We start from the raw sequence: 72,089 nt of genomic DNA on the forward strand, positions 1-72,089 counted from the left end.
CTTGCCACAGTAGTAAGAGCTGCCACAGACAGGTCTGTATTCAGTGGCGTCCTTCTCATCTGCCCTTAGGAGCAAATTCATCTGCCAAGGTGTGATATGTGTGATGGCCCCACTGTTATAACAGTGGTTTCCTGAAGCACAAGTCTCTGCTAAGTCAACTCCCAATTTAAAGTTTTTTCTCTCATGGTAACTAGCAGCAAGAAAGATGCAGTGAAATTCCTGTTTTATTCCTCACATAATACGTCAGTTATATCACTGAGATATGCAATACAAAAGAACTGGCCTACCTGTCCCCCTCTGAAAAAAAAAGAAAGGGGGGCAGAAAAGGATTAGCACAACTCAGTTTGACTCTCCTTGCTGTTTTCAGCTCACCACAACTCATGCATACATACTTGCAAGCAAGAGCACCTCCTATATGAAATAAGCTCATGCATTTCTCTTCCTTTCCAGGTGTCCTCCAAATATCTGACTGCTTGGGGACCCCTTGGCCCTAGAGGAACCTCTTGGTGTTTCGGGGTTGTACAGAGCCTGAAAGCGGCTGCAGGACAGAGTGAGGAGCACAGGGGAGTCCTGACTCATGGCACAGAAATGAGGGCTAGGAACCAGTGCACTGTAAAAGGGAAAAAAATAGGAACTTTTATGTAAGAGAGGAATTATGGAGCAGCCGGCCTTGTCTCAGTACCGTAAAGGTGCTGGATCAAGTGACATTGCACTTGATGAGCTTATGAGCAGAGGCAAGAAAATAAAGAGTTAATACAAATAGCCAGCATAGCACCTGTTCTCTACCAGGGAACTTGTGTAAAGGTAACAGGCCTAATTTCCTTGCTATGACACATAACAGGACTAGTGGATAAGGGAGAAACTGTAGATGAAAAAAGAAATAAAATCAACAGCAATTTTTTTCAGCATTTCACCATTTGACAGTTTCATAAACTAAGAAAAGATGAGCTAGAAAAGAACCACAAAAGGCACCTAATTACTTAAAACTCAGCATTCATGGCTCTCAATCAAGGATAGGAGCCATTTTAAGTGGTAGCTCTCCTGGGCCCTATTGTATGCTGTATGCTCTGAATGTTGGAATAGGAAATCTATTTAAAAGTTTGTGCATACTGCCAAGCTGGGAGGACTAGCAAGAACAAGATTACAAATCCAAATGATTTTAAGAAATTGGAGAAATGGTCTGAAATCAGTGCAATGGACTTCAGCAGTATAGCAAAGCTATAGGTAGCAGTGCTAAAAGAAAGGACCACAGTGGGTCACAACTGGAACATGGGTTCTTGTTATGAGAAAACAGGTGTGTATTGGCAAGATATAGCACCTAAGATACAGATAGTGATTGCTTTACTTATCATTGGTAAGTTCTCAGTTATGTCTCCGTGGCGTGCTCCTCAGGCAAACTGGGGAGCATCTAGATGGCACCAACAAGACTAACATGAGTTTTACAAAATATGTCCTCTGGGAAAGCACTGAATTAGTTTTGTTTGCTTCCCCTTGAATAAAATAAGATTGTTAGAGGATTCTTACAAAGACAACAGTGATTCCTTGTCTCTGCTCCACAAGACAGAGATATCAGAAGATATCAAATCACTTTGAACCAAAGAAAACCAGGAATGAAGTTTAGCTATTAGGAAAAGCGTGGGAATGACCCCAAAAGAGGCTGTGAATTCCCCTTTACCTTAGAGAGCAGTTTAAACTAATAACCTGGAAGGAGAAACCAGGACTTATCCAAGTCGCTTCACAGCAGGTGCCTGGGCAAGATGCTTTCTCGAGGTGCCTGGTCAGCCCTTTGCCCTCAGCAAGGGCTGCAGCTCCTTTCTCAGTGTTTGGAAACCATGGGCTGATCTTGCAGCTGCCTCCGTGTAGAGTCTCAGGGTGGTTTCAGGGAAGCTGTGCTGGGAACTGGAAGCCAGTGCCAGGAAGGTGGCTGCAGAATCATATCTCAGAAAAACAATCAAAACTCACAGAGAAGTATCCAAGAGACCCTGAGTAGAAACTGGTTAATTCAAAAAGTATTAAGGTATTGTCTGATCAATAACACTTAGCCTAAAGCGAGGGAGGGACCCAGGCTGTACTTCCAGAACTTATTCATGCATTGATTTTCCCATTGATTTACAATATGTACCAGGCTCCTTGCTAGGTTAGCAGAGGTATTTGGATATTAAACTGAAGTAGTTTCATCTAAGTAGTTTCAGTGCATAAATCCAATTGATTTATACCTATTTTCCTACACAACATGCTTTCCTACACTACATCCCGGGAAGTCTTGTTCTACTTGTTCCCTGAACGCCTTTAAAAATCTGGTCTTATTGGCCCCAGTCATTTTGAGAATGATGCAGATGATAGATACTTCAGATCGCACAGGCTTTGCAAGGTCTTTTCAAACTTGGGCCTAAGCACCCAGCCAGATACCCTATGTCAGGGCAACATGGAATTTCTTTCTTCCTGGGAGAAAAGGTCATGACTTAGCGTTTCAGTGAAGTTTCTAAATATTTTTGCAGCTTATCATAGCCTGTTAAAGGATTCACAGATTCTGAGCTACCAAAGACACTGGCAGGCTATAGATAAAATGACCAGCTGTATCATTGACAGCACATTTGGGAAACATTAACCAAAAGTAAAAGCCTTTTATAAGAAGGCCATAAAATGGTAGGAGTAATTATGTTTTTCCAAAGTTAATCATTGACTTTTGTTTATTTGACTTTTTATAAAAACTTTTTCCTTTTTCTCCTGCAATGAATAAAATCTATAAAAGGCCTGGCAATTTGGATGCAGCCTCTTTTCTTCGCACAAGACATTCATAAGGGCTGATGAGACAGAACTTGATAAAGAAGCATACCTGAAGAAATCTTCTTTCTTGGGAGGTTCTCAGCCCAGATAAAAATATGTTGGTCCACATCTGGCTTCTCTGTGCTCTGAGTATTGTTGTGACCCCACAGGATGTCACACAAGAAGCCCAGATGTTTCTGGATGAGTTTAATGTTAAAGCAGAAGACATCAGCTATGAAAGCTCCCTTGCTTCATGGAACTACAACACCAACATTACTGAAGAAACATCCATAAAAATGGTAAGTGCTCAGTCCTGTCTGCTTTACTATTACTTAAGGAATTTGGTGGTTATATTGTCATTTATTTTAGTTCCATGAAAGTTGGCTGAAATTTGGCTCCTGCTTCATTAGTAGCAGTGTTTTAGCTTCATAGAGTGGCTTGATTAAGCAAAATGATGTCTAGCTTAAGGTACGTGGGCTTCCTACAGCTCTAAGTCTGGTACCTGTGCTGCCTTCATACTGCATGAGGAGAGTTGGCCATCGATGGACTTATCCCAAAACATCACCCTGAGGCACCTCAGCAAGGGGAAAGAAAGCATGAGAGAGCACTGTGCATTTGGCTTGTTTCTCGGAGGAACCTAAATCTGAGATGGCAAGAAATACGTATGTCCATTGAGGATTTACTCATGAAATCGTCCTGGTACGATGTTTCTAAGCTGGAGACAATGCAGCCTAGAGATGATGGCCTTCTCCCAAAGACTGGGGTTATGTACTTATCTGGGATGTGAGAAAATTGGATTTGAATCTCACTTGAGCACAGACTTGTTACCTCTTGAAAAACTAAACAAGCCACTGGGCATCTTCTTACTGGTTTTAACCACATTTTCTCATGGATAACTTATTCTCTGCTGCTAAAGTTACTTTACTCTTTTACTTCTTGCTGAATATGTAAACATTTTCTGGACAAAGACATTTTTAAAAATATTTTCTGATGGTCTTTAGTGGTATGTATTGTACTGAATTGTGGCTGAAAGCCCTTCCTTCCATTATTTCTGTTGTAATTAATGCTATTAGTGGACTACCTGAAATAATTGTATTGAGAAAGGTGAAGTGAGATCATAGATTTTTAAAAGGCATCAGCATAGTTTGTAGTGCAGTAATCTAGTATACTGGCTTGAAAGTCAATTTATAACTCCAGGAAGGGCCATAGCACTTGTACTTAGATACCCTGCAATACAGTTCAGCCTGCCTTTGACACCAGTTTCTAGCTCTCCCAGTCAAGGTGGTCTCTAGGCAAATATCGTGTTTACCAAGAGCATTCAGCCATGATCTGACTGGTTAGTGATACTGCCCTGCTGCAGCCTAGCATCTCGTAATCTTGGAGCCCTTTACAAATCAACAACAACCACCGTGAATTTTGTAGTTACATGCATTTCAAAGTTAACCGGATTTTTTTTTTTTTAACAATTTAGAGTATAAACATAGAGATTAATATCCTACATCTACTTTTGTATAATGGCATAAGCCACACACTTTGTGGCCTTATAGCATAATTAAAACGTGGTTTAATTATAGTTTTTCTTAATTAAAGCAGGGAGACTGGTTGCTGGAAGACATCCTAATGACTAATCATTGTCAGTCTGGAATGCTTTCTGAGGCACCAGGTACCTACACTGTAACATTTCCAAACACTTAAAATGAAAGCCCCTTATAGCACTTTCAGCATTAATGAGATGATAATAAAGTACATGAGGAGATACTGGCAATAAGAAGCAATTAGTTCAGTGCTCACAGAGGATGTATTCTCTAGCTGGAGCTCTTTAGTAACTCTAGTAATAGAGCTCCATTGCTTCCACTCCTCCCTTTCTGTTGGGGGACGAGAGTTAATGTATAGCGTCCCTCTTGGCCCCTTCTCATCCATATAAATTGGGTCACAAAATCCGTAACTACTTCTACAGCTTCTCAACTAGTTCTTCTAACTGAGAAGAAATCAAACAGCAAGTTAACTCCTTTCCCTTGGCTTTTCTAACCAAAGAGCCCCCTCTTCTGCCCCGTAGCACCTAATGCGTGTCTTCTGCTCTGCGCAGGACGAGTAACGCAAAAAGGTTTGCACTAAGCTCTTGCCTGCTGGCTCCTGCGCAGGGCTGACAAGGGTGGCCCCACTTGCTCCGTCCGCGGGCGCCTGCACAGCAGTGGGGACAGAGTCCACCAAGCTGCTGCAGGGCTGATGCCAGCACTGGTGCCCCCCTGCAGAGGGGTGGCGTGGGCAAAGGGAGGCACAGGAGGTCTCGGGAGCGGTGGGATGGCCAAGGGCTGGTCCCTGCTCCAAAGCCTGCAGCAAAGGGTGGGGGTTTCACCACGCGCCGGGTGGCACTTACAGCTGAAAAGAACAGGTGCCGCTCCACTGAGAGCATTGGGCTTGTGCTGGCGCAAGGGTAACTTGTTCAAAGAGAGGAGTGGTAACTGCATCCATTTCATCCTGAAGGCATCCTGAGGCCTTTCTAAAAGTCTGGTGCTAAGAAATAATGTACCTGTGTGGTGTTTTCCTACAGGCAGGCCCAATGTGGGAATGACTTTTTTGTTTTCCGATGCCTCAGCCAGGAGGGACAAGTATTACAGGTGCTTCCTCCACACCTTGGAAACTCTGGCATGTGAAGAATTAATGAGAATATCTCCATGGTCCAGGCTAAGCAGTACTGTTCTTGTCTCGTGCCAATGTGCTACGCAATGCTCAAACACATAGAGGAATATGGTCTCAAATACTGTTCTTACGGTGCCATTTTGTGCATGTAAATTTGAGTTTCGCTTGTCACATTATGTAATTGCAGCAGTGGCAAAAACAATCTCATGCAGGAAATTCAGGTTTTGCATGCCCAGTTTAAGTACTGATTTAGAGTCTTCCACTCCTCCTCCCCAACTTTTATTTATCAAAACTTATTTTTAGTCATATTTGTGTGATCAAAGAACTCAGTGTCAATATCTTGGGTTTTGGCTGCCTCTGTTGCTGCTGAAGCAGAAATGGGCAACGTGATCTGCACCATAGCCCTGGCTTGTATCCCTATTTCGTTAGGCATAGATGGGACAAGGAAATCATTAAAGGAAGAATACAAGGTGAGCTAGACTGCAGGGAAGACAGGTGATGTTGGATTAATTATAACAAGCCTGTGGTGAGAAGGCAATCCTATTTTCTTGCTATATCTGAAGAAAATTAGTTGTCTGGATGTGTGAATACTCAAGTCAACAGTTTCCCAGGTGTTAAGTTCCACAGTAGAAGTACTGCTAAAACTTGAAACCTATGAGCAGACTCCACAGACAAAATGCTCCTCAGAAAGAGTATTTTGACCCATTGAATACACTAGACTGCTGCAGTCTTTTAGAAGAGTAATTCAGACTTCATGTGAATCCCTTCTAGAGTGAGGCGGATGCCAAGTGGTCTGCATTTTATGATGAAGCCTCGAGGAACGCCAGCAAATTCCCATTAACTGACATTAAGGATGATCTCATCAAACTCCAGATTCAATCTCTCCAGGACAGAGGATCATCTGTGCTATCAGCAGAGAAATATTCCAGAGTAAGTTGCTAAATGTACCCAAGGTTTTGACATGTGAGCTGAGCTACCCTCCAAAATACCTCTGAAAGAGACCACTATTATCATTAATCTTTGTTTTTCTCTGGATAGTACTTTATCTTAAAATCAGTATGGAGAACATAACTTCGCTAGGTGATCTTAGCAATATGGGACTGGAAGTAATGAAGGCAGGTTCCCACGTAGGTAGGCAGCTTGCCACATAATCCGTGCAATGAATTTCAAGTTCATACATGCCTAACAGCTGCCCTTGCACAAATGGCAGGATTAGTCATAAGGGGAAAAGAGCACGCAGGCTTAGCAAAGTCAAGGCCTAGGATAGGGTAATGAACAGAAAGAAAGGGGAGAAAGAACATTCAGTGAGAGTAAAAGGTGAAGATAGAGGAGGTATTTCTTTCTCGGCACATGCCACGTTATCAGACTGAAAATGAAAGTATGTTTCTGAATACCTTTTCCTCACTGGCAATGCCAACACAAGATATCCTTGTGTGCGCTGGTTTGCTCACAGCCCCTCAATCCAGGCTCTCTGTGGGGCATCACAACCAAGGGGAGAATACCAGGGTGCAGCACACACCGGGCGCGCTGGCACTCCTGAGATCAGAGCAGGTTGCCAAACCAGTAGGTGCAGCATTTGGCAAAAAGAGATTTGGCATTGCCATTGACAAATACATGCAAAATGTATGTATATGGACAATAAGAATCTGTAGAACTGGAATGAGCATCTATGCTAATTCAAAAGGCATTTATAACCAAATGCTTGAATTTTTAGATTAGTTTCCTACTATTGGAGATCAAATTGATACCTAGTACTGAGTTAGGGTATCCTATAGTCCTGACTATGGAAGGATCCTTGGATTTTTCTGCTGAAAACAGCAGTGTTAACTACCATGCAGGAAATGTAACAGAGTGGCTGGACCTTCTGTGCTATCCAAACAAGATGTATTTCTGGACGGAGAGATTAACTGTGTGGGAATGCCAAAGGATCATAAAAATATATATGTATTTTAGAGCACAGTGGTGCATTGATGGCTTTGCTGCTTCAGTTGGGGAGCTACTTTCACTGAGTCACAGAGTCACAGAATGGCTGAGGTTGGAAGGGACCTCTAGAGATCATCTAGTCCAACCCCCCTGCTCCAGCAGGGACACCTAGAGCACGTGGCACAGGGTGGCATCCAGGCAGCTTTGGAAGATCTCCAGAGAAGGAGACTACTTTCTTCAATACCATCCACATTTAGGCACTTTTAATTTCCCAGACAAGTGGCCTTTGGGGCTGAAATTTTAGATTCTTACATGAAAAAAATGACTTTGTACAGTTTTACAGAACTCCACAGGAATACTGAAATATTTTTAGTGATATAAAATTTCCCTGTTTGTCCATTCATTTTAATGCTGACAGAAAATGCCATAGCTGGTCGTATGCTTCCTGTTTGACAGCTCTAAATACTTCTGTTTTAAAACTTTAAATGTGGCGCAACATAGTCTTAGAGGAAAAATAGGTACAAAAATTTAAAAACATAAAAGAAAAAATAGAATATAATGCTATGTAGCATAGCTTCTGATATGGATTTCAGATGCATCTGGCCTTCAGCTAATCCAAGACTTGAGACGTCACTTTGCTGTATTAACATAGAAGCAGATCTATACAGTCAGGGTGATGTGATGTTAAAAAACACAAGCAACAGTCTGTCTGGCAGCATCTGCAAAGGGATCTCTCTTTCTTTCATTCAAACCCACAAGCTGCCTGGAATCTCTAGGTGTGTCCAAATTCATTAAAATATATTGCTGAACTTTATTGTTTTACTGCTGCTGTAGAGCTCTCTCGTGACAGTCAGTGTTCATTAAATCCAGATCTCTGCCTGACTGGGTATTAAGGACCTTTAGATTATGTCATGTATCTGAGAGAAATCTCTCTTTTCCAGTTAGGTCCTGATTCAATAATGCATTTAGACAAATTCTTTCGTTAATCTGTACTGAGCTTAAACATATGCTTAATCGTTAAGTCTGCGGATGAATTGAAGTCTTAAGAAATTAGCGTAATAGTCTTCTATTTTGTACAGAACATGTTTCTAATGAGCTATCTTGCATCTGAATTGCAGCTGAGCACTGTATTAAATACAATGAGTACCATCTACAGTACTGGAACAGTCTGTAAACCTAGTGATCCATCTAACTGTTTGGTGCTGGAACCAGGTACAGTACTAACAGTTGTCTATACTATGTCCTTCACACTGCAGGTTGAAAAAGATGAGAGCCCAAGAGTGGTTTCTGATTGTGAGAGAAGAGGCTGTATTTTTAATAAAGACATCCTGCTATCTAAAGCTTAATCTTTATTTAATTGCACTTTGAGTTCAGCGATTTCCATTGGTCCTGTTCCAGATGCAAGGTACCATCATCCTCCTCAGTTGAGGAGATGGTAGGGCTGCTCAGCTTGTGTGACAGCCTATCTGTCTTTTGGGTTTTCTTGCACCATGGAAATCTCATTTTTTTCCCCAGTCATCAAGGTCTTGTTGGACTCAACAATGCATTGAGGCAAATCCCAACACAACAGACAATACTAATGTAAGGAAATTTAATATGGAACAAGGTAATCACCTTTAAGTGCCTCATGATCTTCCCCATCTCCCTTAAAGGGAAAAAAGAGGAACATTTAGAGCAAAAAATGATGTAATGAAAAAAAAACAAGGTTTTTATCATATCAAACAAGATGTTAGCTCCTTAGATCTAGTAACTATTCTTTGTCTCTTTTGCGTACTGTAAAAGAAAAAGGTCTTGTTCTCATGGGCCTGATACTTATCTTTTTGTTCTGGCAGGTCTGGATGCTATTATGGCTGAAAGCACTGATTATCATGAGAGACTGTGGGCTTGGGAAGGCTGGAGGGCTGGTGTTGGCAGGATGATGAGACCATTATATGAAGAGTATGCTGATCTTAAAAATGAGGCTGCAAAGCTTAATGGTAAGTTGCATTTTTTTTTTCCTGACTTCCAGAAATTAAGAAACATACGATGGTCTTGCACATACCAGACAGAAAATTGGAACCTATGGGTTTATATACATTGACGAGCATTTTGAAGATATTTTGCTCTCCGTATGCACAGATGCAAAGTAGCAAGTAGTACAGACAGATGCCAGAGCTCAGATCAGAATTCTCTCTCCAACCTGGAACAAAAGATAGATATGTTTGCTCCACAGTTCTCAAATCCCATAATGTATCAATGCCCTTCATTAGAGGCTGGACTGCTTGTGACTTACGGGCAGGTATGCTCGATTTACAGACTGCTGAGTGGATCTCTGTATTCTTGGCAACACCTCTTCTTTTCCACTTTACCACTCTCCTTTATCTTGCCAGCTACAAGCACTGTCACATTTTTAAGTGTTCTGCTTTGATTGGAATTATATTTTTTATATTTCTTTTTAAGCTCAGGGCAGCAGATGCAGCTGGTTGTTGAAAAAGGATTTTGCATTAAGGGAAATATATTGCGCTACTAATCAGAGGTCTCCTAGCAAATCACAGGGAATAGTTTATTCAAGCAAAATTGCCATACAGCTGCCATTTTTCTTCGGAGGACTTCTACACTACAACATTATCACCTAGCACATATTAGCTGCATCATCTGTCTTTTGGCAAAACAACCTTATCCCCTGGCTTGAAAATTACTAAGCAGAAGCTAGGGACCACGCATGAGAAGTTATAGTCCAAATAATTAAACAGAGGGAAAAATATCTTGGTGGAAAATCTCAGGCAAGTGGAATCTCAGGAAGTCATAATTTCCCCCCACAAAATACCTTAAGAAAGAAGAAAGGAAGAGACCTCACCTATGAGATACTCCTCCTCCAGGCTTAATGGAACTATGCTTGGTGAAACCTGAAGTTGACCTTCAGTCTTTCTTTTTACACTCGCCCTGAAGGTTTTTCCTGAAGGCTAAGGCTTGTATTTAATATCCACCATTTTATACCTTCTGTGAGAATCCCTTATGATCCAGCCTGAACAGAGGCTGCCTGCCTTCACATCTGGAGGAACTCCAGACAGGATTGATGGTCTTCTTGACCTCCCTTTTCAATAAGAATGATCCTAGTTAGCAGATAGCCATGACTGCAGCTTCCACTATTACTGGAAATCTGTATTCACCTGTCAATGGAGCAGAGCCTTCAAGGAGCACTCTTCTCCCCTGTAGACAGTTCAAGGTACTGGATTGTGACATTACATGTAATTGTTTTACAGGTTATTCTGACTATGGAGATTACTGGAGAGCAAATTATGAAGCAGACAATCCAGCTGAGTATGAATACAGTCGTGACCAGCTGATTGAAGATGTGGAGAAGACATTTGATCAGGTAGAGGCTCCTTGCAAGAGCAGGAAATTGCCCTTACCTATGCCACCAGGTTGTATTTTCTGATGTCTTCAGAGATGGCCTCCATGTGTCAGTATTGTGAGGTAACATGAGACCCAATCAGAACTAGATGATCTTAGTCTGTGCAGAGTTTACAGATGGAAGTGGATGTACACAACACTTACTTCAACAGCACTTCTAGGACAACTACCGTCAAAAGATAAAAAAAGCACATGGACCAGTATTCTTTGAGGAAATGTCCTTCTCCCTGAAATACTCTAGATTTGTTGCAAAAATTATCTTTGTAGTCAGCATTCTGGGGGCCAGGCATCCTTATCTACAGTCCCCCAGCAGCAATCTGGTGTATGAACGGTGCAACTTAGCCCTGCACAGGCTGTGTCATGCCAAAGCCAGAAAAGAAGGTGCTTTGCAGAGCCTTGTCCCTGCCATCCAGGTAGTGCTCAAGACGAGATATTTTATTTATAGGATGAATAGCATTTTTGATCCTCCAGGTCTAAAATTAGAAATGCTCCCTCACTTGTACTGAAGCAGCACTTCTGGGACTAGAGTTTGGGCTCAGAGCTTGAGCCCGTGGGAGAGGGGCCAAAGCTCAGTTGTAGATTTGGAGATGCACCTAATTGACTTCAGTCAGAGACCCAGCTTGGGGGCTCTCTGTTCAGCAGACGGGAGTGGGATGGAAGAAAAACAAACTAATCTGTCTCCTTGTCATCTTCTCCCTGCAGATAAAACCATTATATGAGCAGCTGCATGCCTATGTGAGGCACAGGCTGGAGCAGGTCTACGGCCCAGAACTCATCAGCTCAACAGGATGCCTCCCCGCTCACCTGCTTGGTATGAAAACGCAGCCCTATCATGCAAGCCTGACTTGCTACACGAGGCAGGCACTTTTAAGGCACACTGGAACACGGCAATCTGCCTCTTTAATCAGTTATTAGGAAACAGGTTGTAGATAAGGAAATGTGAGAGGGGAAAAAGAGAAGGAAAGCACTTGGCCATGATGACAGGGGCGCTTTGCAGTGAAGGCAGGCAAAGAAGGCAGCTTTATAGACCCTCACTGGAGTCTGGGGCACCCAGCATAAAACTGCAGTTCATCAGCACTCGGATTGGGACATTTACCTCCCTTCTGCAGTGCTTTTATTGCCAGGAAGTGAGAACTTCAGGCAGATTTTGTTTGTTTGTTTGCTTTTTTCTACATTCTGTTCTTAGCTCTGGTATTTCATGACTGCTTTCCAAATATGCAACAGCAAGCTGCCATTACTGTAATATATTCAAGCACACTGGCTCAATGGCACAGAGTAACAGTGTGGATGTCCAGTTTGGAACAGACTTTTAGAAAGCTATTTGGTCCTGAAACTGTGTTATGTGAAAACAGCTTAAGTTGGGGAATAAAATAATCTTTGGCCTTGCTTGGACCCATGGATGACTTCCCAGAGCTGCTTTATGCCACTGTAAAGGAGGATCAGAACCATTTAGACATACAGAAATCAGTGTTTATATTACAGAACTTCCACAATTGTCTAACAACTTTGAATAATATAGAGTCAATTATTTAAAGTATATCCAAAGTTGCTCTCTCTTTTTTTTTTTTTTTTTCCAGGTGACATGTGGGGTAGATTTTGGACAAATCTGTACGCCTTGACCGTTCCTTATCCGGACAAACCAAACATTGATGTAACTTCCGCAATGGTTCAAAATGTAAGACGTGTGACGAAACCATTATCTATATACATTATGCAACAAATTTAGATGATATAGAGCCTGTACAACAAGCAAACCACTCTCTTCAGATGACTGTGTTTTTCTAAGCAATGAAAGAATTGCTTTCTTTATCCATTTTTGCCCTTCTAAATCTTCATTCATTTTCCACTGTACCTTTTCCCTTATTCCCCCATTCTTTTTTTCTCCACTCTCTTTGGCTAATCTCAGCTCCCAGTCTATTTTTCTCAGAAACATCTATCCATTAAGAGATATATTATGGAGATATAAATATTTCAGGATTTATGGAGTTGGCTGGAATCAAATATGACCTTTGTCAGCCATTACCCCAGTCAAATAGTTTGTATATCACAAGGATATTTTTTGCCTGCCTTGTTTATTTGGATACAGCTAGGAAACTGCAAAGCTGTCTGTTATCTTTTGATAACTGTATAGCACCATAAGGTCTGTGTTTGAGATCTACACTGATAACAACCACGACAGAACCTTTATCATGCCTAGAATGTGGGCAAAGACAAGTGTTATCTACATTTGCCTAAACTTTATTCCTTTTACAAAGTAGAATATGATCAAAAGGGTTTCTAAAATGTGACGGAGTACTTACTTAAAACCTACCCACTTCTCCTTTTTGAAAGAAGCCTGGGGAAGGCTTCTTTCAAATGTTATAGTAGCCAGAGGAAGAATGGCTATATTTGGCTGTGTTCACCTACCTCTTTTCTACAGTTTTGATGCCCTTGTAGTCTTCTATTTCTTCTATATTGAAGCACAACAGTGAGGAAAGGAAGCATTACTTGCAGAGTTTCAGGGCAGGCATCTGGATTCATCCTTGTTCATGGATATGCCTAATTTAGGATTCTCATCCAGATTAGCCATAAATTCAGAGCTCCTGCTACTTAGAATGGAAGAAAAAAATACTGGATGACATTTGAAAATGCTTTGAACACTTGTGTGCAATTCCAATCTGATAAACAATTATTACAGATACATTTGGCAGTTTTTATTATTCCAACCCAAATCTCCTCTCACTCATTTGCTAAGCAGTACATCTCTGCTCCCTCAAACATATTGTCCTCAAGGGAACTGGCTGAAGAGAGGATGGGATCCCAGATCTAACATAGTACTGACAGATTTTTTTGGTTTGTTTGTTTTAACCGCATTATCTTTTATTTAGTGCTTCTGTATTCTGGGTCATGTGCTGTCTAATGGCTGAGTGGAGAAACTTAGTTTATTTGTAGGGAAAAACTTAATTCCAGTTCCCAGTAGTATCTCAAAATTGCCCATGACAGATGTTTACTTTCAGTAAGATGTTGATTTTAAGTCTTTGAGGGACAAATATGAAATCAACTGTACTGTTTTAAGCCAGTTGCCAGAATAAATCTGATTTTAGGAACTGTGAGAGCAGGTTACCCACAGAAGAAATGACTAATGGTGGCAATGGCTGTTTTAGAACTGGGATGCCATCAAAATATTTGAAGCTGCTGAGGCCTTCTTCACCTCTGTTGGGCTCTACAATATGACCGAAGGCTTCTGGAAAAACTCCATGCTCACAGAGCCGACTGATAACAGGAAGGTTGTTTGCCATCCTACAGCATGGGATATGGGGAAAAAGGACTACAGGTACTGCAATTACAATAACTTTTTCTCATACCAACTCCCAGAACATTTATATTTTAGTTAAGATGTGCGGTGGCAAATTGTTGTTTTAAGTTAAATTTCCTGCCTCCTCCCCACTCTTTTTTTACTGGTTAATAGGAGAGGAATGGAAGACAAAACAATGGAAGACCTTGTGGGCATGTAAACCCACAACGCCATGTGACTTCTTAAGTGAAGATATAAGGACTACCCCTAAATTTCAGCAGAGAAGTGACTGTTGTTTATATAAATATATAATGACTATACTATAGGGCTTTAAAATAAGCACAAATGCATGTACTTGTTGATACCTGTGAGTTATGTGGCCTCTTACACATTCTGCAACAGATTCCTAGACAGTAAGTGAAAAAAACCCTTGAGAGGACACTTGCTATCTTTAGTAAATATATCAGAAGTAGTATGCAGATTTCCAGAGCTTTATGAAAAAAACATTGACATTTGGGATGAGAGAGGGATCACAATCTCCCACATAATGAGGTGTCTTGGGAAAAGCTCTGTCCCTTCTTGCAAACCCTGCCACTAATCAAGGGAAGAGGCTGATCCCCAGTAAATCCTTGCCTGAGAGCTGGAAGCGGTCAGCCTCATCTGAGCAAACAGGATAAGGTGAAAGGAAACCTTATTCAGACAGTTATTTAGACTCCTCACTTAGAGGGGCTCTAGGTCATGGTAGGAGGCAGATGGTCGGGTTTTCCTTGGATCATGGGGAACTAGCAAGGTCCCAAGTCAGTGATGGTGGGGCCTGGTTTGGGCAGCAACCTGGCTGTCCCAGCCCCTCTCCAGCTGCAAATGTTTTGTCCTGGAGCGCAGGATCAAGATGTGCACCAAGGTGACCATGGATGACTTCCTGACGGCGCATCACGAGATGGGCCACATCGAGTACGACATGGCATACGCGCATCTGCCTTACCTGCTGAGGAGCGGGGCAAACGAGGGCTTCCACGAAGCGGTTGGAGAGATCATGTCACTCTCCGCAGCTACGCCTCAGCATCTGAAGTCTCTTGGCCTCCTAGAGCCAACGTTCCAGGAGGATACAGGTAAATAAACCCATAAAATATATTCAAAGACAAAACCCCACTGTATTTTTATGTCAGACTAAAACTGAATAAGCAACCTAGAGACTTTTGAAAATTCTCTCTCACTGACTTATCAGAAATAATACTTTTTCCCCAAATCACAAAGAGAGGGACATTGTTACTTTGTATGTAATGTCATCTATATGCCCAAACCAGCCCCCACTACCACTTCATAATACATAAATAAATTTCTAGCTCTTCATAACCTTCAGTATGGAACAATTCGTTGCAAAATCTTCATAGCTCACCTAGATGAGCCACAAATAGTCTTCATTTTTTGTTACATAAATCCACATGTACCTCTCTACCAAGGAATATATTTAGTAGCTTAAACGAGAGTGAAGCCTTAAGATTTTCCTCTCTCATTTATGTGGATAACTAGTAGCCAACATTTGTGACACAAGCTCTCATTATAATGCAATTTGTTTGGCTTCTCTGAGTGTGTCCATCATTCTAATGTAATATACTAAAGACTTTACTATTTTCCAGACTCTGGACTGGAGGAAAATGAAGCTTATATGCCAAAGGAATAGATTATTTAACAAGTAGAATTGGATGGGGAAAAAAGATAACAGTATTATATACAATACTTCAGTGATATTTTCTCTCTCTCTTTTTTTTTCTCCCCATCAGTATTCTTCTATTTTTTTTCCTTAATGAAAAGCCATGCATTCAGCTGAATGTAAACATTAGCTGTAAGAAGCTACTTTAGCTCTCTAATCATATAGTAATTGCTACCATAACCATTACCTTAACTGCTTCTGTCTTCAGAAACTGAAATCAACTTTCTGCTCAAGCAAGCACTAACGATTGTTGGAACTATGCCTTTTACCTACATGCTGGAGAAGTGGAGGTGGATGGTGTTTAACGGTGATATCACAAAGCAGGAATGGATGAAGCGGTGGTGGGAGATGAAGTAAGTCTGAGAAACGAGGAGCGTCTTTGCAGATGATCCCGCAAACCCTTCCTTGGCTAGTGAGGTGCCCTCAGTGCAGGGTCTGGTCACAGGGTGTCTCTACAAAGCAGAATAGAGTGCAGGCAGGCAAGGTCTCACGGGCAGTATATCCACATTCTTTTTTTCTCACTATTGTAGAGTATCTTTGAATGTAAATGTCTGACAGAATCCCTTTCCTCCCCTTTACACTGATATTCATGCAGGCCAGACTTTTTTTCGGCTTCCGGTCTTTTCTAGCTACCACCTTTCTCATTCAAGAAAATACAGTTCCCTTGGCAAACACCCAGAGATCCTTTTTGCAGATGATTCCCACCGGTTAACCTATTTTCAGCACCCTGAGCTTCAGAGTTAAAAAACAGTTTGCTTTGGATGGGAGTCTGTCATTCCCTGGTGGCTTAACATGGAAGCAAAAAAACACAAAGAAACCAAGCAAGACCCACATTGAAAATGGAGTCTCCATCAATAAACCAAATCTATAATAAACCCTGGTATAAACAAGAACTGCTGTAAAAATCAGTCAAAAAATCATTTTTTGAAAGTAGCAGAGATGTCAGAAATCAAGAAATACAAGCTTTTCAGAGAAGCTTACCACGTCTGTTATAGCAGCGTTGCAAATCTTCCTAAAATCTTGTACTTAGATGTTGTTGTGTAGGTTTGCGGATAAAGCTTTTTCATGTAAGTTTATAAGTACTCTCAGAAACAGGGGCCTGTGTGTTTGTTTCCTTAGTACTGTACAGGAAACGAGCACCTGGGAGAGGAGAAATAAATGAAACCTCATCCCCAGCCCAATGGCATTGCAAATCACATATCTGGTTCACCTAATCCCCACCTGCAGTCACCTGGCGCACAAGCCCTAATGTTATTTTCTGACCCCCATGTTGGCCCACGGCATGTCTGTGGTGTCTTGTAGAATTTTTGCACCAATTTCTCCCTGAACACCTTGCTGTGGATTTTAACACAGTTTCCTCTCTGTGATCTCCAGCTGGGGATCAGTACACTTTTTTTTTTTTTTTTTTTTTTTGCCAGCAGGTCAAGAGAGGGGATCCTCCCCCTGTACTCAGCTCTGGTGAGGCTGCACCTGGAGTATTGTGTGCAGTTCTGGGGTCCCCAGTACAAGAGGGACATGGAGCTTCTCGAGAGGGTCCAGCGTAGAGCAACAAAGATGATTAAGGGACTGGAGCATCTATCTTATGAGGAAAGACTAAGTGATCTAGGCCTGTTTAGCCTAGAGAAGAGAAGATTGAGAGGAGATATAATCACTATGTATAAGTACCTGAGGGGAGAATGTAGGGAGGATGGGGCGAAACTCTTCTTGGTGGTGGCCAGTGACAGGACAAGGGGTAATAGGTGCAAGTTGAAACACAGGAAGCTCTAGCTCCATGTGAGGAAGAACGTCTTTCCTGTGAGGGTGACAGAGTCCTGGAACAGGCTGCCCAGAGAGGTTGTGGACTCTCCTTCTCTGAAGATCTTCAAGACCTGCCTGGATGCCACCCTGTGCCATGTGCTCTAGGTGTCCCTGCTGGAGCAGGGGGGTTGGACTAGACGACCTCTAGAGGTCCTTTCCAATCTCAACCATTCTGTGACTCATTCTGTATGATTCTGTTTGCTTCTCCAGTCGGAAGTGAAAGAGGTGCCCATACATATCAGTAGAATCAGATGATTTCTCATTAATTAGTAATGAAAATCCTGTGTTTTTTCCCTTTCTCCATCACCAGAAGAGAAATAGTTGGTGTGGTCGAACCTGTACCTCATGATGAAACCTACTGTGACCCTGCAGCACTGTTTCATGTGGCCAACGATTACTCCTTCATAAGGTAGCATCATCCTTGCTCAATCTTTAATCATAACTTACATTTCTAGGTGCAGAAGAAACACTGACTACCTTAAGCACAACTGGAGAGTCTTATTACATAACCTTCTTTTGTTTAAAGTCTTGACTGAAGGGCACAAATTTCAGTGGAAATTTTCCTATGGACATCAGGTGCTCCTCTCTAGCAATCCCTGAGCAGCTGGGAGGCTGCTAAGATTGTTGAGCAATGAAATTTTCTACCATCGTCAAACTGGTGGGAACACTTCTGTTACCTGCATGAGGTTCCTACCTTGGGGGGAGGTGACATGCATACATACCACTGTCATGTGGGTCGCACACATGCAGCCCTTAAGCCACTGACTCTGGAGGTCCCTCTGCATCTCAGCCACTTTGTCCAGCAGCCTCCAGCGGTGTGGAGAGCTGGCCAGGAGCAACCTTATTCACTCCTGATTTACGTGGCAGCAAACAGATTTTGGCTCTTATACTGCATTTGAGCTTGACATTTTGTTAAATCTAAGTTAGTGCAGCCTGTAAATAGCAGCAGGCCTCCCTCCCTGATGTGCAGTTTTCCAAGGAGGAATGGGAACTCACACAGCAAAGCGTTCCAAAGGCCAAGGGCTTGGGGGTTTCCCTGCCAGACAAGTAGCAAATCATGAAATTTTGTTCTCCTTGCCTCTCCTTTAGATATTACACCCGGACCATTTATCAGTTCCAGTTTCAGGAAGCTCTTTGCAAGGCGGCTAACCACACTGGCCCTCTCCATACATGTGACATTACAAATTCTACAGCAGCTGGTGAGAATTTGAGGTAACAAAGCAGATTCCTCGTGCATAATAAATCAGGCTATAACAAAGCCTTAGTTGTCCTTGTAAGCTGCTGCAATCAGTGAGGTTACACCGAAAATGAACTTTTATTGAAATAGTACTTTTTGACTTGAAAGCATGTTTTGTGTCTCTCTTTTTTTTTTTTTTTGGCAAGATAACTTAATCTGTATCATCTGAGGATCTAACCACTAAAGGTTTAATCTCCTGTTAATGAGAAAATAATTCATTTTTTTAATAAAAATGATGAGAGGAAGGAAGGAATTCAGGCACAAACAAAAAAAAAATTTTTTTGATACTGATTACAGATTATTTTGCTATTGTCTACACAGAACATGGTAATTAAAAAAAAAAATGTTTCCTTCCTACACAGACAAATGCTTGAATTAGGCAGATCCAAGCCCTGGACTGAAGCACTAGAAAGCATAACAGGAGAGAAATATATGAACGCGACACCCTTGCTCAACTACTTCGAGCCTTTATTTAACTGGCTGCAAACAAACAATTCCGGCAGATCTGTTGGTTGGAATACAGACTGGACTCCATGTATGTAATTTCTGTAGGTGAATTAAAAATGGATGTTAGTCTTCACTTACATGAGAGGACTAGCAAAGTCCCCTTCTCTGGCAGCTATTAAAGCCTCTTCTCTGTAGGAAAACAAGGGTTAAGGAAATGTACCCTCAGCAGTAAGCTTTGCTCCTAGGAAGGCAAGCTGGTTTCCTCGTGGCCAAAGCAGGAGTTGTCAGCATGTGTGGGATTTGTCACAGCCTCACCCAACTTTCAGAAGTTAAGTTTCCTTTTTTTTTTTATATAGCAGTAGTACTAAAAATGTGGCACAGATATGCAGGAGGAAGAAAGACTGGACAGCTGCACTTGTAAGGTACTAATCACTTCAGCTATGTGAGCATGAGACAAACGTGCCTATTCCGGAGACACCAGCCTCATGTAGGTGACACATGGGCTGCGAGACAGAGGGATTGCCAGAGATGGAGGGAGCAGGAGCAAACCGATAGCAAAAATTATCACTATTCCATTTGTTTTCTTTTGCTATTCAAAGACGGGAGCTCAAGGGGAGGAAAAGGAGGTGGCAGTGGAAAAAAAAATGCATTTTTGAGCTTATTATGATAACAAGGAGTGTTAAACCACAGAAGTTATAAACCCATAGTCAGTGTCAGTACTGGAATGAGCTGTACATCTTATGTTGCTATGGTGGTGAGGCACAAACATCTACGCAACATTTCTTAACAGTGAGGGTGACAGAGCCCTGGAACAGGCTGCCCAGAGAGGTTGTGGAGTCTCCTTCTTTGGAGATCTTCAAAACCCGCTTGGATGCCACCCTGTGCCACGTGCTCTAGGTGTCCCTGCTGGAGCAGAGGGGTTGGACTAGATGGTCTCTAGAGGTCCCTTCCAACCTTAAGCATTCTATGATTCTATGATTCTATGATCTACATTTGAGCTGCTCTTTCACCACAAAGGAAAAGAGGCATTTCCTTTAGGAGGTGTGATCTAGATGTGCTCTTACTTCCTTCCTTCTCTTTAAATTAGACTCTGACAACGCCATCAAAGTGCGCATCAGCCTGAAAGCAGCACTGGGGAGCCAGGCGGTAAGTACCTTTGCACTGTGGCACTTTCTGTATTCCTTAGGCAATAGACACGTTGCATTAATGGCCCCTGAAAAGAAAGACAAGGTATAGCTGAGTTTTGGGTGTGAGGAGTGGCATCAACTAAGATGAAGCATTAACACATAAAACTTGTCTCGATTAAGTTCACGGTCAAGACTCCCTCTACAATTAGTTGGCAGACCTCTCTGGGAGTGATCTGATCCATCTTAAGAAAGACAACTTAAATAGATGAGCTGAATTATTCTATAGAGAATTTTCACTTTTCAACAACTGCTCGACAAGCCTAGAGGTCTGGCTCAGGGGGGTCTGTGTGCCCAAAAGTACTATATTTTGACCATCTATACTGATGTATTTAAAAAAAAAAGAGGAGGATGAAACCTCTACCCACATATTTTTTTCTTTCTTGTTTTCCATTATCATGGCTATGGTGGCTGCCTTCGAAAGTCATTAATAGAATAGATGCTTCACAGTTAAATGTGGAGTTAAAATGGAGGGGTTGAATCCCATGCTGTATTCTCAAATGTTCTTCATTTCACATTGAAACTCTTCTGTCTGCATTCCTCTGTGGATATCTGTTTGCTTATTTGCTATAATCTTTCCCAGTCCTGATAAATTTGTCTCTCTCTCTCCAGTCCAAGCCTTGCACAGAGATATCTTTATTATTCAGATTGTGGGGGGCAGTGCAGTAAATGCCGTGCTGCTTCAACTGCAGATGAGAAGATGGGCTTTTGTTCCCAGCAGCTCATGTACTCCCCCCAGTTATGCCAGCTGGCCTTATAAAATATTTTACAGCTACCCACAAAACTAATCAAGACAAAATATGACTTTTAAGGATTTAAACTGAGCATTGACTTAGCCCATCTGTTTAACACAGACACTTGGTTAAAAATTTGCTCCTTATTCTAGCTGTGTCTCCTTATGCTAATCTTACAGAGGCAGCAAAGAAGGTCTAAGAGCAGACACCTTGTTCCTGTTAATAGTTGTTTTCACCTTGCAGAACGTCAGTAATTTTCCAAGAATGAGTATGTCATCAGGCAGATCTGTGTGTAGAAGCCTATTGGACTAGCAAGGACAAATACTGTGAGCATATTTTTCATATGAATTGATGCTCTCTGTTCTATCACTCCCTCCCATGCAAGTCCCAGTGGCATTTTATTGCTTCTTAGACCGCTGGGTCGAGTTAGATACAATTCAAAACTGATATCAATGGCAGGGAAAGGTTCCATATTACAGCACATTTATTAGTCATTACGGTTAATGTTTAGCTTAATACCATTTTTATGCCTGCCTTTTGCCATCACAGTCTTTTTTTGTGCAATTGAGCAGCTGTAAAACAATCTCATGCAGATTACTTAATTTGAATTATTATATGGGCAATAGGTTCCTAAACTCTGAAGAGGAAGCCATGCGTTTTCCTCTCAAAACTGGCCCACGTCTCCAAACGTGGCACTCTCCCTGCCTATGGGCTTCCCTGAAGCGGAGCTCCCCGGGACATAGTTCTGAGCCGCTGGTATGCCAGCAGCACATACTGGTACATGCATGAATTGGCATGGAGAAAAGGCAGGGAAAACCTCAGGCAGGGCTCTCACCTTGGGAACACAGAGCAATATGTTTTGGCTGCTTTATCTGCTCACAGTGCATGGAAGTCGGGAAGCCAGTGTGCCTGTTTGTTCAAGATGCATTTAGAGCTGTTCTGCATGATTAGAACAGCAGAAAGCGTTTTGAGTACGCCAGCAAATCTTTATATCCTCTCTTCAGTACTGGTTAGAGCAATCACCCCTCTTACTGAGAGAGGGAGCTTGGCTGGCAGGGACAGGCAGGCGGCGGCGAGCGCTCAGCAGCAGCCCTTGGGTATTAGCAGCAGGGCAGGTTCCACAGCACAACGTTCTGCCAAATGAAACACCAGGACTCATGGACGGGCTGGAGCCAGCTGTGCTGGAGCGTGCTCCGCCACAGTTACCCTGCTGGTCCTTCTCAGGCTGCTGAGATTAAAGCCGCAGCCTTATTGCTGGCTGCTGTGAAACGGCTGCTGCTTTGCTCCAGCTGGGTTTTGGTGACAGTGCCCTCCCAAGGGGAGCTCTTAAAAGACCCTCAGCGAATCCCTCATCATCTGCCCTGCTTCAAATAAAGGGCTGCCAGAGGGGAAATCCCTTCAGCACTGTTTGGAACCCTTTGCAAATATTAACTCGCCAAATCCCTGCTGGGTCTATGTGTGATGACACCGCAACAGGCTGGTGGCATTTGGCAAAGGAGTCAGTCAGACATGGGGCATGTGTATGTATTTTAAAATGGAAAATCTTTTTAGAGTTAGAGGCCAGACTTTGTGCTGCCTTTCAAGCTACACATGGGAGCTTGGAGGGAACATGCTGTAACCGAGCACGTCTGCTCAGCGAAGTTCATTTCGGTCGGAAAGCAAAGCAGCCTCTGCGACAGCTACCACCGAGTTAGATTTTGCAGATGCCTAGGGAAATTACTGAAACGCAGATCGGAAGCCAGCCAGGTACTTCCCATCCACACTTCCATTACACCCAGGAATGTTATTTATAAAGGCACTTGAGAGGCACATTGGCAATTAAAATGCATCACACTTAAAAAGACAAAATATATGCCATGCAAACAAATAAATGATTAAAAAGCCAATGGAGCTGCTAAGTACAGAAAACAGCAGTTGAAGAATCAGACTCAATTAGCTGCTTTCTTTCTCTCTTTCTTTTTTTTTTTTTTTTTAAATGTCCTCCAGAGCCTAAATGTATTGGGGATAAATGAAAAATTGGAAAAAGAAACATGATAGCGTAACAGGCTAGGATGGTGAACACTGCCAGCTGCTGGAGAAAATAGGGGTAATGCTCAAGAGAGTTTCAGCACACGGCTTTGCCTGGCATCTGTTAAGCAAAATGAAGCATTTATCAGGGCAAAGCAGAGCTTTAACCTTTGCTAATGGCAATAGCTGGCCACAGCACAGCTCCTGGCCTCTGGGACCAGGGTGAGGGCCTGGGAGAGGCTCTGGGTCATGGCCCTCTCTCCTGGGACCGACCCAACCCAGACTGGCATAAGAAGCTTTGTTTTATTCTTTCCTCCTGTGTACTTCCATGTCTTCATTTTACACTGGTCTCACTAGGAGAAAAGAGATGAAAAAATGTAGCTGGATTTTGCAACGGAGTTGTCTTCTATCACATCTACTGGAATGGTACCTGAGATAATCAGGAACTGTGTAAAATTATTGCCAACACTAGCATTTACAAGCATTCCTGCTAAAGAGCCATAAATGCAATAAAATCTAGACCCTCGAGAGAATAAAAAAACCTACTACAGAGTTCAGAAAGGAATTTTCCCTTTGTGCACTGGGATGTTGCAATAGACTTGGGTGCATTGTCAATTCCTGCGGTGGTTTTTGCTCCCTGTACAGCCTTCCATACCAGCCCCAGAGAAGCTGGTTTTGATTTCTGTGTTCCACTGTCGATAGCTGTGGCCTCATAAGGCAGATTACTATGATTCTACACAGACACACTTCATTTTTTTTATATTGCCTATCCAGGGAAAACAACAAACAAATGCCTTCAGCAGAAATACTCATAAAAGGGGCTCTAATCCCCAACCAAAACAGACAAAGCACAAAACAAAACAACAACAACAAAAATCCAACTCCTTAAGCAAATGAATGAGACATCTTTTTGCACAAAACCAATCTCCCCAAGGAAGTTTCTCCTCCTGTAGAGGACAGGGCTACAAAAAAATATGTAATTTTAAACAACATGTAAATTACAAAATTTTTAGACTTCAAAAAAAGGTGCCATAATTAGTAGGAAAGAATGCCCTAAGTAGAAATCCCATAAAAATGGTGATTTGACCTCAGCATCAGCTGTCCTTTTTTTTGAGCAAAGCAGACATTTCAAACTATATAAGCTCATATTCTGGAGGGGGATAACTACTCCTGGTGCCATTTCTGTGGTTCTCTGCAGCTGCCAGCCAAGCTGACAAAGGAATGAAAGCCCTCTGATGAAAGCCCCAAGAGTCAGACCGTGTCCCGGCTGACGGCCTGAGCTATCAGCTCGCAGTTGCTGCTGAATTTCAAAGTACAGGCAGTGTCATTGTGGTGACCACTTTATTATTCTCTCTTTAAAGCTCAGACCGGGGGTTGCAGCAAATGCAACAGGCAAGTGTTGCTTCTGCTGCATGTCAGGTAAGGAGATGGGACTGAGCATCTTCATCAACCTCAGCCAAAGCCACTAGAGGTTGTGCTGGGACACAAAATGCACTGCCTGGCACTGGGAGCAGCTGCTTGGTTTTCCTCCTGCAGAGCTCCCAGCCTAATGAATCTAAAAGCCTTGAAGAACTTCCTGAAGCACTATTAGACCACAAATAAATAATGCAGAAAGACATGCAAAGCATTGGAATTACTATTTCTTTTAAGAATGATTTCTTAGTGTCAGCTAATTTGCAGTATAATTATTATCTCTGATGGAAATCTCTTGCGCTGTTTTTGCAGTATGAATGGAATACAAGTGAACTCTTCTTGTTCAAGTCAACCATTGCCTACGCTATGAGAATATATTTCTCAAACGTGAAGCATCAAGAAGTTGACTTCCAGTGAGTTGCTTGCTTAACTATTGTTTCTGGTGTAAGATGGTGGAGTTAAGTGCACCTTCAGTTAGATGTAGCAGGGAAGGTGGTAATAAACCATGTTAAACATCGGCTGGTTGCAAAGGGTAAGGCACCAGCTTCATTACATGTTTTCTCTTTGTCAACAAGCCTGAACTTCAGGAATAGCTGTGATAAAGTTAGGAAACTCCAGCACACTCATAAGACTTTCTCTCCTTATCAATGTACATGTACAATTCTGAATACCTAAGGGGTTTTAGGTCCAGGAAAGATGAAATCATTAAACATCACACACTAAAATTCCATGGAGTCAAACTAATCTTATCTAAGTTTACTTCCAAGCATAAAATCTATCGAAAAAAGAAGATTCTGGCATGAAAAAATAAGATTTTTGTTATGTCTCTGATATTTTTCAGAAGCTGTCTTCTTAAACTTTGTGATACTTCTTTATAGAACATCACTAATATAATGTTTAGGATCTATTCCCAACAGAATTTAAGGAAGAAGGATTTTTTCACTAGGTATTTCATACATTATCCGTTACCTGAGTCCTGCTCAAAACACTCAAAAGACAATTCCTCTCTCCTATAGTGCTTTGGAAAGTTTTGTCAAGGATTGTCATAGATATGGGGTAGATGTTCTCCATTTAAAATTATTTATCAGCACATATAAAAAAAGAAAGAAAGAAAAAAGAAAAGAAATGATGACAAGAAAACTGATCTTATTTCCAAGCTGAGTTCACAAAAAACATCTCCCCAGTACAAAGTATCCCCCCAATACCACTGTCAAACAAACTATTCACTTGCCTGATTTAGAGCTAATGGCACTTTGACGATCAAAAAAAAACTTTTCTGTTTCTCACTCAGGGTTGAAGACATCCATGTAGGGCAGGAGACACCAAGGATCTCGTTCTACTTTACGGTCAGCATGCCTAGTGATGTCAGTGACGTCGTTCCCAGAGCGGATGTGGAGAGTGCCATCAGGTGAGATTTGGTTTCTGGGAGAAAAATGCGTAAGGATAGAAGGAAAATCTGTGTTCAAGTTCAAGTGGAGCAGAAGGTAATAAGAAAGTGAGCTCTGCCACTAGCATGGAAATATGAGAGAAACTGTCATGACAGAAAGAAAACAGTCCATCTGTCTGATGGTATCTTGGCTATCCAATGTAAAATGCCAATGTAAAATGCTTCAGAGGGCTTGTAAAACTGTCATAACACATCAGTTGCTTCATACTTTGCCAGGAAATAGTGTTGATCAAACTTAAACAGGAACTATCTTATATTCAGAAATAGAGGGTGCAGTAATTGTGTGTGCATGTGCATGTGTGTGCATGTGTGTCATGCATGTGTGAGCTTTTGTTCATCTCACTAATGAAAATTCAGTGCAAGAAATATGACTAGCAATATGACTATGATGATATACTGGAAAGAAAGCCAGACGTGTTTGATTATACAGAAAGGTCAGAGAATAAGCTAGCTCCCAGTTATGGGTCATTGAAGAGCTGTTTCATAGTACAACATGACATCACTGTAATTTATTACTGTAGAAATGATCGGTAAAGCTGTAAGTCTTCAGATGGTCATGGATAATGTAGACAGGACATGAATCTAAAAGCAGCAGCAACATGAAATGAGGTTGAAAAAGCTTTTGAAGAAATGGGAAAAACAAGACACAGAAAAGACTCGAGAGAAAGGGTGAAGGGAAGGAGACAGGGACGAAGACTGTGGGAGACTGTAGGAGGGAAATAGGTAAGACTTCACAATATGTGCTTTTCCGTCATATAGTCAAGAAACATGAATAAAGAGAATGAGATGCAGACATTGTGATCAGAAGGCTGTTTGCCTCATTTGGATAGCTGTATTGGGTCTAAGAACTTGCACAGTATCTGGATGTGTCACTTCAGCTGCAGGAGAACAAGGGTTTGAATTGAGTTCTTCTGGGACAGGAAGAATGTAGGTTTAGCAGTTTTTGCTGAGCAGCATTTCTAGCTGTGCAGTTCAGTGGTAGTTTGGCATACTGGATAGTTAAAAAACATATGAAAACATTTTATTTCCTTCTTGTAAACATAGGTAATGCTTTGAATTTGCTCTTCATGGCAGGATGTCTCGGGAACGGATCAATGAGGCTTTCAAACTGGATGATAACACACTGGAGTTTGAGGGCATACTTCCAACCCTGGCCACACCTTATAAACCACCAGTCACTATCTGGTTAATTATATTTGGGGTGGTCATGGGCCTGATTGTCATTGGTGTTGTTGTCTTGATCATCACTGGACAGCGAGATCGAAGAAAGTGAGTAGTATCTTTGATACTGTGATAAGACTATGGAAGAAGTTTGGATGATTGAATCATCAGGGAGCTTACAGACAGGCTGCCGAAGCTAGCTGAAGGAAGCTATGGAATTACTGCTTATTATTCCCTGCCCCTCCATCCAGCCCCATTCCCAGTAGTGGCCAAAGGTACAGCTCCCTGCCTTTCAGGTGCTCCAGTGCAATGCACTGCCTGAGCATCTCAGTGCAATCTCCTTTCAACAGCACTTTAAATAAGGCAGAGAGCTGCAGTGTGGGCAGGCTTCTGCTGGCACTGCAGCAAGGCTGATGGAGCAGTGCTCGGAGCAGAGCCCCCTTTCCCACAGCAGAATTTGCCCACATCCATCAGCACCTGCAGTCTTCAATCATCTTGGAAGAGGTTGTCGAGGAATGTCTTTTTCCTTAAATGTTATTGCACTGGAGCCAATATAGTTGGTCTAGTTTTTTATGTCTTGCAGTTAATGAAGTTTCTAAAGAGTAGTGGGTTTGCTGAAGTTTCCATTAAAACATACATAATTCATTTTGGTATAACTATTCTCAGTTAAGAACAATGTTATTTCAATGACTTCATTTTGGGTTGCAGAAGGACTTGAACATAACAGGAGCTTTTAATACCAAAAGAATTTTCATTACAGGAGGAAGAGAGAAAAAGCAAATGAAACAGGATCAAAAGCAGTGAACCCCTACCGTGAAGAGGGAGAAAGCAACTTGGGTTTTGAACTATCGGAACAGACAACATTATAGAAGACATAGGCATGGAGGAAGGATTTCTATTCTTCTATTGTTTTTTAATTTCTTTTTTAATAATGGTGCCTAGCAAGGACCAAAACAGTAATAGATGTCATCAAACACAATAGTTTCTGGTATGCTATGAATCTACTTATTCACAGGCAACAGTAACTCAGTGTCATTTGCTGTTTGTGTGTTAACTAGATCGTGTACAAAAATGAAAGACATACCTGCCCTGTGGCTTTTTTATGAATTATGCATATCATAACACATATTGCTTGTGCTGCTCTTCATAAACCTGCTATATCCAATTTCTCTTTTTTTTTTTTCCATCTGTAATGAGGGACAAAATCTGGAAAGCATGAAGTTGTATTTAGATGAAGAAGATGTAAGAATAACTCGCGTACTATTGATGCTCAGGAGAAATGTCTTGATCTTTCTGGATGGAGAGCTTAAAATTCTAATAGAAGAAAACCAACTGACCACTGGAAGAACCTTCGTGATGAAGAACTCAATTTTGTATGAAGTAACTGCATTTTTTGCACTTTCAGGAATTCTGAATCTATCCACTGAATGAAGACAAACAAGCACTGGAACTTTGTTAGAAATTTGTAATATAAGTTATTTTTTCCAGCTGATTGCTTGTTAAGTTTTGTAAGGACCAAATAGCACAATTCCCTCCAAAAAACAACCAACCAACCAACCAACCAAAAAAAAAAAAAAAAAAGCCCCACCATCACCAAAAAAAAAACCCAAAAACAAACAAGCAAAAAAAAAAACCCACAAAAAATCCCTCTCTGTGTTACATTGTCATCTAAGCATGGAATAAACTTCCCTAATAGTAAATAATCAAAATTGTTTCACTTTCCATATCTCAACTATCGCCCTCACTGATAGTCATCCTACAAATCGGGTGCAAACTCATGAGAAGAATTTATGTTTGGGTCTATCTGTGTAGAGTGGGTCTATAAATTGCTGTCCACTGATTAGTTTTCAACACAGTTTTATTGAACAGTATAGGGGAGTTTTTTTAATATGTGTGTGCCTGTGTGTTTGAACATGTATATAAACAGATAAAAAAAAAGAAAGAAAACACACCAAGACCTGACTAGAAAATGAGAGTTCTGTTTCTGCTACATTTTAGCATTTGGCATTGCAAAGTTCAGAGATCTCAAAAACTCAGAAAAAAAAAGCAAAATAAGGAAGAAGATGCTCTTTTCTCCTTTCTCTCTCTCTCTTTTTTCTTTTTTTGTTTGTTTCTTTTCCCCTTTTTTCTTATTTTGCCTGCTACATTGAGCATCTAGTCTGTATGCTTCTACTTAGGAAAGATGTATCCCCTGCAGTATTTTTTAAAATAGGGTGCCATGTCATTATCATTTGTCCTGGAGCCTCTTTTTGATATCTTTTGCACCCAATACCATTTTCCTGCATCTGTCTCTAGCCTTTGGTTTCATCAGCCAATACATTTTATGCAAACTCTCAGGAATGTAGCATGCACTTCAGGCTGAAAATTCACAAAATAGTGTGGCAATTTACAAGAAAGACTGGTTGAAAATCCGCAATCTCAGCTCCTCTCTGTAATCAGTCATAAAAGGTTCTCAGTGTCAAACTGTAAAAAAGTGTCAAAGCTCCACACTGTGGAAAAACTAAGTATAAAATTTAATGTTGTCACTAAACTGTGAGAATGTGAACTCTTTGTGCCATTCAGTGAGAGCCTGAAAAAAGGTCTAGCCCTCCCTCTGCTATGTGTTGTTAGTGCAGAAGGCATAAAGACATACAAGAGGTCCTTTGACACAACATAAAAGGGGGTTACCACACTATAGTGAAACCAACGATTGCAGTGCAGGTGAAATTACGCCTATCAGGAATAAAACCCTATACACTACAAAAAATAAAATAAAAAAAGTCTACAGAGCATCTCAACAAGCAAAGGTAAGTAGAAAAGATTCACAGCCTGACGTTTGTCAGCTTCTGCACTTAAAAATTCTTATATAAGCATTAGCCAAATGAGTTTTGCTGTGCTTCTCTCCAGTTCATTATGCCAGATTCAAGCAGATGCTGTTGGCTTGGCCTGCTCTGGCTTTTCATTCAAGGTATTTAATTATGGCATTAGACTTTGTCATGTGGAGAAGCCACTGTCACAGCTACTATCAGATATCTTGGGGTGGAATTTAAATATCTAAGCATACACATCTAGTGCCACTTTAGATGCTGTATTGTATCTTGCTCAGCTCCTGCTGCTCTTGGAATGGCAGCAGTGGAAAGTACAGATGTGCTGAGGTGGCAAACAGCAGAGCTGCAGTCTAGAGGGATGTGCATAAACCTCTGACCAATAAAAAAAAACCTCACGAAGCTCAACAAGGAGAAGTGCACAATTCTACTGTTGGAGTGGAACAACCGCATGCACTGGTACAGGCTGGGAACAGAGTGGCTGAGTGACAGCCTTGCTGGAAAGGCCTTGGGAGTTATGAAGGACACTAGGCTGAATACGAGCCAACCACACGTTCTCATAATGAGTGAAGGAAATTGCAAACTGGGATTGATTAGGAAGAGCACAGCCAGCTGATTAAGGGAAGTCGTTAGCTTTCTCTGCTTGGCACTAGTGAGGACAAACATGGATTAATATTTTGGGATCCCAGATGTGGAGAAGCAGGCGAGTTTGCATAGAGGCTTCTCAAAGATGATTATAGGCCTTTAGCACATGGTCTATGAAGAAATGCAGAGGAAGCAGGCCTGCTTGAGGCCTGCTCCTCTTCATTTGAAGAGGAGACTAGGGAGGAATCCAGCAGCTGCCTACAACTACTCGAATTTGGCTCAGTTCTCTGTTGTTGCCCTTCTCTGTAGTGCCAGTCTATACAGGAGGGGCAGTGGATTGTGTCTTGGATGTTCAGGTTAGATCTAAAAAGGTCTAGGTAGTTTCCCTAGGTAATGTTTGCTAGGAACACGTTGCCTGTTACAGGCTGTGAGAGAGGCGGTAAGATTTGCACCCTTGAAGACTTCAGAGCTTGGCCAGGCAAAGGCAGGTCTGATTGAGTGTGGAAATAGTCCCACTCTGAGCAAGAGGTTAGGCTATATGATCTCCAGAGGTCCCTTGCAACCATGTCAGTGCAGATGCTATGTACACCCCAGGGATATTGAAAGCCACGAGGTGCCTACTTAATCCCACTCCTCTCAAAAAAAAGCCAGTAGCAAAGGGCTAAGACTTGCATGAAGGAAGTTCTGCAAAAGCATGATGCATTCTTAAACTTACAGGCCTTCAAAACTGTGGCAGATTTTGTATAAAATAGTCCAATATATGGTAAAAAACATATAACTGGACTCTGGGTTCAAGAAGCATTTCCTAGTGCTTTATGCTCACTGACAATTTAAGAGAAAAGACTCCTAAATGAGACAGTTCAGAATGGTAGGCAGATGGTACTGGTTAGTTTCTTGTCCCTTAGACAAGAATCTAAAAAAATGAAAATAGCTTTTCTTTCAGGACCACATACCTTGATGCCATAACATCCCCCAACCTTAGTGTTTCCAATGAACTTCTAAGACAAATAATTCAGCTACACGTGGTCTTCCCACCTATTGGTCAGTAAGAGAAATGGGGAATAACAAAAGTGGAAGCAACCCAATAAAGTAATTAGACATGCCAGCCATCTTCAGATCTGTTGTTAAGATTAACATTTCCATTAAGACAAAGCTGTCCTTTCAGAGCGCTTAATTCTAAAAAACTGTGCTAAGAATCAAGCAATTCAGGATTGTTAGCATGTAAAGCCACTAAAAAAGGTAAAGTGCTAGAAGAACAGAAGTAAAAATACATTTATGTTTAAAAAATCAGCCCCATGCATTAGCCTCAACAGTACCTCACACCTTCAGCAACCAGGGTCCCACATCCCATTCATTTTCTGCTCTTCATCTAGCTCAGGGCCTCTTTCCCTGCTCATATTATGCCTTGCCTTTCCCTTCATCCTCTCAGGTCCCTCTAATTGTATGTAGACCCCTGGAGTCATTTGCACAGCCTCAAATGCCATTTTCCCTCAAAAACATGCACAGACCCACTTTATATAAATATAGTGTAGATATAACAGGGGCCCCTGCTTAGCAAAGGGGCCCCTACTTGGGTTGGGGCAGCTCCATCAGTTAGGAGTGAAAAGCAATCACTTGAACTCTTAGGAAGGTCACACATTTAATAATTAGCTCAAAAATAAGGAGAGAAAGCAATTTTTTTTTCAGATCGTACTTTATTTAAGAAAAAAAAGCCTATATTAGGACAATATTTTATATATATGGGTATCTAAGTTTACACTCACATTTGCTCTTATATTTTCCAAAACTGAGAGTAGCTATGCAGCTTCAGGTGTATTTGGAATCTATAGATTTATTTAAGTTAGTATTATTTAGGGTAGTTCTATGCATTCATGAAAGTAAAGTGCTTATGTTTAAGAATTGAGTATTAACATCAGGAGCTAAATTTCAGCTCCTCAGTAGTAGGGCATTTAGTTGAACATTATATTAATAATATTTTCAGTTCTCTTCAAGTTTTTGTCTGTCAGATATTACAGAGATGAGCAAAATTTACCATTGATAATTTTAATGACTATGGAATTCTGGTTAGAACTTTTTTTTCATTTTTAAGCCTAGCAGCAAGGTATAGCACACTGTATTAAACACCATCCATGTAATTAAATTGCAAATATTTTAGATACGTAGTTCAGAATAAATTCCAAATCAAAAGGATACCCTAAAGGCCCAAACCAAAGTCAATAGCAATATAATGCAAATGGATACTGGTCATTTACTGATAATAATTTCTAAGTAATTGAAGGCAAGACTATAACTATTAATTGCTGTTACTTGTAGCGGTTCTGATTTTTTTTTTTCAAATCAGCTTCAGGTGATTACAAAGGAAAAACACACTTGGGTGAGTTACAATAATCAGAAAACCTAAAGAGCATATATTTCTCTGTTTACATTTCCAGTTAAGGCCAAATAGTGTCATCTTGGAAGCACTGAAAAAGTTTACGCAGGTACTGTATACCTCGGTATCCTTCAAGACAATGCTAACAAAATGAATTATATTCTTATACAGTATCCCTCCAGATGCTATCTCCTCCAGAATATCCAAAAAGCTTTCTCCCTTCTCTTCTTGGCCAACTCCCTGATTAAATTAGAGGAATGCTAACACAGAATAAGAGAGATGACTAATGTCAGGCAGATTTCAGATATGTCCCGTATAGAAGACAGGTGATATGGAGCCTCTACACGTAGTCATTTGTTTATGAACAGTCTTCTTCAAGCCCTGTCATCTTCTTTCAGAGCCTCGAAAAATGATAGGAGCTGATAAAAGCTGGGGCGCTTTTCTGGTTGCTAAATGAAGCAAAAAACAATGGGCATAGTTATTACTGCAATTGTTCAGGATCTGTAATTTGCATTATTTTTTCTTGGTTTTAGCATGTAGAAATTCAGAGAGTCATTGAAACTTATGGGTAAAGAAAATCAGAGTTACTTTTTGTATCTTCCTTATGTCATGAGAGTTTAATTTCCTTTCTTTGAACAAGCATGTCCTCAAATAGAGGTTAACTTTTTCATTCTTCTGACAACTGTATTAAAAATTCTATCATTATTGTAATTTCATGATATTGTGAAATTAAAAAAATAAGAAAAAAAAAACCCTTCCCACTCTAAGGGTTGGGCTATTTCATGCCTTTTTAGCTGCCTCAAAAAAGATAGCAGTCGTATTTAGTACGTGTTTAAGATCCCCATACAGGAAGAAGAGATTATCTTTTTATTCTGTGGTGGCTAAGAGTAGGCAAATAACCATGGAGAGGTACTGGTTTCTGTCTAACACTGTAGTAGTGTTAGGAATCTAGACAATTAGCGTATCTCAATACCCAAATTTTAAACAGTTAAAAATAGATAAGCAGAATCTCACCTAAATATTATTACTATATTGAGGGGTATTTTAATGTTACTTGTTTAAATATTTGGTTCTGAAGAGGAGAGAGCCAATCTTCCTTCATGCCCTATTTCTTGGGCTTTCTCCTCTTATCACTAATGAGGAACTAGACTGCTATACAGAATGTACTACATATAATAAATGGTATTTATGAGGGGTATTTTCTACTATTATCCAGGTTATAGGTGCAGCTGTACAAACCTCGAGCCAGCAGTTGTACATTATCTGGTAGATGATGTCTGAAACCAGTTGTGGTCTATAAAGCCGGAATCCCTGCGAAACTTTCTCGATCACCTGCATGTTATCATACAGCTCATAGGGTTGTTTTCCCAAAGTGAACACTTCCCACATTAAGACACCTGCAGAAATATTAATGGTAATGGCAGACAAGATACAAAAGTTGAGAGATAGAAGAGAACTTTTATTTTTTTTTCCCAGAACACTCCTGCAGCACATACCTGATCAGACTCTGATTGAGAACATTGTCCTGAGAAGTGTATGGAGATAGCTTGAGTGTGATCCTCTGCTCAAATGTAAAATGACTTTTAATGACTTCCAGTGTAGTAGGAAGTGAAGTTAGATGGTGCTTGTATAGCTGGACTTAATGTGGACAATAATGGACAAAACCTAAGATATGCTTATCCACTGACTGTATTTTTTACCAAATACGTACAAACATCTCTCTATATGTGTATGTGTAGGTGCAAATGCAAAGAAAAAGAAAGAGAGTGTGGGAAGGAAGGAAAAAAGGAAAGGGAAGATGTATATATTTATGTTTTTATAGAATAAATTGTCAGAAAGTTTTCACTGATATTTCAAAGTGAATAAGACATGTACATACAAAACACTTCCAAATGCAATCAGAAAAACTGGATTATATGCAACCAATTGAAACATTGGGTAATATAATCATCATTAATTCATAATGACAGGTTTTCAATAAACAATGTTTTATTCTAAATGAACTTGGGATAATCGTGTCAATTGTAAATATTTAAAAAATGATTATTTTATTATTTCACAATATTTATGTAACCCTAGCTGTAAAAATTGCTCCCAAAAGAAATTTACTGGACCTTTGACTTTCCTCCAGCCTGAAGACTGGAGAGTACTGTAGGATGACAACGAGACCAGAATAAAAATGATACTTGGATCCCAACTTTCCTGACAGAACATTAAAAGTTACAACCATTTGCTCTCAGACATCTGCTTTGGAGATATGACTACAACAGCTCAGCTCTTTAGCCCTCCAAAGACTCATTAGTTAAAAACAGCCGAATGAACGACTGATGGATCCATCTCCCCGCTTCCTTCTACGGTGTCAGTGGATAGCGTAAAAGTAAGAAATCTTTCCAAAATTTGTTTTGGTATTGAAGTCAAGGCCAGTGTTGAAGTTACCAACACCTGGAGTCAGGATTTCATCCATAAAACCAAAAAGAAACATGTTCACCAGAAAAAAAAATCTGGCTTCTGATGTAATTGGTATACATTGTAAACAACTTGTAAAGGGCATAAGTAAGCTGACTTTCTGCCAGACTTCCATTAATGATACTGAGAGACTAACTGAAGTTAAGATAAGAAGCAACAGCATTTGTAAACACTTTCATCTATTTTATTCACCATGGCTCAATGCCAGATTTTGACAAGAACAGTGGACTGTCAAGCTTTCATCAACCTGGTTTCTGCTATAATTTTTCTACTGTAGGAGCAGTCTCATATATATATGAGCACATAATTTAAGCATATTGATAAAATGTTCCTTTTTTCCCTGTTACTTTTTGCAGGCTCGCAAATGCACTAAGTAGACTGCAGAAATTTGTAAACACCGCCTGAAAATCACTGAAGTAAAAGTTCAAATGTTTGAATTTTCTGAGTTGAAAGAGATGCAAATGCTTCTTTTTTATTCTGAGATACACAATCCCAGCTCCTAGATCCTCTCCCGCAGCTTGTTCCTGCACAGAGTTCATTCTAACCTCTGAAACTAAAAGAAAAGCTGTTTTGACTTGGGCAGCACAGATTTATCCTCTACATCCAAAGATCCTGTTTCATCTCCACTTCCAACAGTTTACTCTGTTGCACCATATTAAATGCATACAAAAAACTAGTGAGCAGACCAAGTTTCTATGTACCAGAAAGAAAACCAAGGGAGATATTAAAAAAAAAAAAGAGAGATAGGGTTTGGATGGATAAAAATATTAAACAAGAATATGAACTGCTTTTTATATGTTGCCAGTGTGTGAATTCCTAGCATTTCTGCTTAGTAAGCTAAGGAAATCCAAGCCTGATTGCATAAGCATACATATCTACATGAATATGCATACACATTTTTATGTCAAAATCCATACATACCAAAGGCCCATACATCTGATTTGCTGCTATATTTGGTATAATGAAAAACTTCTGGTGCTGACCACTTCACTGGGAACTTAGTTCCTAGTGAACTTATATACAGGTCATCTAGAACATACCTACAAAGCAAAGAACAGATTATTACTATGAACTTATAAGAGAAAAATTATAGAATCATAAAAATGGGTGTTTTAAGATCATCCAACCCAGCCTCCTGCTCAAAGTGAGATTATTCCTAACACCTTGTCAGGTCAGCCGTGGCTCTGTAATTAAATCTGAAAAGCCTTCAAGGATGGTGATTCCACAATCTCCCTGAGTAACTTGTTTCGGTGCTGCACCACTCTCCCGATGAAACAGGTTTTTTGACTCTCCAGGCCGAACCTCTACAACTATGATACGTGGTCAGTGTCCCCTGTTATACTATTTGGCACCGCTAAGAGTAATTTGACTCTCATCTGGAAGAAGCTGTAGGCAACTTTTAAGTACGCTCTTAGCCTCTCTTTTTGAGACTAAGAAAGCCCTACTTCCTCAGCCTCTTAGAAGACATATGCTCTAGGCTGCTCATCCTCTCAAGCTTCTCCACAATGAGGTTGTTGATGGAGATGTTTGCCCCCGTATTAGGTGAATATCTTCACAGCAGGCATTATATATATAATTTTGTATACAAAACAAATTTTGGAATTTCTTTAACAAACATGAGTAGTGAAATCTCTCAGTGGCTTTCGTGCACTAACTTTTGAGACAGCAGAGTAACTTTATTCCAGTGGGAAGCCAATAATAGGTTATGGATTAATTTTTCTAACAGTGAGTCACCAGATAATCAGTGCCAACAAGCTATATGTATATTGACTGTAGATTCAGAAGGCTGTCAGTTCTTTTACTTACCTAGTCATCCCAAAGTCAGATACTTTCACAGTAAGATTGCTGTCAACCAAGCAGTTCCTAGCAGCCTTTAGTAACAAAATAAGAAAACAGGTCAGTAGAAAAAAATCCAAAGATGAACAAGCAACATTATGGTATGGTCTTGGTCATTTTCTAATAAATATTTCTGTCCGGTAGCATTTGAAGGAATAATGTAATTCTCTGATTGAGGCATTTAAATTTGGAAAAGCAAGGACAACTATCTGTCTTATTTCTTTTTTCTATCATTGATCAAAAAATATTATTTACCAGTATCTCAGCTTCACGAAGGACACTGAGGGGCCAGGAAACACAGATGCACATTGATTTAACTAATGCCTTATACAAAGAGTGGAGTAATGAAAGATGATTTAAATAGTCTGATTTAGGGAAGGTCAGTATGAACCTAGTTCTGTAAATGATCACTTGTGAACATTTATCTAAGGCTGTCCTCTCTGCCAGTATGGTTATTCATCTTTGTGATGTTTGTGTCTATGCTCCTGAAATCGAAGTCAAGTTCAGGTTTGTTTCTGTTTTCCTACAGCCACTTTTCAGAAACTGATTTTATATTTGCAACTTGAATTTTTTTTACCTAAATTGTCTGACACACCTGCTTTCTGAATCTGAGTGGGAAAATGAGTGAGTTATGGATTTAACAATCTACTTACCTAGACAAACAAATGTTTGAAAGTGTCAGCAAGACAACCTGAAGATTTGAAACAATCTAAGTGACAACAAGTTTTAATTTTGCGCCTCTTTGTTTTGGATAGAATATTTTATTTCAGTGAATTAATTTTACAATAGGGTATGCCTGTGCAGTGGCACATAAATCTTTGAGGTTTATGCCTGCCACAAATTGAATGCAGTGGGGCAGCTTACCAAATCCCTGTGTATGAACTGACAGCTCTCCAGGAAGGCCATAGCATCACAAATATCATAACATATTTCCAGAAGCTGAAGAGGTTGCAGTTCCTTCCCATGACTCCTTAAGTAGCTAAGCAAACAGCCATTAGGCATGTATTCTGTTACTAGGTAGATGGGATACGATTTTGAGCATACACCGTACAGTCTAACAAGCTTGGGATGATTAAGTTTCCTGGGGGGGAAAAAAAAAGAATATATATTGCTGCACATTTATTTAAGTTTTGATCTTAAAATACTAATATAGCAAGCTGAAAAAAAATGCTTGAGACTGTACGCAGTCCCATTGTAGACTTGAAAATGTTCCTTTTCAAGAAGAGTCTTCCTCAGCTCATTGCTATAGAACTCAGTATTGATGACAATCAAAAGAAAAGTAAGCATTGATGACAATGACAACTTTGCAGTCAAAATCTGAAACGGGATGTATATATTAGTGCAAATATGCAATTTTACTGTAGTGAAAGAACAGAGTTAAGTTGGTCGAGTAGAGCTTACACCTTAAGGATGTCTAATGAAACTTCACAGCAAAATATCCAAAGTGTTCTTGAATTCAAGTGCTTCATTTTTTAATCTCAGAATTTTACTAGAAGTGCATCAGAGACTAAAAACTGAAGTCGAATATTCATATTTCTGGCATTTCACAGTTACTTATCTGTATTTCATTCCCACCTGCTTCTGACAGGAGTGGTTTTCTACCCATTCCTATAAAATTGCACTTTTAAATAATGAAGCATAATTTTAAGTAAGTGACATATGCAGAAACTCTAAAGTTGTGAAAAAGATGTTAATTGAAAACCTTTTGTAGGTGAATCCATAAATCTTTGTCAAGTTTTATGCTATCTCTTTAAATATCCTATGTGGATGCCTATTTAGTCTGTCCCTAAGGTATTTAATGCTAATTAATGATATTCTTAAGGGACAATTCTAATTCTGTTATCTATGCTTGCTATATATTTCTGGTAAATCTTTGGAGAGATCACTGTTTCCAAATAATTAATAAATGTCATAGCTTACATCATGGTCTGAGCTTCTTCTATGAATTCATCTTCTGACATTGCTCCCTCCTTGATCATCTTTACAGCCACATCATATTGTCCCTTCCACTTTCCAAGATGCACCACTCCAAACTGACCGCTCCCTAGTTCTCTCAACAATACAATTTCTTCTCGTTTCAGCTCCCAAACTCCTAATGGGATAAAAAGAAAAAATCCCTTTATCAGAAAAATGGACAAAGGTAGGCACAGTATCCCCCACATGCTTGCCTTTTTTTTTTTTTTTTTTTTTTTTTTTTTTCTGTAGAGTAACAGGATCATAGAATCATAGAATCCTTAAAGTTGGAAGGGACCTTTAGAGATCATCTAGCCAATCCCCCAAAGGATGCAAGCAAGATACTAGTTGCTCAGCTTTGTGTTTGAGTTACAACAGGAGACTCTATATATATATACTTGTAGGAATATATATATAGTGCTCCTTGCTTGCTTGTAGCCTCATAAACAGTTCTGAGTAATATTTATGCATCAAATGATAATAATTTTTTAGGTAAGGGACAGAAAAACAAGTGTTGTTGTGTCAGGTAATATGGTAAAGGAAAGAATGGCCATGATGTAGACATGCTGGGGAAGGGAGCATATAAGGACTCTTGAGGCAAAAAGGACTTGGATGGAAGAGATCAAATCTGCCAGTGCCTTCATATTCACCTTGCCCTAGAGGTAGGTTAGCTGCACTGTTAGGGAGAGATAGCACATTTCTCAGAATGTTTAATCCTCAGTGCTCTTCTGGCACGAGGAGAGGAGAGGAGAGGAGAGGAGAGGAGAGGAGAGGAGAGGAGAGGAGAGGAGAGGAGAGGAGAGGAGAGGAGAGGAGAGGAGAGGAGAAGAGAGGGAGAGGAGAGGAGAGGACCCAAACATCTTGCGTGAAAGGAGTCTCTGCACCGGCTCTTGCATGGAGAATTGAAATGGCCACCACACAAAGAGTTCAAAGTTTCTGGAAGCTTCTATTATTAATTTCCTGGTTATTGTTTTCCTGGTGGCCAAGACTGCCACCAACTTTGAAAGGAAAGTCATCTTCATACCATTTCCTAATGAGGCTGTGGCTGGGACCTTATTTGCTTGGGTAGACACTGCATGCCGGAGCCTTGTCACCATACCTACAAAGAGAACATGCTACAGATCATAATGTATAAATGAGTCTTTTGAAATAAAGAAAACACAGAGATTTCCCATTATACTCATTCCAACTATGTAGTGAGTGAAAAAATTCATAGCTACATAACTTCCTGAGACTGAAAATATCCTGTATTTAAATGCTAGTCTAGCAAAGGTATTTCAAGAAGGGATATTATAATATCAGAGGTACAATAAAACAAAGCAAATAATTGTGAAAATGGCAGATCAGGCTCCCCTGAAATTATCCCAAAAGATTAAGTTTTAGTATGTCAAGTATTCAGTATAGGAAGTTTTGGAAGAGATTCACCATAACTCTAAGAAGCCCAGCAGTCTAAGCCAAAGCCAATCAAGTATAAAAAGTGCAGAGGATTACCGGCTGAGTTGTGCTGGTGGTAGTGAACAAGCTTGGAAATTGATTCAAAACAGTATTTTTCAGTGAGATAATACTTGTTTTCAGTGGTTTTGTGCACATGGTAATGTTTGATTGCTCCTTTTTTACTTCTGAAAAATACCAAAAATTGCAGTACATGTCAGAACCTTGCAAAAGTGCCCTCCAGTCTGTGCATTAATAGACTAGTTAAGTTGCTGAATGAACGGCAGCACTTCAACTGGCCAAATAACACTCCATGAATAGTAAATGTGACCAGGAGACTGTTAACTTTCCCTCACTCCTCCTTTTCCAATCTTAACACCTCGACTAATGAATATAGATTCCCAACAGGCTCACATCCAAAGCAAAAGCTTTTCGTATACTTTGTTATATGAAAATATGTTACATATTTCTGGACCCTTTCAATAGTTCTCCATCTTATTTTGAACATTTCTGAGTAAGAAGCTCACAATTAGAAGTAGCTGTAGTCTGCTCCTGGAAGTAACATTTCCTTCTTCCCTTGCCTTGCCATGCCTTGCCTTGCCTTCCCTTCCTTTCCTTTCCCTTCCCTTTCCTGCGCCCTGCCCTTCTTTCTCCCTCTGGAGTGTCTGCTGTTTTCCTAGATTATGTGTCTCAGTTAAATGCCTGTGTTTTTAGAGGAGACAATTCTGGGCCTTCATTGCCCCACTCAAAGAGACAGTAGTTTATATTATGTAGGAGTTCACATAGCTCATGTGATCTGAATGTGCTTGAGGTTCATCTTGAGCATCTTTGTTGTTGACCGATAGCAGAAGTAACACACCCACAGCATGCTCATAAAAATGATATACATCCTTTGGACACTCACTCGGGAACCTTGCTGAATACGGACACAGTATACATTCCTGCTTGGCTAGATTTCCGAACCATAAAAGCACCTTCTTTCCCCTAATGAAGACAGACAAAATGTTACAAGAAACAATGAAGTTGGGATTCATTTCAATGAACTTCAGATTTCAACATTGTAATGCCCACATCTGAGTTACTGATCTAAGCTCTCTAAATGGTTAAAGAAGCAAGTCATGACTCACCTGACCTCTTTTAAAGGATGACATTGGGACAAGATAAAGAATGCTATAAAAATATTTATTTCTCTTGCTTAAAAGGGAGTCTAGGTAACTGGTTGAGTTATCCCACTACAGATGCTTAAAATTCAGTAAATTGTACCCCAACATGAAGCCAATAGTCTGAAATTTTGTTTTGGTGCACCAATAGTGATTTATTGTGGGGTGATGGAAAGGAGTTGTTAACATCTGCTCCTTCCTCCCATTCCCCCCAAGGTGGGGTGCTTTATTACCCAGGCACTGCCACACACATCCCATCTGGGAAAGAGCTCTATCCACCACATAATAGACTGATGCTATTTCCTATTCCCAGAGTATTTATGTTTGACTTAATAATTAGAGAGATTTTTTTTTCTGTTCTCTATTTTATTTGTATTCCAGCCCTAACTTCCATTATCTACTTTTATTTATCTTAGTGGTTTACCATACTGGGATGGAAATGTCTTTTAGAATTAGTTTAACAATTACATCTTTCATGTGCTAGAAATAGCTGGCCTGGGGAGGAAAGTAGACATTTAAAAACTCACATACAGGTCAGGGTCGAAGGAAACTTCATGTCCCCTTAAAATTAATTGTATTCAGAAGATTCAGAAGTATCTAGCACCTCTTGGGAAGAGGACATAGAAGGGTTACTCCTCCATTTGACTGCTTCTCTCCAGTGATCCACCACACTTAGTGTTTTATTCCTGAACCTGTGATATAGCAGTAATGGAAATGATGCTGAGCTCCCAAAGGGATAGTGGCTGTGAATTCGTTAGCCACTAGGTGCCAATTCCACAGGCTGTGAGAGAGCAGCAAGCCACAAGGGGACAAAATAATAACTTCTTCGCACTGTACACTCAAACCCAAAGCATGGCTCAGTTGACTATCCTGGAAAGGTACATGGACCCGTCCTTGTGCAGTCATCTCCTTCAAGGACCTAGTGCCACCTGTCCTTGCTGCTAGTCAGCTGCATCCAAGCAACATTTGGCAAGGATAGCACCGTGTTTGCTTGTCTTAGGGAATTCCTTTTACTCAAACATGTTCTGAAAAACACATAGAGAATTCCTCTAGTCTGAACTCTAGAAAAAGCCACACTGGGAATCTCATAAGCAGAGCTTTGTGGGGATGTGGTGTGTGTGGCTTTGCTCTGAGATGAGGCTATTCTAAAGGTGCACCATTTGTTCATCTGTGTGTAAGAGTCCTAAATCCATCCAGATACATTTGGAGGTCAGTTTATTGTTGCGAAGTTAGTGCAAGAGTTTCAAGCACTGTGTTTATAACACTAGAGCTATTTGAAGAACATCAGCATCCTCTAGCTACACAGTACTGCAAAGACAACAGACAGAAGTATTTCCAAAGTTGTTCATATACAACTGAAAAAGGATACGCAGAACCTTCTGACGAAGCAGTTGCTCAGACTGGGCACGGGAGATATTACCCGCATACCAACTGCAGGGAGAAATATTGACAGAATGATTTCTGAACAAGGCAAAACATGAAGTACATTTTTTTTCAAAACTGGTTGTAAAAGTCAGAGGGTAGAGCTGGGGCTTTTTCCTACAAGAGTGTTTTTAAGCCATGGGATAAAAGAAAAATGACCAGTCCCCATATGCTTTACCCTGACATATCTAGTTCCCTAATAGAGCCCACCCTATAATTCTGACTTTCTACTGTAACTCCCTAGAGAAGAATACTGCAGATCTTTAGGGATTCCAGCCATACTGGAAATGGTTCACTCTGTCTCTTACTGACCATGACATGATTGTCTCCCTAAAAGCTGTGTGAGCTGCATAATTCTCCTCTAACTACCCTCTTATGATTCATCCCTTTGGTAGGGTACAAGACTGATTGGCTTAAATGCCTTTTATTACCTGTAAATGAATGAATTACCTGAAAATGAATATATTCTAGCCTTTGGAATCTGTGGGTAGTGTGTTGTGGATGACCTTAAAACGAATGACAAGGCCATGCATCACAGAATCCCAGAATGGCTGAGGTTGGAAGGGACCTCTAGAGATCATCTAGTCCAACCCCCCTGCTCCAGCAGGGACACCTAGAGCACGTGGCACAGGGTGGCGTCCAGGTGGGTTTTGAAGATCTCCAGAGAAGGAGACTCCACAGCCTCTCTGGGCAGCTTGTTCCAGGGCCCTGTCACCCTCACAGGAAAGAAGTTCTTCCTCATATGGAAGTGGAACTGCCTGTGTTTGAACTTACACTCGTTACCCCTCATCCTGTCACCAGCCACCACCAAGAAGAGTTTGGCCCCATCCTCCCTACAATCACCCCTCAGGTACTTGAACATGTTGATCAAACCCCCTCTCAGTCTTCTCTTCTCCAGATTAAACAGGCCCAGCTCAATTAGTCTTTACTCATAAGATGGATGCTCCAGTCCCTTAATCATCTTTGTAAATGTAGATATAATGTACATGTACATGTAGGTATATGTATATATACATATATAAATATACATGTGGGTATAATATACATGTACAGTGGTTCTTAGTAATGCATATTCTACATACTCACTCATGCTTAGCAATGCTCTGCTCTTCCACTGTTGAATTCTCGCTGGCACTACAGTTTTCCCTATAAGGATGAAATATTATGCTAAAGTTGTGAAAAAAACAGTAATGAAAATCATTTTTTCTCAGGTTAAAATTCATAGTATATACATATACATGCACATATACATATACATGTATTATTTGAGTTTTTGTTATTTTATCATGACCCAAGATAAGTACTTAAAAAGTTGAGGATATATTTAAATATCTGTTGGTTTGCTTGTATGCTTGTTTTTTTATGACTTGATTAACACTTACGAAGCCTCTCTCCTCCAGTAGCACTATACACTGGGCTGGAAAACAAAATATTCTCTGTGTATGCAGGCAATGAAACCACATATGTCTTTAGCGACTTATGAAGAGATGGCATCTACTTCTTCAAAAATGAGATGGGAAAATTTCCAAAACTGCACAACCCTAAAATTTCTCAAATAAATGTTACTAGCAAGAAAAAAAAATAGATAAATCATTTTAAAAAAGCAGAAAAGGAGGTCTTGCAGAGAAAAAATAATAGTGATTCTAGCTTATGCTGGCTTCTATAGGTACCATAAGTATTTTTTTTTAACGAAAATTGAATCTTATTCAGCACTGTTTACTGTGAAAAAAATATCTCTTATGTGAAATTTTCATGCAAACACTTAGGCCAATGCTTAACACTTACAAAGTTATGCTATCTAACTAAAGAAGAGGGATATGTCACTTGGACAGACCTAGACTCACTGCACTCTCTGTTAGAATACTCACACACACAGAAATGCCTATGAATGTTAGCAAAGCTGGTATTTTCAGGCTGAAATCACACTGAGTGAAATCTCAGTCCCATTGAAATCTGGGACAAATTCCTATTGATTTAAATGAAACCAGGATTTTACACTGATGCTTCTCACATTAATGTATTAATCACAAAGAGAAAGTTGTATTTAATTCTGCACCTTTCAAGAAACTCTACACAGTGTGCTCAGGAAGTTATTAAGCAAGGCATAAAAAGTAAAAATATACAGCAATATTGCCAAATCTTTCTTAGAAGGTAAGAAGAACATTCGAGCAATGGATGGCTGCATATTGTTTTACCTTGGCTCATCATCACTCAGAGATAACTTTCTCAAGTAAGAGCTTGGTACGAAACCTTCATTCCTGCAAAATAAGTAGTTCACAATTCAGCTGTTGTATGCGATTGCATCTTAAATTTGGTCACTTAACACAGGAAATGGGATTATCAGAAGCATGTTATAGAAGCCACTAACAGAAATGTTCACAGTTAAAACATTTCTGTTTTTCACATACTGTGCAGACGTAACTTGTTTTAGAAAATTGCACTTTAATGAAGTAGTGTTTCCACTCGTCATTGAAATGCCTTCTTCCTCAGTGATTGACTTCATCATATGGAAGACTGGTGCAGCTGTTTGACAATATCATTACATGCCACCTCAGTTGTTATGATGGAGGATGCCAGTGACTAAGGGGTGCCAGCAAAGTGTCCAAGGTCAAATACAGACTTCAGAAATCCAATAGAGAGGTTCAGCACTTTCAGACAGAGTGTCAGATGCAACTGAGAAGCTGTTTTAACTGAATACAGACAACTATCACTTAAGGATGCTGTCACCATGGCACATTGGCCCTGGAGTATGGGGCCAAGAAGTATCTGTTGCTGTATTGGAGTGAGTTATATACTGTGCCCATCAGAAAAATAAATACAGGGAATAAATTCTGTATTTGAATATGGAGAGAAGCAGAAAAATAAAGCTTCTTCAACACAGGCATCAGGAGAGAACTGAGAGTGTTTGATATCTGAAACAAGATACTGCCTGCTTTTTGCTCCTACTACATCCCAGAAAACAAGATTTTCAAGCAGAAGTTTTTATTGTGATGCATGTGTGATTTGTGTTCTCAGAACCAATACAGCAAAAGTGTCACTTTCTGAAGTCAAAGAAAAGAACTATAAATATTTCCATTTCTCTTGATGTCACTCCTTCATTCATCTAAAAACTCTCTACTTGGGCTCTATGAGAAGAACTGCCTGCCTCATGAGCTTATACATAGCCATATACACGGCAATGCATGCATTTAAGAGCATAGCATCTCAGATGAATAATATATTACTATCTTAAACCTCCTGGGATTGCATGCTGCTTTCTTCACCCAGACCAGTATGCTGATTCTGTGGGTTGTAAGATACAGTTGCCTTGATACAGATAAAGTTAAGATTTCTTTTTTTGTTTATATACTTGCAGATGTAAACTTAATGAATTATGAGCGGATCAAGTAATTTCACTCTGTTTCAAATCACTCTGGACACCTCCTAGCTCAGATTTTTCCCCTTTTCCATTTCTATCAAGTACATGTAATCAAGCTCAGCTAGTATCCTTTATGAAATGGGTAAGGGAGCTTATCTGTTTCAGACAGCTCCTGTTTGTTGCTCTGCCTTTGTCTACAGATTATTCCTAAAGTTGCTTCTTATTTAATGAGTAGAAAAGAAACTCTCTTTTCTGCCCCAGCTGGAGATAATGAAAAATATCTTATTTAAAATTGTTGAAGGGGATTCTTCTACTTGTGGGCCTTTAGGAGAATAATTTATCTCTTCTATCCTGTGCAGGATGGGAGTGCTTTGTATCTGCAAAAAGATACTGGTAAATCTGGTGATTCGCTAAAATGAGAAGTGATTCCTGTTTTCACCTATATCCTGAGCTGCCGCTGCTATTAAAATAGTGACAGTGTGGTCTAAGGATGATCCGTGCATAAAGAGAGGCAACATTTGTGAAGAGAGATTTTGTCTTTTTATTCATCCAACCTAAAAAATAGATAGCTACTGAATATACAAATCCGTCCTCAGGCATACACCAAAATTAAGGCCATTGGAGACTATTTCAGCTAGCGTATAAGAGACTGTTGTGAATCTTATGTAGCAGACAGGATGGTAATAAAAATGGAACAAAAAAAAAGCACCAGGGCTGCTTGCCGGATTGTCTGTGAAGATGCAGTATGTAGATGATCAAGATTACGGAATTCATGTAGTGCAAACTTACCCTTCCAAATCCTTTACTCGCCACCAGTCAGAATTTTCTTCTTTCAGTATAAAATATTTATTGCTTTTAACAAGCCGAATAGTTGATTTTGCTGTGGGTTCGTAATTGTACTGGGCCAAAGCTACCTTCAGGTCTGACTTGTCTGGTGATAGCACCCGGGGTAGGCTTCTACGCTTCTGCTTTTTGAAATAAAATGAAAGGGAGATGCAGTGCAAGCTATAGCAAGAAATAACGTGTGACATGCACACAACCATTTGTATCTTTAATGTGCATAATAATATTAGGCAATTAAGCTAGGCTAAGAAGCTGTACATAGCCAAACACTTTTTCCTCCACCAGTTTAGAAACACATTCCTGAAACTGTTGCCCATTTTTTGAGAGAGGTGACACCAGAGCCAAGTCCCATTATTTACCAGCAGAATACACTCTGAGTGGAGACTGACTGTTGAAATAGCAAGCTTTCAAAACCAGGACTAGCTAGTAAACAAGACTCATATCAAAATACTATGACCTATCTGGAAGTAATACAATTTAATGGATAGTTAAAACTCATGAACTTTAGACACCACATGACTAAATTGTGTTTTATTATAGCTAAATGTGATGATGTCACGTCATGTGATGTTATATCAAAAGATCCCATCACAGTATTTTAATATAACTCTTCCTGATATTTTCTTTATTAAGGGTAATGTTACCAATAAACAAAACAAGCATTAGCCATCTGTTTCTGATAGTCACTAAACCCAAAAAACTACAGTGGTTGTAAATTGTTCCCTTACTTCAGCATGCTTTATTGGCTAAAATGGGTGCTTCTCTGCTAAGCCTGTATATATCATGATCATTCCTTGATGTCAAAATTTCCTTCTACCAGGTTAAGGAAGTGCAGTTATGTAACTATGGCATTAATCTCACCTATCTTTGACCCTGGTCTTCAGGTGAAATGTGCCATTCTGCAGAAGCCTATCTCTAATAACTGATTCCTGAGAAAGCGTACATAACTAACTTAGACTACATGCCTAGCACTGAAGCTTGGTGACACCAATCTATACATAGGTAAGTCAGCAGCTAAAAATAAGGCACTGAAGTGCGCTTAGAAACTGAGAAAAGGTTATCACTGAGAAATGAAGTCAAGCTGTTCTGGCCAGATTTAGCAGTTATTATATCCCCATTTATGGAACTTGTTCTTGTTCCCCATGTTCATGTTTTTCAAATTTCCCTTTCAAAATACCTTCTCAGAATTCAGGCAGATAATCAAAACAAATCATAAAGGCCTAGCAGAAGCCAGCTTGTTGAGCAGCAGATTTACATAACTGATAATCTCTCCAAATAGACAAAGCATTTCTTGATGGAAGCCGGGCAAGACAGACCACAATATTCAAAACAAGTCATACTGCTGTGTGTTCACAACATTGTTATTTTGAAATTTCATTAGCAGAAAGAAAATGTCAGAAGAGTCATATCACAATCATAGCCTCTAATCATAGCCTCTTTCAAGGTCTTATTATTAGTTTTAAAGTTCCTTTTTACAGCTCTCTTGATTTTATCTTCTGTCTCTTGACAGCAGGCATGTATCTTAAAGCCCTGACTTTCATGTCAACTGTATACTTTAGAAGGCTAGCTTTTTTTTCTTTTCTTTTTTTTTATGTTATTTTGTGATTAAGAGAGAAAAGATAGGAGATGTGTCCAGAATGTATCCTAAAGATGCGAAGAACAGAACTTTTCCATTCAAAAGAAAGCAGGAAAATAGAGTTTTTAAAGTCTCATTTTTTTAAAACCAATGTGGTTTAATTTGGGGCTACAGTAATGATTTGTATATACATCATGACTTAGAACGCTTTGTTGTCTTTTACTGTTTTGTCATTGTCAACTTCTCATTTATGTATATTGACAGTGAAACTAAGGTCTGAGACATCACTATTGCTGTCACATTTCTACAAGAGGGGACAGACAAGAAGATAAATACAGCAGCAAGTCTTCCAGCCTTGCTTTTTTTTCATTATCACTGCCAACTCCTGCTCTTCCTCATCAAGGACATGGGTCCCGGGGACTGAGTCTTTTCATGTAGGCAGATACCAAGAACGTCTCACCTACCAGGGTCTGAGGGATGGGAGGCAGCGGTTTCACAGACTTGGTTGTACAATGTAGACCCACATCTAGAAGAAGGAGAGAAATAAAAAAGAAAACACAAGTTTAATAAGGCTTTCCCCCTCAAAGCTTTCTCACAAATCTACATAGTGGCAGCAACAGCATTATAAACATGAAGCATCTTTACAATCAACTTCATCTCCCTTTTGCACAGCCATCTTTCAGTTCTGTATTTTCCAGCCTTTGAGTAATTCAAGCATTATCTCAATGTCTTTTTAAATCCCACCAACCACCACTTTCATCTATGCCAAAATAAAAGTTAGAGGAACTTCGAGTGATTTTTCTCAGTTTTGTTAGCTTACTTGATTGTATACAAAAGAAAATGTAGGAATACTTCATTTTTGATTTTGGCTTTTATGATAGTTTTGTGGACGCTGGCAATCTATGAAGCAGAGTTTAAGATATATAGTTTCCAATTAAACAGGGGTTAAAGGACAGAGGCCCTCTGGAGTCTTCCTTACACAGTCTCCCTGTCCTCCCTGCACCTCTGTTAGCAACCTTGGGAGCTCAGGAATGATTTGGGATAGACACAACACTACATGCTGCATTCCTTATTATCTCAAACAGAAATGAAGCATCCAGTGTACCAAAATTATCTTTTTAATTGTTGTTTTGCTTATCATCATAGCTGTCAGTGAGACATTTCCTTGTCTTTGCAACAGGCTGGGGTGTCACGGCCTTATTTGCCTATGAAACAAGTGGTTGGAGGCTATGTGAGCCTATTCAAATTACTGTTACAAATCAGCTGACAAACTCTACACATTACTTAGTGTTCTATACTCGTGAAACATTATTAACATAATAATTAACATAAGCATTAATAATTGTCATTAATTTCTTTTTTCAAAAGCAAATGCTATATTATGGAGGTAGTATCAGAGAAATAAAATAGGTTCCTAACGGGTCACACCTACATTTTTGAATATGTCCTTTATTTTGTGCTTCTACATGGTTGATTGTGACTATCAGTGCTTAAGACATAGTTTCAATCATGACTGAAATCAGCAGATTTATCAATGTTCTACACCTCTAAATAATCAAGCTCTAAAAGACCAAAGCCCAAATTTTCATAAGCTGCTGTTCCCTTTTTCAAATGTGGGCTTTTACTGTTAAGCATGCATGCAGGCATGAGGAAGAATAAAAATCATATGTGCTGAAGGTTATCTTTTTTTTTCCTTCAACAATATAAAAGAAAAGCAAGATAAATAAATAAATAAAAAGTTTAAAGTTTAAGAAGAAGCTCTACTTTAATCTGTCATCTTAGCAGACTCCTGGAGTCTGCATTCTTAGTTACTTTGCGTTCTCCTGCCAGACTGCTGAGGATGTAACTTCTAATCATTTATGGTTCAATTTCCATTCTATGTTTTACTTTTTATTTTTTTTTTTCCTTCCCAAATGCTGCCTTGGCAGGAAATGCAGAGATCATTATTTAGAGCTAAAACAGATCTTGGTGCTTCTTAAACAATTGCTTCCCAGGACTATCAGTTGTAAGGAAAAAAGTGATTTGCAAATTTTCTTCAGCAATGTTTATTTCCCAGCAGTGCTCAGTTTATAAAGTTAAAAAAAATATATCTACCATCCTGAGTCAGCTGTTCCTACTGTAACTTACTTCCTCTCATTTCAAAATTCCAGAATGTATTAGAAAAAATATTTTGAGAAAGAAATGGTGCATTATTTAGAAAAATACCTGTTATATATAAATATAACCATATATGAATAAAATTTGCCTAGCACTATTTTACTTGTGGAAATGGGTTGTTTTGTACTCATTCATTAACATTCTTGTGCTGAGTTTTGATCTATCCAGCTATTTGGATTTTTTATCATTAGAAGTGTCTTACAGTATAGAGCTACAATTTATCCAGAAATCTCAAAAATACGGAGCAAAATGTACCATTGGTTCATTTAGTGGGCAAAACACATTATATATCATTTAGTGCATTATTTCCCCAAATTGTACTATAAACTACAATGTACAGCTGCTATGATGTTAAGAGAGTTTAACACATATGTCAAAAGTCATTGGTAAATAAACTTTTATATTCACATGACTTAACCATCCACATGGATTTGGCAATGCTGTAGAAAACATCAGTGAGACTAACCAAGCAGAAATAAGAAAGCGTCTTACATTTCTCCCAGATTGTGCATCCAGGGGCTGTTTTACACGTCTGGTTGCAGCAAAGAAACTTTCCATTGGTGTAGAATCCTTTGTGATACTTGTTTAGTAAATCAGAATTGTCTTTAATTTCTGGAAACCACACAGAAAGCAAAGAGAACATGAAAGGCTGCACAACTGGAATGCTCCTTATGATTAACAGAGACTGCTGCACTAAACCTTGGGAGCCAGGAGCACTTATCAACTCATAACTCTAGCCACACTTCCTGGACACATCTTTTTTTTCTATTCTAGGAAGAAACCTAGGTCTGAAATCCATGTCTACCCCAGCTACTTGATTCTGTGAGAAAGAAACATGGCGAGTCAGAAATTAGGGACAGTATAGTCAAATACCCAACAGCCTAAGAAGGATACACAAGCTATGATCGAAAATTGTGTAACTTATAAAGATTTCACTTTGGTGGTAATAAATTTTATGAAAAGAAAACATATTCATATACAAAAAAAATAAGCAGGCTGCTTTCTAGTACTATCCAGTGTAAGAAAATGATATTCAATAATAGTATTTGAATAGATACTCAGTACTCATACAGCAAACACAAAGCAATGCTTATCTGGTGAAATATATACTTATTTAAGCATACCAAAAGGGAACTTCACTTCACATAAACATTTATTTCATATTAGAACCACTCCTCTACTCTAGAGAAATGGCTCAGTGGTATCACTGTACTAGTTATAAGAGATCTGCAAGCCATAAGAGTAGATTTGGGCCTAGAAAAAATCATTGAATGTGTAGAATGAGACTTTGAAAACTGATTGTTTTCAGTTCTGCTGAGGTGAGCCCTGCTAAATACCAGTTTTCTGGACATGTGAGAAAGCAGCCCAAGGACTGGTACACCTCTTGGTTAAAAGCACTTGCTACAGACTTTCTAAAAGTTTTGTAAGCGGTTAGAACGTTTGTGCTATTGCGTACCTCATGAACACTACAAAAATACATCACTTTATCTTATTTTCAGCAATTCATTAAAAAATTTCTTTCTGTAGCACCAAACACTCCTTCGAAGATTTCTTGAATAAATCTCCTTGGTTATTCTAGAAGGATCAATGTGATTAGCTTGCTGAGCTTGCTGAATCCTTCCTGTTCTGCTTTCTGGCCCACATCCTCTGCAGCACTGCTAATTAACAGACCTACCCCCACTTCTGCGCAGGCAAAGGGAGAGTCACATATGGGTAGCTCATACATAGACTTACAGGGGAACTTTGAGGGGTTTTTGTTCACAGCCCACTGCCAAGTCTAGTCAAATAAATGGAAACAACTTCGGCAGGTTTTCTACAGATTTTATATTTTTGTTTCTACAGACTTACAGACTTCAGCCCCCAGTTCTGTGCTCCACGGTACAAGAGGGATGTGGAGCTGCTGGAGAGAGTCCAGCGCAGGGCTACAAGATTGTTCAGGGGCCTGGAACATCTGCCCTATGAGGAGAGGCTGAGGGAGCTGGGCCTGTTCAGCCTGGAGAAGAGAAGGCTGAGAGGAGACCTGATCCGTGTCTATAAGTACCTCAAGGGAGGGAGTGAGGAGGATTGTGCTGGCCTCTTTTCCCTGGTGGTCATCGACAGAACTAGAGGTAATGGCCACAAACTGAAGCACCAAAAGTTCCACATGAACTTAAGGAAAAATTTCTTAACAGTGAGGGTGACAGAGCGCTGGAACAGGCTGCCCAGAGAGGTTGTGGAGTCTCCTTCTCTGGAGATCTTCAAAACCCGCTTGGATGCAGTCCTGTGCCACGTGCTCTAGGTGACCCTGCGTGTGCAGGGGGGTTGGACTAGATGACCTCTAGAGGTCCCTTCCAACCTTGAGCATTCTATGATTCTATGATTCTATACAGCAACGCTAACCAAACTAGAAATGGTTGTGCTCTATTGTTGGCAAAGACTGAGGATAGGATGAGGACTAAAAATGTCCATAAAAATACAAAAATAGGCTTTATTTTGGCCCATTTCTCACTGAATTTTTCAGTCTTTAAAATTTCTAGACAATTCTTGAAAGACCATGCATTTCAACTAGATGGTGCTGAAGTAGAAATGAAACTAAAAACAGATGGCAAAATATTGCAGTAAAATGAGGGAGCAGAAGCATTTGCTTATCTCCCCTAATATAATTTGAATTTCTTGGTACACAGAGGAATAATGTTACCTTTATGCAAAGCTGCCAGCCATTTGTTCCGACTCTGTTCACTAGCCGCATAGACATAGAGTAGGCCATCCTTGTACACAATCTAGAAGATATGGGGAAAGACAGCAAGGTGAGAGCATACTGCCCAAAAGCCTGGTACTGTGTAGGAGGGGAAAGGACTAAGGGATGGGAGCCAAAGAAACAGGCTCTGCAGGTCTACGGACATGAAACACATTCTTAGTAAGATTTCTCTGAGATCACTTACTGTACTGCCACTTCCTATAAATAAAAACCTTATACACACTAGATCAACCAAAAGGCTTTATCCTTGAAAACTACAGAAACAAGGAGCAGCATGGTATATTTCTATATACCTGTCTCATATGCACAAAAGACCCTATAGCCCTCATATAAACTTTTCTCTTGCAATTTCTCTTGATTCAAGTTCTAGCCTTTTGCTCTTACAGAACAAGACTATGTGCTCACCCAGGCCAGGATACTCTCTGACATAGCCAATAACAAATGCTGATGCGGAGTATAAGCGCAGAACAGCTGTATAGTGATCAGGGGGAATCCAAATTCATGGCTTTTTTTTTTCCTATGAATTAGTTCAGCTGCCTTTTAAGTGAAATAATTAGCATCTACACCATCCTGCACAAAGCAGTCCTAGAGCTTAGCTACACATGATGAACAACAAGCTCCTTTTGTTTGGTTTGAACCAATCTTTTACGAGCTCCTTTTAATGCCCAACCTAATAATTACTAACATCTGCTTAGCTTTTCTAATCACTGCTTAGCACTGAGCTGACTTTTTCAATGAACTCTCTCTTTTAATCCAGTTTCTCATCCTGAGCGGTAACAATAAATTCAGAGACTATTTTATACACACACACACACATGTATTTATCTGTGTGCATTTTATATATATATATATAATCTGTGTTTATTTTATATATATAATATGTTATGTATGTATGTATGTATGTGTCTGTATTAATGAAGGGTAGGACTGTCCTCATGGGCACTGCTTTTCAGTTATCTGCACTGGATTTCAAATGCCATTTTATTACTTATGTTTGTTTCTCTGAAGAGGACTCATTATTAAATGCGTATTCCCTCTTAGCTAAATGGATAGAGCTTTGTGAGCATTTCTTTTTGGGTCATGTTTCCTGTTAGTCATTCTCCAGGCTCTCCTCTGACCTCTCCTCAGTTTACAACATCTTTCTTGAATTATAGTCACCAGAACTAGACACAATATCCTCCTGATGCTCACAGTAGTGTCAAAACAAAGGCAACATAGCCTTTCTGATTTCGCTCAATACGTGTCTGCTTCCATGTCCAAGGATACCATTAGCTCTTTTGGCTTCAGCATCCCGCTGGGAATTCATGTTCCGCTATCATGATCCTGAAGTCCGCTTTAGAGGCACTATTTCCCAGAATAGACTCCTCCACCCCATAACAATAGTACACATTTTTTTTTCCCCCACTTAAGCAAATTATGTGCTCCTGAGAGGAATATGCTAATTTAATATAAACATGCCATTTAATGCCACAAAACTGGAGGAGGGAGAAGGCAAAGGAAGACGGGAATGACACCTAGGATTAGGGAGGCAGTGGAATCCTAAGCCTCTCTTGAAGCTGCTCTCAGGCATGGCAGTTATTGCAAGGTTGTGAATTAAGGCACTCTTCAGCAACACTCAGCATTAACAGTATCAACATCCAAGACGGTAATGATCTATGCAATCTGTAGAGACTTTACAATGACCGGATTATTTCACAAGAAACCTGCATGTAATGGATTTCATGGCTAACCTGAAATGGATACTGCCTTGCAGGAGGTGCCGATTCCTCAAGATTCACTGTTTCAACACATCGGATTTTCTTAATATCAATTGAGCCCTTTTTGCTTCCTCTTTTCTAGGGGAAAAAAAACACAGACAAGATTAATTTTGAATATAAAGTATTTCAGTATTTTGTTGCTCTGTGCAATTTGGTGTCTCAACCTAGGTAAAGTTGAGTTTCAGACTTGCTAAAATTAATGAAAAACATATTACAAAACCTCCTTAGTGCCTCAAATGCATCCAGTGTACGGAGCAAGTACCTTTTTAAGTTAGTCACAAGAATCACAAGACACAGCTCTACATCTGAGAAAGACCTGCTGCTACTGCAGTATTACAAAGCAGAAGGAGTCTAGTAGCAAAAGGAGAAAGGAGAATTAAGAGGAAAGCACCTTAAGTGCAAAATAAGAGCCTTGTTGTTTATTCATGATTTTGTTAAGGTAATGGAGCTTATTCTTACTAAGCTTCCATGTAATTTCCTAAAGAAACTCATAGGAGGAGTTCAAATGTTTTAACAGGAGCAAAAACTTTATAGCAAATTGCCTGGAACATGTATTTGCATGACCATAGATCTTTTGAATGAAAAGCTATTCTTCTGTGATACACAGTCATTTTCTAGGAAACCAAAATAGTCTAACCATCTGCTTTGTGCAGTCAAGGAATAAAAATATGAACTAATTATGCCTTTCATGAATAACTGCTTAAGACAGTTATTTTCACCAGTTCAGGGGAGGCATGAACAGGGAAGACATCCCTATTTGAGCCCATGCTTAACCATATGCCTAATTTTTATTACCTGCTTAAGTTCTGTTGTCTTTGGAAGGACACAAACAGATGCTCAACAGTAAGTGTAATGATAAAGCTGGGCTGCATACAAACACTCTTAAGCTTGAGGCTGACTGCCTTCCTGAACTGAAACTAGGATTTGGTACCCTATAATTTTTTAATTCTACTTGAAACAAAATACATCTATTGTTCTAATATGTAGTATCTAATCAAGTCTCACAGAAGAGAAGCAGAAGAATAACAAGACTTTGGAAAATCTTCTAATAGTGTGCTTAAGAAAATGACTTCTTACCTCTTTGTCATATTCATAATAAGAAAGGTTTGCTGTTGTCAGAACAAACAAACGTTCTTTGTAATTTGTTGGTGAAATTTTTTTCTTCTGTTGTGACTTCTTTAAAAGAAGCTCTTCTAGAATTGTTTTTTTGTCCATTGTATTTCCCTAAAAGAATGTCACAGTTACTTTATTGCTATTAATAAAAATAACAAAAGCAATTACAGCAACTCTAATACTATATATATATTGAGTTGTTGAACTCCATATATACTGTAAATTCTTCCAGTAATATATGGCACAAAGCATATGTTTAATATTGCTTAAACAAATGAGGTTTATTACCGTATTCGCTCAGTAAAACCAGTCATAATATCAGAAAATTAAGTTAAAATATGCCGTAATTCTAAATAAAGCATCTCTATTTTTTTATTTGCTGAGTATTTCTCCTTTTAAAGTCATGCACTCTATGCATGTGCTTTTACCATGTACTCTTTCTGGCAAAGAGCACGGTCTACTTTAAGCATAAATGTATTACATCTGGAGCATAATATGGAAGTCATTATAGCAGGAAAGACAACAAGAAAAGAAAGAAAAGAAAGCCCTTCTATTTGCAGACCACAGAAGCATAACTAGTACTGATGAGTGGGCTTTCTGAACCGGAAATTTCCCATTTCTTTCTTTCAGCTGAAACAAATGCACAGTTATGGAAGGATGACATGTAAAAAGATCAAAAAGTAAAAATGATCTTGCACCAGTACATGCTCATACATATATTTTTTCCTTAGTCTTGATAATCATACAGTAGCAAGTGCTAAGAAGGATTAGGCCCTCTATATTTATGCAAGTTTAGTATGGTTTCTGGTTATCTTACCCAAATAGAAAGAAAGTATGTCCTTTGCCCTGTGTGCTCTGTACCTCCCAAGGAATGTGCTCTGTTAAGCTGCACACTTCATTATGTCCCTTTTCACTGTAGAGCCCTAGCAGAAAGAAAGTATTTGCATGACACTCATCCCCTTTTCATATTCCCACTGAGTTTGATCTGTAGCCAGAAAGGAACAAATATCTAGTGGGAAGTCTGAGATGGGTAGGTGGACGTGACTAGGCTTAATTCTGTCATGGATATCTGGGTAGGAGAAGCCTGCAAACACCTTCTACCAAGTCCCTTTTGGACAAGTCAGTGCATGTTAGTGCTACTAGTCTGTCAGTTTATAGGTATTCTTCTCAACACATGTAATATCTGAAGGATGTGTGAGCATAGGGCAGATGAAGGAGGAATTGGGGTTGAAATCTTGCAATTGGAATGGCTGTTCTGACATAGGGGAAAGGAACATTCATTTCTCTTTAGGAGCATTTTCAGACATGCCTTTTCAGGATAGGGCTTGTCTTGGGCCCATGTAGCTTTGAAAAGATGTCTTTGCAATTAAAATAATAAGTTTGATAGAAGACCTAAAAATACCGTCATTCTCACAATGATGCAGTAAGCTTTGCAGTAAGCTTTTCAATCTGGCAAGCATCTGGCTTTGTGTTTTACACTGTACCTTGTTACATCTATTTGTATGTACTTTAAATATAAATTTTAAATAAATTGTAAACTCTTAAAGATAAACTCTTAAAGATTTAATATATATATTAAATAAAAACGGTATTTATAATTCAAAAAATATTTTCTTATTAAGGGAAAAACATGTTCCCTTCCTATAGAAACTAGCTGAAGATAGCATTCTGTTAAATTTTATAACTTAATAGCTCTGTATATGTCCCTGCATATTAGGTGACCTAATGATCTAACAGCATGTCTTCTATCTTGTTATGTGTGGACATGTATCAAGCACGACCTACTCCTAAGGATTCAATAAAGAGTAAAAAGGTATAGTCTAGGAAAAACATATTAAAAACTGAAAAAAAAAAGACTACAAAGTGATTGCATCCCTTGACTCTTCTAAGCCAGAAGACTGTGTATTCACTCTTTAATGAAACAGCTGCTTACACTGCGGCATAGATAAGCCATTTCATTACCAGAGTGCTCTGGCTCAATTTCAAAAAAATGTTTTCCAGATTTTCATTTCTCGTTACAACTTGAGATAGAAAACAATTTCCAGATATAAAAATACATCTTGACAGCTGAACTATTTCCTGTACAGCTTGATCAGACAATGCTCTTCTATTCTTCCTTGCGGACTTGTGGAAGAGTAATTACAAAAGCTGAAGTTATGCCAAAAGAAATGTTCTTTTTTTTTTTTTTTTCCAGTGAGCTTATAGTTGCAATAAAACACACTTGTGCTGCAGGAGGGCTTCAACTATCTTTAATTTTTATGTATAATACAGCATCAAGTGACTCACTTGGCAAACCTTAATAATTTTGGTATTTTGATGAAAATAAAATTTATATTTCTCCCAGGTACAGTTTGATGAATCCCCAGCTTCCCTGAAAAGAAGGAAAATGAAATTTTGAAGAAGGTGTTAAGTACTGAAAATAGCTGTTTCATTTTTTGTTATCACTGGTGGGTGAGATCATCAGGTAACCCCCGTCAGCACACACTGAATGCGATATTAGTATTTGACTGTTATCAGATACAAAAGGTAACATGGAAAACCACACAATGTAGGCATCCTAATGTTTCTCATCTGCATATATAGCTTCAGTATATCCCATTACAAAATACCTATTATTGTGTTCCTCAGTCTTGCCAGGCTGCTGACACCTTGTATAAAAGATAGAAAACTGCTTCCTTTCATTTAACTCACAAGAAAGAATCCATGTGCCTGAAAGTCCATGCTTGCAGACCAACAGGAGTGGTGTGCTGTGATGAGCAGATACTTTTGGGTTTGACAGGAAATTCTTGCCCTGGAAGTATAGGTGCCAAGGCGGAGTGAAATCTGTCTTAGCTTTAGCTTTTAAGGGCATTTTGAAGCTCTCAGTCAAGATCACAGCTGTGTGATCCATGACAGTCCTCACCTCTGGGATGAAGCTATTATAGATCAATAGCTCCAAGTATCTTCCTCTTTTCTCGTCAGTCTTTGGTCTAGTATGATCTCCTGCATGCAGTGGCACTTGCAATATTCAAGCTCTTCCTTGGCCTCTGTTTTGCCTGATGTGCAGTTCCTGAGGGGTGTGTGCACATGAGTGTACATGAACCTACAGGGAAGGAGAGGCTGCATCTTCTATGAAAAAAAATGGCCCCAGTATTTGGCAGGGAAGTTGGCAGAAACCACCTTCCCAGAGAGCGCCCTTCATCCACTGGCCTCCCTCTTACCTGGGAATGGGGAGACACCGGGCACACCTCCCTTTGGTCCTCCTATACGTATATGGAAACATCTGGCCTGACAGACCTCCTCTCTGTGTGGTGTGGTACAAAACCATCATGTCAGCAACTACTCTGGGTAGCTTGCAATTGAGTGTTGCCTTATCTCAAGTCATCTCTCCCCTGCTCCAGTAATCTCCCTCTAAATGCAGTATAGTCTACCCACCTCTGATAGGCACTGCCTTTTCCACCTCCCTGACCGCCCTTTTTCTTTGAGCAGAATGTTTTTTGCTGATTCAATGCTTACCTGCATGAACCTGCACAAATACACCCAGTCATGCTGAAGGGATGGTGCTTTGGTGCACCAAGTCATCTGTGCGAGTACAAATTTCTGCCTACCTTTGGAACTGCAAGGTAAGCTGCCCTTCCTCTTTGTGGGGAAAGAGTTCATACCCTTTGACTGTGAAATGCAATTTCTCTCTGAAAGCTACAGAAAAACAAAACAGTTTGGAATTAGCTATAGGCATTCATTCTGGATGATTTGAAGAGACATGAGGGTTCTGGAGCACGCTGATTAATTTTCCTTGTTTGAAACACATTTGCGGTTCCTAACAGCTCTGCTCATTCATGGGGACTGTTGCATCTTCTGTGCTTTCTGTAACACAGTGACCAAATGTAAAAGGGTTGTCTGTTCCCTCAGCAGGTTTTTAAAGTCCTAGAAACCACATCCTCTTTCAGGAGGAAGTCCATTTGGGGACAAATTATCCAAACCGTACTCAGCAGGAGCAGGGAGAAGGAGCTGGGACATCCTGGAGGCTGGAAACTTGCTCTCTAGCATTAACTGAGTTTGCTGCTTCCTTCTCTGGAAAAGTGGTTTGGATGTGGTGGTCGCTGATTAGCGTTTCCTAAAGATATGTTTTAATTCAGCATGCAGACTGTAGAGAATTTTGCCCAGTCACTGATACTGTTCTTTCCTTCTTGGTACCCTGTATCTTCAGAAAGGAAGAGTGAGCAGCTGGAAAACTAAAGAGCAGCCCTTGTGATGGGACAAGCTTTGAGAGGAGCCTGGCTAAGCACTGTGGGTTGGGGAAGCACCCCAGCCTTATGCTTTACATCTTTAACAACCTCACCCAGCCTCTAGTGTAACCTTCTTGTTTCCCTTGTGCAGTTGGGTCTGGTGTCTGTAAGGAGGATAATCAAGCAGAAGAAAGAGAAATGATGGGAAATACTGGTAAATCTGCTCCTGGAAAATGGAAAATGCAAACATGCCTTGTTTATTTTCCTTATTTTTCTTCTTTTCTGGATTTGAATCAAGATGGTGCCTTGCACATGTTCCTGCTGTGGTGACTGGGTGCCTGCCACCCTTTGTCCCCACTGTGAGACTGCAGAAGCTGCACTCACTGTAAGTTCAAGCCAGAGGAGTGGAAGGAGAGGATGCTTGCCTGGGCACAAGGTCCTGGGGCAAACCCACCACCAGGGCACAAAATAGCTACAGCATCCATTCCTGTGCTTAGCCTATTGCTGGGAGTGGGGAAAGCTGTTAGTATAAGGGGAGGAATCAGAGTTTCTCTTCTGTTAAAAAAAGAAGGGGAAAAAGAGCTTTTTTTTTTTTTGTAATTTGTAGCAGGCAAAACAGGGGCATAGGAACTGGGCAGCCTAGGTTGGGGTGACGCAAGAGGGGTCCTGGAAAGCCCAGAGTGTGCGCAGGGGCTGTGACAGAGAAGGGACCTGCACATCCATGGCACAGGTGGGAAGGCAGAGACCTGGCAGTTCTGAGGGGGGCAGCCCTGGCACTGGTGCAACAGCGTGAAGGTCTTTTTCAGTGGAAATAATTTTTGCCTTTCTGTCATCCAGAAATTTCATAAGGACACACGTGACTCCAAAGGACGGCTTTTATTGCCCTGATGGAAGGTCCATTTAGCTGAGTGCCATGGCTGTGGCAGCAGCTGAGAGCGAGAGAGAGCCCGAGGAAAGAGCAGAGCTATCTGAGGTTCAGGGATTTATATTATTAAGAGTTTTGCAAGTACTGAACAAATAGTCATTTATTTATGAAGTTCCTGAAATGCTATGAAACTTACAGCATGTACAAGAACTGGTTCTGTATTAGTTCTTGGGAACCTCACTCAGAAAATAACTCTATGGGATAAATCAGTATACTGTCCTCTATATCCAGTTCTTCATCCAGTCCATACTGCTTGCATTAATATCCGTAAAATATTTCTATGGGATGTGCTGTGTGCTCCACTTAACCTAAATGTGTTAGGGCCATGACATTACTCTTGTTTTTAAGACTTCCTTGTAACAAAATAATTCAGTATTTTTTTTGTATTGTTTCTTTGTTTGTTTGTCTTAGTGAAGTGCAACATGGTTGTATTATAATTCTATTTAGCTCCATGTTTGATCATTTCTCAAGACTTCTTGTAATATTAAGGTCAAGCTGCAGTTATATGAATCAACTCTTTCATCTTCTCTGTAGCGAAAGCTCTTTTTTTCCTTTCCAAGATTTAAGTTTGCAGCTATAGGATACCAAACCTCAGTATATTATTAACAACAGATGAAAAAGATGGATCCAGTAGAGGGACTGGCTTTCATTTAATAATGCCTGGGAGAAGTCTAAGATACTCTGGTGCCACAATTAGATGCCTAGAACTAGATCCCCTCTATTCTGCCCTCTACTAAATGGATAGTCTTTGAGGTGAGGCTTGCTGTCTCTCTCCATCCCTTTCCTCAGATAAGAGATACCTATTAGCAAGAGGACAGCTTGTGTAGTGACTTTCTCCCAGTCCAAAGGGGAGAGAGTGTCCATTTATGGCATTGCTTCCAAATTCTGTTAGAGAACAAAAACCACAGCCCAACAGAGAATCTGGAGAAGATTTCATTCAGTAGTGCTGCTGTCTGGGGTTTTGTGTGTTTGTAAAATGTTGCTACTTCGTTGGGTGAAGGCAATTTAGAACAGAGAGAAGCTAGGTCAGCAGCACGGGCTGTTGGACTGATGCAAATCCATGCCATCATGCTGGCACAAACTGTGACATAGGCTTAGGGTTTCCACATAGATGCAAACTTTCAGGAAGGATGTAATGTCTTGTCTTTCAATAGAAGTAATCCAATACCATATTCCTGGCTGATGGAAACTAGCAGAGCTCTGCTTGCTAGGCGGTCTTGAGTAGATTTATGCTGGTTGGTTATCTTGACAGCTTTTTACCAGTGTGTCTTGTGGGTGTAACCAAGAAACTGCTGTTCCATTTCTCTTGAAATGGACAGATACCTATTAAAGGATTTTTGGTATGGATTCTTCCTCTCTTGTTTTTCTCTTTAGCACTTTCTTGCTTTTTTCCTTTTCATCTGCTGCCGCACCACAGCCTTTTGCTATTGTTTGTGTTCTTTTTCACAAGCCTGCCCTTATTTGAAAGCTTCATTGTCAAGTAACTGGGCAGCTTTCCCAGGCCGTGGTTTCTGACCCTGTTGTATGGGGTGTTCCCGGAGAGTGGACTCTCTCCTGGGTGGGCAGTAACTCAGGCAGCCAGTGTCCACACATTAGCACTTTTCCTGCAGCCACATCTCAGCCCCAGCAGTGCTGCAGCAGCTCCGTTGGCACGTACTTAGCAAAGGATGGCCAAACACCACAGCATTTTGTAGGAATACTGAACCTTTTTATAAGCTGTCCCTGTTGCAGATTCTAAGGGAGTTATTTCCATTAACTATTTCAGCTCTGTTTTGGAAGAGTAAGAAATTTCTTTTCCGCTTCCAAATAAAGTAGATAAAGAGAGTGAGAACTACTAATTCTGAAGCTTTCAAGGTGTGGGAGGACAAGCAGAAACAATCATCTCTATTAGTTACTCACAAATAATATTAACCTTGCTTAATGAACCATGGATTTTCTGATATTGAATGTTTTGATAAAATATGCTTTATCTAATCTACTACATAAAAAGTAAATTTATTTAGCCAATTAAGCCAGTTTATGAGTACTACCTTCGTATTTACAATTCATGACTAAAACAAACATTGGGTAAAAAGCCATCATCTGAAATGGATAATCAATCTATTTTAAAAATAATTAAAATGCAAATATGAATAATCTGAACACCCCTCTGTTAAGACACTGTGGTATTTAAATACAAGTGCTTATAATGCATCAAGCTTATAATGCTTGATAATCATTTTGGCAAGTCATATTTAGACTGAAGGATGGAAATATTTACTGATCCTGGGATAATGAAAACCACTGAAGGAGAGCAACTCAAGTACACATGCGAAATAATCATATTTAATGTAATTTTTTTTGTCTTCTAATTTTAAAATTAAAATGGTGATTTAAACTATCATTCATTTTAACTCTCACTTTCTAGTGAGAATGATCAATACGGTCTAGTATATTTTACCTCATATTACAGGCTACGTGAATTATTTGCCATTTTATATATATTTCATTTATTCTTTTGTATGTAATGTGGCAGCCTGATTTCACTACATGCAGCTATTCATCTTTTACCGCAGAAGCCCTCTTGTTCCCTTGATGTTGTTGTGCAGTTCTGGTACTGAAAACCACAGAGTCAGAACTCTTTGTATGCAGAGTATAAAAGCAAAAGTAATTTTTGGAGGTATATCACAATCACTTATTGTTTATAAAATGGACATTAGTGGGATACAGTCTTGAGTGCCTTAAAATATGATCACTCATGTGTATCTAAACATACGCATTTCACTTACTGTGGTATAGGATTAGTCATTTGTTTATAATGTACCAGCTGACTTTTATTTAAAATGATATACCCTTCCAAAGGGTGAATGATATACCACTCCAAATTTGTTCATGTTAGGTATGAAGTTGTCATAGATGACCCGTGCTTTAAGATTACCACCTGGGGTCCCTTTCAAACTAGAATATTTTGCGTGCCTGCTTATGAGTTTCAAACAGAACAAACAGTACATCTCACAGGAGTAGGCCCAAATTACTTTCTTTTTTAAAGCTCTCATAAACTGTATGTTTGCAGGCATGGGAGTTTCACAGATTTCAGAGTACGGTTATCACAGAGCTATAGTTGAGGACCAAACTCAACTTATAGAACCTTTATTAGTACTACATCACTTGAGAGGAAGTAGGCCAGGAATCTCCTGTTGCATGAACACGCATTACTGTTTCTAGACTTGAGCAACCTCATTGCTTTCTATGATGAAACAGCTTGGGTAGAAAACCAAATAAAATGATGAATTCAAAGGTTGTTTAATGGCTCAAAATCAAAGTGAGAGTAAAAATCAGGTGTAGTGTTCCTCAAAGGAACCAAGACTGATAGCATTCATGTTGTATATATTGGTATAAATAATCTGGATTATGAAATGCCTCACCAAGTTTGTGGATGATACCAAACTATGAGAAGCAGATAAATAGAAAGGAAAAAAAAATCTACAATAAGACCTTGGCAGGTCTTTGGACTAACAAGATTTCATTGAGTTTTAACAAAGGTAAGTGTAAAAAATAAGATAATAATAAGCTATAAGAAATAAGACCAAATGTGGATGCATACAGGTGGGATGGAGAGCAATTTTGCAAACAAGGCACTGGGGGCTCTTGTGGGCAGCAATGACCATAACCCAGCTGTGGGCCCTGGCAGCAGACAGCCAACAGCATCCTGGTTTCCATCAGTAAGAGTATAGTCAGTGGAAAGATTGGAGAGGCCATGACAGTGGTTAGAGGACTGAAGAACTTGACATACAAAGAAATATTGAAGGAATTGGATTTGCTGAGCCTAGAGAAGATAAGAGAAGACAGTGGGAGAGAACTAGTTATAGTCTTCAGGTGCCTGAAAGATACTTCTAGAGAAGATGAAGGCACTTTTCACAAGAATGCAAATTCAGGGCAAGAGGCAAAAGGCACAAGCTGCTTCAGGGAAAATTTTATCTGGATGTAAGAAAAACAAACAAACAAACTCACTGTTAAATATTGAATTAGGTTGCCCAGAGCCATAGTGGAATCTCTCTCGCTGGAAATACTCAGGACACAACTTGACATATCCAGGGGCCTGCATAACCTAATCTGAGGCCCTGCTTTACCACAGAATTTTGGACGAGTTGATTTCCAGAGGTCCTTGTGACCTCGCATTCTGTGATTTTTTTGGGCTCTCCCCAAGTGTTTCTCACGAGAGCCAGCAGATGGCAATGTTCAACAGCAGCAAACATCAGCTGGCAGTAGTAAGATGTGTTTGTGTTGAGTACTGGAAGAAACACTTGTTAAAACCTAGTATCAGGTCAGGGAAAAGATTGTGATGAGAAGAACCACCCCTGCTTCAGACTGGTGTCTTGAACATAGTGTAGAAGTTCCTTTCAGAGTCAGTTTCGTATAAAAGGTGTTTTATATGTGTAGCGCCCAAACACTTTCATTTGCTCTGCTTGCCTTGCACGGTTAGCCCCATAGTGTAGTGGTGCCTCCTCCTGCTCCTCTTCTTGCCAGGAAGACCATTTGGCCTCTTAAGGAGGCACCTGTGAGCCCTCCTATGACTTGCATGTAGGCAATTTCCTGCCATAATGTATGCACGTGGGCTTGTCAAATGATTGAGAAGACATGGACCCTCAGTGTGCAAGAGACGTTGCTGTCTTGTCCCCAGGGAGGTACATCACCAATCATCAACAGGACCACAGCATCAGCCTTCAGGAAGAGACATCTGGGAACAGAGTTTCCCTACTTAGCGAAAGCTCATTCGTGGTGAGTGTCTGAGGTGCCCTTAGGAAATATGGAAGGGAACAGGTTGCAGTGTGAAAATAGTTGTCTTCATAAGCACGGAAGCATTTGTTTTAGATGACTAGGCTTCACATAACATAATTGTTCATGTATTATGTGGTTGGTGTTATCGTACTCAAATATCATCCATGAATATATCAAAATATTATTTCTGTTGATGCAAACCACTTCTGCCTAAGTACTATTTGCATAGGTAAAAGGAAATGGATGTGAAGGTGAGTAATTATAATGTACAACATCCAGGTATACCAAATACAAATGAATGTTGCAGGAGGAAGCTTTTCTTTAGCTCTTGTCAGCTTGTATGCATGTGTTACCTTAATCTCAAGGAATAGCACAAGAAAATGAGCATAGACATGGAATATAAAGTAAAAAATATAAACTGTTATAAGGTTTTTAGGCATTCTACATACACATGAAAGCTAAGATTTCAGCTCAGAAATGTTTGCTGAAGGAGTTTGCTGAAGGACTAAACACTTGTTTACCTTTTAGTTTTGGTTTGCTATCGGCATTTTGCAAATGCATTTTTTTCTGCTAATTATTGGCTAGAGATGCAGGTCCACATTTTTTAAAGAGTTTGAAATGTCTTTAGAAGGTGAAGTAGTAGCATTTTAATATGAATGTTACCGCATACCCCCCTTTTTGGGGTAAAAAGTGATCAAAAATGAGGATTTGACTGACTGTGATAGTGTCAGAACTTATCTTGATTTAGACAACAACTAGTTTTACAACAAGTTTTAAAGCAATTTCAGAGATTTAATGCTTCCCTCATAACATGGTACTCACCATATTTATTTGCATGGAAAAGGGAGAACATGTTTTCTTCAAGTAGTTTCTTTGCCTCATTTAGGACAGGAATTTTATCTATGGTCTTTTGGTTCCTTTACTTGTTTTGCTTTAGGGGATTCAGAGTGGTTTCTTCTGCTCATCAAAATTACACTTCTAAAATATTTACTAGATTAAGACTTGAACCCAAAACCTCTCCAAAGAATGCCTTGATCACTGTGGCTGTGTCCATCTTTCTGTCCCCCAGTAATTGTAGGTATATTCATTGGGTCTGGAATTGGTCACAAAGACTGAGCTTAATTCACCTTTGCTTACAGGGAGCACGAAAGTCTTTAGTTCAGACTTATGCCCAGAGCAAGGTAGAGAAGTTATCTGCAGTCTCACGGCAAGTGTGCTAATACAGTGCTGCAGAGGACAGAGAGGGATTGTGGGGCTGTTCCCCGATCTTCTAACTTCAGCCTCATCCGTCTATCTATCTATCTATCTATCTATCTATCTATCTATCTATCTATCTATCTATCTATCTATCTATCTATTGCCCATAATGACCAATTTAGATGTATTGCTTTCTATGGATTTTTTTTCCAAAAATTAACATATTTTAACGTTTTTGATTAAACGTAAATGAATTTTTGCTTTGCTTTGAGGGAGTCTTGGGTCCCGAAAGCACTGTAACTTCATTGGTGTGGTTCTTTTCAGCAAGACTAATTCACCCCAATACAGTGTGGTGCTGATGTCAGTACCTTGCTGCTGTTCTGGAGCTAATTTCTTGCATGGTAATTTGGGAATGTCTGTGTCATACTATACTGCACAGTGTAAGTGTACCCTCAGTCCTTTTAATCTCTTCCTTACGTTTCTCTTGCTTTTTCACCTTAAAAGAATTTACTACTGCCTTTCCTCTTAATATTTGCCATTTAACTGAAGTTAGAAGTCAAGGCGAGGATTCAAAATTGAGTCAGTTACATGCGTTGTTGGAAATTTGTAGAAGTAGAGGTTGTGTAGTGGCCAGAAATGAAGTCCAAAAGGAGGAGGACAGAACATTTCAATAAAGCTTCATCAGGCGAGTAAAGTTTACTTGCACACATACCCTGGATGAAGGAACCCTTCACCCTAAAAGTGTTGGAATGTCTGGAGATGCATTTGTGAACAGTCTGTTAATGAAGAGCACTGATACCAGTTTTCAAGCTGCAGCAGTCATTCAGAATCTCATATGGTTATTTTCAGCCTAAATTCTCTTTAATAGAAAAACAAATCAAGTTCCAGAATGAGAACAGAAGGGTAGAAGGAGAGGAAATATCATATGTCCTCAGAAACATGATGCAGTACACAAGAAACAAGTTCACTGGCAGTTAGATACCATACGAACCATAAGAAGAGTGTATCCTACCAGCCCAATGTAAGGATGGGAGTGTAGGTGCATAAAAGCAGCACTTGCCAGGGGAAGAAAAAAAGAACTTGATTTTCTCTTCTACTTAACTATACATTCTTACCCTTAAAATGAGTGAAATGACAAATTAAACCCAAGTGCTCAGATGTGCTTCCTGCATGCTTGATCTGAGTGTAGTGAGATCATGGTATTGATACTACTTTTATAAATTGCGGGATCCTGACACTTCCTAAATAAATAAAAAATGGCAAAGATCTCTGAGCTGGGACCATGGTGCCTTAGTGCTAAGCAATCTATAATCACAGAGATAAGTAGACAGAGCACTTACATCTAAAACTGCCATAAAATCTGTGCCATTTAAAGAACTCCTATTATCATCCAGCAAAATACACTGTCTTGTTACTTGAGCAGTTCTACTGTTTTTCTATGCTCCTTTATGAAACAGAATTTGATGAGTTATATCTTTTAAAAGAACTTAGCTTTCAAGTTTATGGTATTCATGTTTTTCCAGACTTTCTGTGCATGTTACCAATCAACTTTTATCATTTTTGTTCACTGTCTCTGGACTACGTCAACGTCCTTTCTCTAAAAGGCTGCCAAATATGTAGCAGAGGATTATAAATGTTTAAAAGAACAGGATTTATTTCTGCCTACTTGTTTTTTTGTAACCATTCATTGCCATTGATGGTTTAATGGTCTCACACCCAGATCCTCACTATGTGTTTGTGTAATATATGGGGCTCAATTTTGATGGTCTATGCAGCCAATTTAGGAAACAATTCTGGAGTTAGGTTTAAGCTCCAGATGAAGGATGAAGCTCATTAGGTACAAACCCATTCAAAGCAGATATGAGAAAACTTGCTCAATATTGTGCAAATGACAGTCATAGGGTCCTGCACATTTTCGGTTATGGGGTTTAAAAGTAGCTCTGCTAATTGCTCTTGAATTTTGTTTGTGAATTGAGACTGTTGCATATTGATTTTGTCACAGCTATGTTTGCATTAGTAAAATTGTCTTCTGAATGGACTTCTGACATATTCTGTATCGCAGATATTCCAACCAGTGTATGAAATTAGGGCTTAAGATAATAAAGCGTGTTATGGTGTATTCTTGGTCAAATCTGAACCTTTCACTTAAGGGGAAATTTTTCATTTAGTAGTCAAAACCAATAGTTTGTGGAGAGATAAGCTTTGTTTATTGACTGATCTATACACTTCCTATAACATATGCCTTCTGAAATGTACAACAGGTGGAGGGAGCGAGTGGTCTTGGTTATAGCTACCAAGGATGTTGATAGTACTTCGTGAAATCTGAAAGATTTATATGCTTTGCAGGAAACTGTTGTTTCAAACAACAATTTTCTTAGTGTATCAGGATGCCAAAATAAGACAGGGATCTCATGGAAGTGCAGAATGAAGGGTTAGGGAAGGTTACTTTTTGATTCTTCACCTATACCTATTTTATCTCCGGAAGTCAGAATCCTAGTTTATATCTTTCTTTATAAAAGCACTAGTTCTGGAGGCAACATATGTCCAAGATATAGGCAAAACACACTTGCATTCAAAATCTGGATTAAGGCCTGGAATTTAAACTGTCCAGGAGTGCTGAGCTGCTTTTCAGTCTCCTGAAGCAATGTTTTGCCTAAACATTTTGCATGTTTACACAGCACAGCACAGAAGTAGCTCTGTGCTGGAGGCACTACCCCACCTGTGTTGAGGTTGCTGTGCCTCGTCAGCACTCAGCAATGCAGTTTAGCTAGGGCCTTGGATACTGGAGCATGTAGCTCACTGCTGGCACACACAGTGGGCACACTATGAGGGACAGAGCACTTACTTACCTTCTTCTGTTGTCCTGCAGCTACACATGTACACATGTGTACACATGGTTTCTGGTTAACTATAGAACAGTGCAAAATTTGGGAAAACAAAACCAAACCTGTCCAAAAAGGCTGGGTGAAGTTCATAAATATTCAAAACTCATTTCCAATGATATTTCTTTTGCTGCAAGAGCCTCATTTACAAATGGAAAGCTGCAAGGTCACTTCAGTTGCTTTCTTTCCTCTTTGGCTGAGGCAGTTAGTGGCTCACTTCTTCCCACGGTTGTCTTCCTGGCTTTGTCATTTGTTCACTTCCCTGCGTCAGCTGGTGCTCACTGGAACACCTGCTAAGCTGATTTGACTCACTAAACAGAGAAATGTCTTTGCTTTCTTGCCAGACTGTTTCCGTGTTTTACGTGAGATACCTTGGCTTATGGAAAAATATGATGTAAACCACTAAAGGTGGGATAGCCAAAGTGAGAAAGAGCTCTAGAACATGAGATCTCAAGAAACTGCATCCCTGGAAGTGATAGTGACACAGCATGGAAAAGAATAGCAGATGTTCTCAAGCTTCATTTATATGGTTGTCACCATTAGTGGAAACAGCTTCTTGTTTTGACATTCTGTATTTCCTATACTGCCTCGCTCTTATCTCCTGATCTGATTAGGGTCCTAGATACATACCCTAACCTATCCTTCCTTCATACCATGAAAAACGAGATCCCCTCCCCTTCCCTTCCCTTATCACTGATCTACTTTATCTCTTAAAGCAATCTGACATCTTTTCTGCCCCATCTCATCTCTGTAGTCAGCAGGACCATAATGAGTTCTGTAAGATGAGCACCTGTGCTATGAGCAGAGGTTCAGGTGCTGCTGCCAGCCCTTGGTGATTGCGTTTGGCCTTTCCTTTGCCTTTCGGCTCTGGTTTAGGTGGTTTGGTGGCTATCAGGAGATGCCATGCCACATGCCACTTTGAAGTGCCCTGCATGGCACTAGTGGCATGTATCCTGTTGCGTGGAAACATGGACATCAGACCTCAAAGACAGTTTTGTGGCTCTAAGGAGTAATTAGCAAGATCCCAGCTTTGTTGTTAAGAGCGCAACCAAACAGCTTTATCATAGTTCCTCTACTTCAACCTCCTGAGTGCTTAAACTAAATACATGCTCAGCCACACTCCTCATTAGACCAGTTGGCAGAAGTAAATGGTGAGCAAACAAATGCTATATTTTTGTATTCTAAAATTCCAAAGAGTGATATAGTGTTAATAAGCGTGTAATTAGGTATCTACAAAAAATCTAAACTTCAAATTAAGTTTTGGATGTAACTTTATTTTTTAAGTAAATAATTCCACAGCTTGACTGTTTATTCCATGTGGGAATGGTAAAGCCAGTGATGTCAATCTTTAATTTGATAGTCTTTTGCTTTATTGTAGGCATTTAAGTGCGTGTATACATAGAGAAAAGCACTTCCATT

The 72,089-nt window shown here is 39.8% G+C and overlaps 2 protein-coding genes across 2 annotated transcripts; one reads left to right on the forward strand and one right to left on the reverse strand.

Annotated features, from left to right (window-relative positions):
- The first annotated feature begins 2,882 nt into the window (after nucleotides 1–2,882).
- Nucleotides 2,883–28,003, forward strand: ACE2 (angiotensin converting enzyme 2). Its single transcript, XM_010219282.2, has 18 exons — nucleotides 2,883–3,065; nucleotides 6,178–6,336; nucleotides 8,448–8,541; nucleotides 9,162–9,305; nucleotides 10,572–10,684; nucleotides 11,425–11,533; nucleotides 12,300–12,397; nucleotides 13,866–14,035; nucleotides 14,879–15,105; nucleotides 15,916–16,060; nucleotides 17,815–17,913; nucleotides 18,594–18,716; nucleotides 19,104–19,276; nucleotides 20,276–20,334; nucleotides 24,839–24,939; nucleotides 25,818–25,934; nucleotides 27,048–27,242; nucleotides 27,895–28,003. Exons 1-18 carry the CDS (start codon nucleotides 2,883–2,885, stop codon nucleotides 28,001–28,003), a joined length of 2,418 nt encoding a protein of 805 aa, XP_010217584.2.
- A 5,265-nt stretch (nucleotides 28,004–33,268) lies between these two features.
- BMX (BMX non-receptor tyrosine kinase) lies at nucleotides 33,269–56,805 on the reverse strand. Its single transcript, XM_088520205.1, has 18 exons — nucleotides 56,668–56,805; nucleotides 55,564–55,668; nucleotides 53,774–53,855; nucleotides 51,589–51,708; nucleotides 49,404–49,465; nucleotides 47,310–47,488; nucleotides 45,358–45,420; nucleotides 44,249–44,308; nucleotides 43,117–43,171; nucleotides 41,485–41,564; nucleotides 40,641–40,768; nucleotides 40,174–40,248; nucleotides 39,117–39,288; nucleotides 38,061–38,277; nucleotides 37,167–37,231; nucleotides 36,282–36,400; nucleotides 34,134–34,291; nucleotides 33,269–33,343 (listed from the first exon to the last, which is right to left on the reverse strand). Exons 1-18 carry the CDS (start codon nucleotides 56,803–56,805, stop codon nucleotides 33,269–33,271), a joined length of 1,953 nt encoding a protein of 650 aa, XP_088376331.1.
- Nucleotides 56,806–72,089: the final 15,284 nt, after the last annotated feature.

Source organism: Tinamus guttatus, unplaced genomic scaffold (assembly GCF_059628265.1).
Source record: "Tinamus guttatus ecotype Peru unplaced genomic scaffold, ASM5962826v1 Tinamus_guttatus_pri_ptg000083l, whole genome shotgun sequence".
In the NCBI taxonomy this organism is placed as follows: domain Eukaryota; kingdom Metazoa; phylum Chordata; class Aves; order Tinamiformes; family Tinamidae; genus Tinamus; species Tinamus guttatus.

What these genes read in the sequence shown, in the direction of transcription:
- ACE2 (XM_010219282.2), top strand. Translation starts at nt 2,883, where the DNA reads ATGTTGGTCCACATCTGGCTTCTCTGTGCTCTGAGTATTGTTGTGACC. An exon ending in CCTCCCCGCTCACCTGCTTG is followed by an intron (nt 11,534 to 12,299) that starts GTATGAAAACGC and finishes TTTTTTTTCCAG; the next exon opens with GTGACATGTGGGGTAGATTT. An exon ending in GGACAGCGAGATCGAAGAAA is followed by an intron (nt 27,243 to 27,894) that starts GTGAGTAGTATC and finishes TTTTCATTACAG; the next exon opens with GAGGAAGAGAGAAAAAGCAA.
- BMX (XM_088520205.1), bottom strand. Translation starts at nt 56,805, where the DNA reads ATGGACAAAAAAACAATTCTAGAAGAGCTTCTTTTAAAGAAGTCACAA. An exon ending in CAAGGCAGTATCCATTTCAG is followed by an intron (nt 53,856 to 55,563) that starts GTTAGCCATGAA and finishes CATATCTTCTAG; the next exon opens with ATTGTGTACAAGGATGGCCT. An exon ending in TCTGACTTTGGGATGACTAG is followed by an intron (nt 36,401 to 37,166) that starts GTAAGTAAAAGA and finishes TTTGCTTTGTAG; the next exon opens with GTATGTTCTAGATGACCTGT.